General features: G+C 50.0%; 5 protein-coding genes and 2 pseudogenes across 13 annotated transcripts in view; 5 read left to right on the top strand and 2 right to left on the bottom strand.

Annotated features, from left to right (window-relative positions):
* ARHGDIA (Rho GDP dissociation inhibitor alpha) overlaps window positions 1-3,156 on the top strand; it is a 3,512-nt gene extending 356 nt beyond the window's left edge. The window contains exons 2-7 of one of the 3 annotated variants that reach the window (XM_080924614.1): window positions 462-499; window positions 862-1,073; window positions 1,201-1,284; window positions 1,505-1,581; window positions 1,670-1,733; window positions 1,819-3,156. In XM_080924614.1, coding sequence (XP_080780740.1) covers window positions 884-1,073; window positions 1,201-1,284; window positions 1,505-1,581; window positions 1,670-1,733; window positions 1,819-2,018 — 615 coding nt within the window. In that variant the 5' untranslated portion in view covers window positions 462-499; window positions 862-883 and the 3' untranslated portion in view covers window positions 2,019-3,156. Of the gene's footprint in view, window positions 1-34; window positions 191-461; window positions 500-861; window positions 1,074-1,200; window positions 1,285-1,504; window positions 1,582-1,669; window positions 1,734-1,818 lie in introns of those variants that run through there. The other 2 variants (XM_080924615.1, XM_080924613.1) reach the window with 2 other exon arrangements.
* A 4,841-nt stretch (window positions 3,157-7,997) lies between these two features.
* On the top strand, window positions 7,998-19,943 carry P4HB (prolyl 4-hydroxylase subunit beta). Its single transcript, XM_080922230.1, has 11 exons — window positions 7,998-8,266; window positions 9,194-9,400; window positions 11,804-11,937; window positions 12,056-12,193; window positions 16,261-16,365; window positions 16,457-16,582; window positions 16,811-17,011; window positions 17,401-17,521; window positions 17,645-17,826; window positions 17,927-18,013; window positions 18,975-19,943. The coding sequence occupies exons 1-11, from the start codon at window positions 8,116-8,118 to the stop codon at window positions 19,050-19,052; spliced, it is 1,530 nt and encodes a 509-aa protein (XP_080778356.1). The 5' UTR covers window positions 7,998-8,115; the 3' UTR covers window positions 19,053-19,943.
* Window positions 19,944-23,851: 3,908 nt separating this feature from the next.
* Window positions 23,852-24,347, bottom strand: LOC308425396 (small ribosomal subunit protein eS10-like; annotated as a pseudogene). The gene has a single exon. The product of its transcript is annotated as a small ribosomal subunit protein eS10-like (transcript).
* A 3,728-nt stretch (window positions 24,348-28,075) lies between these two features.
* PPP1R27 (protein phosphatase 1 regulatory subunit 27) lies at window positions 28,076-29,240 on the top strand. Its single transcript, XM_080924421.1, has 3 exons — window positions 28,076-28,357; window positions 28,460-28,610; window positions 28,890-29,240. Exons 1-3 carry the CDS (start codon window positions 28,168-28,170, stop codon window positions 29,011-29,013), a joined length of 465 nt encoding a protein of 154 aa, XP_080780547.1. The 5' UTR covers window positions 28,076-28,167; the 3' UTR covers window positions 29,014-29,240.
* Window positions 29,241-29,501: 261 nt separating this feature from the next.
* Window positions 29,502-36,304, top strand: MCRIP1 (MAPK regulated corepressor interacting protein 1). Of its 3 annotated transcripts, none has more exons than XM_080922371.1 (5): window positions 29,502-29,545; window positions 33,375-33,427; window positions 33,503-33,621; window positions 34,377-34,478; window positions 34,627-36,302. In XM_080922371.1, exons 2-5 carry the CDS (start codon window positions 33,420-33,422, stop codon window positions 34,689-34,691), a joined length of 294 nt encoding a protein of 97 aa, XP_080778497.1. In that variant the 5' UTR covers window positions 29,502-29,545; window positions 33,375-33,419; the 3' UTR covers window positions 34,692-36,302. The 3 variants fall into 3 exon arrangements, with proteins under 3 accessions (XP_080778497.1, XP_080778498.1, XP_080778499.1); XM_080922372.1 differs by lacking the exon at window positions 29,502-29,545 and adding an exon at window positions 30,468-30,542 and having other exon boundaries at window positions 34,627-36,304; XM_080922373.1 differs by lacking the exon at window positions 29,502-29,545 and adding an exon at window positions 32,673-32,856 and having other exon boundaries at window positions 34,627-36,303.
* Window positions 36,305-39,533: 3,229 nt separating this feature from the next.
* GCGR (glucagon receptor) lies at window positions 39,534-48,240 on the bottom strand. Of its 3 annotated transcripts, XM_080922253.1 has the most exons (15): window positions 48,151-48,240; window positions 47,721-47,964; window positions 43,492-43,631; window positions 43,307-43,409; window positions 42,302-42,409; window positions 42,104-42,225; window positions 41,902-42,008; window positions 41,650-41,806; window positions 41,410-41,569; window positions 41,275-41,335; window positions 41,005-41,074; window positions 40,622-40,710; window positions 40,374-40,512; window positions 40,266-40,307; window positions 39,534-39,981 (listed from the first exon to the last, which is right to left on the bottom strand). In XM_080922253.1, exons 3-15 carry the CDS (start codon window positions 43,552-43,554, stop codon window positions 39,742-39,744), a joined length of 1,461 nt encoding a protein of 486 aa, XP_080778379.1. In that variant the 5' UTR covers window positions 43,555-43,631; window positions 47,721-47,964; window positions 48,151-48,240; the 3' UTR covers window positions 39,534-39,741. The 3 variants fall into 3 exon arrangements, with proteins under 3 accessions (XP_080778379.1, XP_080778380.1, XP_080778381.1); XM_080922254.1 differs by lacking the exons at window positions 47,721-47,964; window positions 48,151-48,240 and adding an exon at window positions 47,327-47,500; XM_080922255.1 differs by lacking the exons at window positions 47,721-47,964; window positions 48,151-48,240 and adding an exon at window positions 44,486-44,737.
* Window positions 48,241-53,618: 5,378 nt separating this feature from the next.
* Window positions 53,619-53,870, top strand: LOC308426661 (selenoprotein K-like; annotated as a pseudogene). The gene has a single exon. The product of its transcript is annotated as a selenoprotein K-like (transcript).
* Window positions 53,871-67,344: the final 13,474 nt, after the last annotated feature.

Below are 67,344 nucleotides of genomic sequence, written 5' to 3'. Positions count from 1 at the left end.
GGGCCCTACGGAAGTGCGGGCCGCGCCCTGATGGTTTCGCCGGCGGCCACGCTTGGCAGCGTCGGGCGGGGTCGTCTGCAGCCTCCCGGTGTACGACCGCCGCTTTATGTGTTTCTTTGGCGGACACCTCTCAGAGGGACAACGGCCGGGCTGTCCCCCTGACCGCTGCGCATCGCCTGCCGGCATCACAGTGGGTTTCTAAGAGACATTTGGGGATCTGCGGAACTGAAAGGCATCTAGGCGCTTCCGTCCGGGTTGGTTCTGTACCGCCACTGACGGTTTAGGGTCAGGGCCCGGAAACAGGTTCCTGAGATTTACAAGCGGTGCACCAGCTCCCAAGTTGCATACGCAGACCCTCACTCACTAGGGAAGACAGACCTGCGTATTTAGGATCCCCTTTGGGCTCTTGGGATTTAAACAGTCGTCACATAGTTGAGCTTAGGACTGTATTCCATTGGCAGGAACGAACAAACAGACCCTTGTCCTGCACGTGGCTAAGGTACAGAGCATCCCCTGTAGAACTTACCTCCATGACCCGACCCAATAAGATGAGAGCCTGGGCAGCTAGGGACAGCAGCAGGACCCCAGGGATTTAGCGTTGTGACTGCCAGTTCAGTTCGGTCTGGAGGCTTTTTCATTTTATAAGGGAGGAAAGGTACTTTGCTTCTCTGAGGAACAGGCTGTGGTCCCATTTCGTTGCTTGGGGTGTAGCCCTCTCAAATGGGCCTCTGAGTTGGGCAGTGGCAGCAGCCTCCAGTCTCCTTTCAAGAGTTCCCCCTTGTCATTCCCTGCAGGTGTTAGGGTCTGCCTGGGGTGGAATGCCTCCAGACTGTCACATTCCTACTCATGCCCCACCCACAGGTGTCCCAAGCTAGAGGTGAGCATGGCAGAACAGGAACCCACTGCGGAGCAGCTTGCTCAGATAGCTGCAGAGAACGAGGAAGATGAGCACTCGGTGAACTACAAGCCTCCAGCCCAGAAGAGCATCCAAGAGATCCAGGAACTGGACAAGGATGATGAAAGCCTTCGAAAGTACAAGGAGGCCCTGCTGGGCCGAGTAGCTGTCTCTGCAGGTAGGTGGGTTGGAGGAGGGATCTCACCTGAACCTGTTGCCACCCTCTTTTCAGACCATACTTCCAGGGAATGAGTTGAAAAAAATCTTAAGGGATGGGACTCTGACACTTAACTCTCACTCTGCAGACCCCAATGTCCCCAACGTCATTGTGACCCGCCTGACCTTGGTGTGCAGCACTGCCCCAGGCCCTCTGGAACTGGACCTGACAGGTGAGTGGGTATTAGAATCCCTGGGTGGGGCCAACTGGCATCCTGCCTCTACCCCTAAAAATAATTTTCTGCACCGATGCCCTCTGGTGGAGCAGAGGGGAAGTGCAGCTAGGGGCTTGCCAAGGCTCTGCTTTGTGTCAGGAAGGGGCTAGGGAAAGTGAATGTGGGGGTAGGGTGGAAAGCCTTTCAAGCAATTGACTGAGCCGCCTCCTCAATACAGGTGATCTGGAGAGCTTCAAGAAACAGTCATTTGTGTTGAAGGAAGGTGTGGAGTACCGGATAAAAATCTCTTTCCGGGTAAGGTGGATGCTTTGCAAGGCCTGGAAAAGAGGGGCAGAGGAGCAAGAATGGGAAGCCAGTTGACCCTGGTTCTGTGTCCCCACAGGTGAACAGAGAGATTGTGTCAGGCATGAAGTACATCCAGCACACATACAGGAAAGGGGTCAAAAGTGAGTGGAGGACCCAATGGAGTGGGAAGCTAGTGGGCCTTGGAGAGGATTGTATCACCAGTAATCATCCTTTCCTGTCCCACAGTTGACAAGACTGACTACATGGTCGGGAGCTATGGGCCGAGGGCTGAGGAGTATGAGTTCCTGACACCCATGGAGGAGGCTCCCAAAGGCATAATTGCTCGGGGCAGTTACAACATCAAGTCCCGCTTCACAGATGACGACAAAACTGACCACCTGTCCTGGGAGTGGAATCTCACCATCAAAAAGGAATGGAAGGACTGAGCTCCAGCTGGGAGGCGGGCAGGGCGACGGACAGACAGAAGGACCGACATGCCCCACCCTAACCCCTACCTACCCCAAACCAAAGTGCTGACAGGACCTCCCTCACCATTCCTCCCTAGTCCACTCAGGCAGTCAGCTCTTCTGTCTGCCCCTCCTCCACCTCCTGCCCTCAGGCCCCTGTGGTCTCTAGTGTCACATTGCTGCTTCTGCCTGTGCAGTGGGGGAGGGGTTCTAGCCCAGGCCTCCAATCTGCTGTGTCCCTTCAGGTTCCCTCTGTCTTCCCTTCCTCAAGCCCTGGCTTCTAGAATGGAACAGAACACTGTCTGGGCTGCCCAGCCCATCTTGTCTCTGTTGCAGCTGAGCAACCCTCAGCGCGGGGAGGGGCTGGGCTGGTTGTCTTCTAGCCCCACCACTCCCTGGCCAGGTCATCCATCACTGTCAGTCACTGTCTAACCATGATGCCTTAACATGTGGAACATGTACTGGGGGCCGTCGCTAACTCTTAACTCCCCTGTCTGCATGAGCATGTGGTCTCCCCTGTCCTTGCCTTGTCTGCCATCCCCATCCTGGTGACCCACCCAAAGGAGGCCTGGGGTTTGCTGCTGTTGCTTCCTGCAGGCCTGGCCAGCTCTTTCCCTCCCCTTGGCCAGGGTTGGGGGTGGCTCCAGTAGCTAGGGGAGGGTCAATTGCCAAAACTCAATGCCTCCAGCCCCATCTAGGAGGCAGGGTAGGGTGCCTCATTCTTCTGCCTTCTCTGTCCCTTGTAGGCAGTACTCAGAGCCCCTGTCCTCACAGAGAGCCCCTGAGGGACAAAGCCAGCCGAGCCTTACTTGTCTCACCTGGGCCCTGTGGCCTGAACTCGTGCCTGGCCTGTCAGTATTTATTGCCTCCATTTGGGCCAGCTGGCCTGATGCCTCTGCCCCGGTTCTTGGTGCCACCATCCCTGGGCAGGCCCTCCCTGGACCCAACCAGGACAAACGTGGGACCAAGTTCACACAGTTGGGAGCTGTCTCCTGTGCCTCCCCTCCCTATCCCCAGTCCCTGTGTGGTGTCTGCCAGGCCTAGCCTCAACAGGCAGAGGAGCCTGTCCCTGCTTCTCTTTTGACTGGGAAATAAACACCCCTGAAGGAGTCTGGGATGGTGTGGTCTATGCTGCTTGTGTTGGGGGTTTGTAGGGAATGGCAAGAACCCTGTGGAGGTGAATATAAAACCCAGGCTATGGCTCACAGTGTTGGCCCTGGGCATAGAGGGACTGCCTGAGGCAGCAGATCTTAAATTACCCTGGCAGGGACTTGCCCTCAGTGTAGAGCCCTGCATACCACCCATGGATGTGTTCATTTGGGTCATTTCAAAGGAAATGTCTATAGAACAGAAGCCCTGCTAGAAGATCTAGAGCCTTGGAAAACTGATCTGGCTTGCATACTTTGCATGTAGGTCAACCTGGTGAAGGAGTACACCAAGTCTCTTAGCAAAGCTGGCTGGGACAGAAAACCTGTGCCAAGGGAGCCTCTCTGTATGTCTCTAGTACAGTGCTCTCTGGAGCACCTACGAGCCTAGGTAGAAAGGGCAGGGCCACTGAACTATAAAGCTTGTAGAGGAACCCTGAGAAGCCCACTAAGCCTTATCCAGGGCTATTGTGTAACTTTCTGTAGTGACCACAGGGAGGCAGGGTTACTGGTTTGTCTCTGAACACTCAAAGGCATCTAGTAACCTCAAAGCCCCACCCTAGCTTTATGCTAGCTTTGAGAACCACCCTGGTGAAGCTGTTAAGTGGTTGTACCATTCATGAAGCCAGTCTGATCATCTACTTTTTCTGGAGCCTGCCATGGGGTCATCCAGTGTTGAGTAGTGGAAGATGTCTTATCTCACTGCTGACAGATGACCATAATTTGGGTCCCATCAGCCATCTTTACTAGGTTCATCTGAGCCAAAGAAGAATGGACCCCAGAACCAGCCTTCTGCAAGACACTAACCTGATAATAGCAGCTCCTTGCACTACGCAGCCAAATTGTTGATTCAATGCTCTCCCAGAATTCTTCCTGGCCCCAGCAGTCAGGCAGGGCTGAGCAGGGTGAGGCCTTTTCCAGCTTTGCAGGGCCAACTAGTCTCTTAGCTCATCCTTAAAATTTTTATTGCCTGCTCTCAGCAATGCTGTTTATCAAATAAGAGTTTCTGAAACTTATATTGGACCAAGATACTTAATCTCACATCTCCGGGTTTGTCCGAGACTGGTAAGTGTGTGAACTCAGACCCTAAGTTCCAAGTGTACAAGCATACTGCCAACAGTTAGGACTTTGCTCTGGCTCCTCCCAGTGCAGGTTGCCTCAGGGTAGCCTCATAAAATGAATGCATGATGTGTTTCCTAGGTCCCAAGTCTAACCAAAGCCTCCCTATCACTCTCCCTCACATGCCTCTGTGGTGTGTTCCAAGGCCTGCCTCTTTCCCTCAGGAGCAGGCATCCTTTCCACCAACCTCTGCCTATGACTTCCAGGAATCCCCAGGTTTCTAGCTACCTAAAGGCAGGCCTCCTTTCCTGATGAAAGTGATGGGTTAGAGGTAGTACCAATTGATGAGCAGTCAGCTTCCATGGTGTATACAGGTAACTATCAGCTACTGTAGTTTATAAGACCTTTCTCTATGCCCAGCACAATCTAGTACCAATTAAAAATTACTATACCCATGGCCATGTATACCAGTCCCCTGCCTCCAACTTTGCTGTCATCAGCTTTCAGTTCACCCTCCAGCACAACTGATCTTGTAGTCCATCTGCTGTCCACTGGACACCTGAGAAGCCTACCAGGTGAACAGAAGTTGCTTGGTTCTGAGAATTCCTAGTAGTAATAATCAAAACCACCAATAACTCAACCTCTAGTCAATGGGCACCTCCTCTGAGTAAGCCCCCCTCTTGAAGGATATTTCGATGCATTTTCAATGGCCGGGGAAATCTGCAATAGCCAGTGTGTGCCTTACAGGACCTTGATACTAGGATGTCTAAAGCCTCTTTTCAGCAATGGCAGCTGCTCTTAAAAGACATAAGGCAGGGCTTGGGGGAAAAAAAAACTAAGTCACCAGCTTGGCCTTTAGGGCCCTGTAGATGCTCAGATAATCAGACCTGCATTCTCAGGTTGGGACATACCACCCGTATTATTATCTGGCCACTCAACAAACCCAGAGGACCCAAGAATTTCAGGCCTCCCCATGATTTCTCAAGAACTCACAACGCAGTGGCCGTTTGCTATGTAGAAAGCCGGTGCAGAGATAGGAGACATTTGCAGATCTTCATTAGTCTAAGAGTCTGTGAACATCAGGAGAGCTTCAGAGCTGCCCCTTCTGTTCATACAATGTCAGCAGCCCTACCCTGTTATTACCTGCATAGAGAGCTTTATCCATTCTGTGTCTGAAACTGGCAGCCCAGAGACTCAGTCCTGGTCCTGAAGGCAAGTTGTCTTTAAACTATCACACTCAAACCTGCTCTTTTCCTTTCCATAGACAAAACATCCCACCCCTAGCATTTAGTTACCAAAATCCTGAAACTTTTTTTTTCTTTTTGAGACAAGGTCTCAAGTAGTTGCTGGTACTCACCAGGTATAGTGAAACAGACCTGTAATTCCAGTGATTTAGGAAGCAGAGACAGTATGCTTGCTGAAAGTTCAAGGCCAGGCTGGTCTACAGTTTCAAGACAATATAGTGCTACAGAGGAGTCCTGGGGGAGGGGACTGTCTCAAAGACTGAAAGAATTAATCTACCCGCTTCTTTCAAGTACAGGGATTATAAGCGAATACCACCATACCAGCCAACTTACTTTTTTTCTTTTTATAAGGACTTATTTTATATATGTGAGTACACTGTAGCTCTCTTCAGACACAGCAGAAGAGGGCATCGGATCCCTTTACAGATGATTTTGAGCCACCATGTAGTTGCTGGGGATTGAACTCAGGACCTCTGGAAGAACAGTCTTAACTCTTAACTGCTGAGCTATCTTATCAGCTGCTAGCCAACTTTCTAAACCCTTCTCTTTTTTTCCTTGAAACAGGGGTTTCTCTGTGTAATTCTGGCTGTCCTGGAACTTGCTTTGTAGACCAGGGTGGCCACACACAGATCCACCTGCCTGAGTACTGGGATTAAAGATGTGTGCCACCACTGCCCAGCTAACTTTGTCTCTGGCTCCAAATGATGATTTCTAACAGCTCAAGGCAGCTACAAGAACACTGGGAGACAGCAGGAGATATGAAGAAATTTCCATCATACCTAAGTGCAGGGATGTGTACAAGCACTTCAGATAGGCAGAGAGGGACCAAGCACCTAGCCAAGCTGCTGCTAGACTAGGTGCTCTTCAAGAGCAGATTCATTCACAGCCCTCCTAAGACTGTAAAGTCATCCTGTATACACCATGAAGGTTTCCCAGTGAGCACAACCAGTATCTGTCTCTCACTTTTCCTACATTGAATGCTGTTAGTCTTCAAGGTAACAAACTCGGATACATAAGGGGAGATCCTCAAAAGAAGCTATACAGCCAGGCAGTGTTGGCACACACCTTTGATCCCAGCACTCAAGGAGGCAGAGGCTAGTGTCTAACGAGTGAGTTCCAGAGTTACACAGGGAAAACCCTGTCTTGAAAAAGTAAAACAGCAACAATAATAACAAAAAAAACCCTATCAAAATACAAAACCATATACCATATTTCTGCTTTTACCATTTCTGAGAGCAACACATTATTAATCGATGTATATACTTAATATTTGGGTGTTTCCCTTTTTTAGTGACCCTTGACCATTAGGACAGTTTCTGTAGTGGGAAGTGAAAAAAAGAGGAGGCTGCTAGAATGAGTGAGGCAAGCACTCTGGGTTGCGGGGGTGGAGAGCGTCTCGGGTGTCAGCAGTTGAGCAGTAAAGAAAAGGGATGGAAAGAACATTGCCAGGGATTGCTCACAGCTGTAACCGCAGCACTCAATAAGTCCGGGCAGATCTTAAAGTATTTCTTCAATTTCGGGGCCAGCTTACGTAGTGAGTTCCAAATCACTACGGGATAGAGACACAAAGTATATGATCAGTCTGGTAAAGGAAGTCCAACCGAAGTAAAATGTGAATCTCGTACGTAACATAAAGGCTGATTTACAGAAGCCAAACTTCTTTTTATTATTCAACCCAACGAACGTAAGTGCCATTTCAACATATAGTCAATATAAAGTCGACGACCTACTGCTTGCTTTCTCCACTTCCCCAACGTGCTTCCGCAGAACTCTTAGGCACCGGATTCCGGTGGACAGGAGCCTCGGATAACCAAGGGGCAAAAAGGGGCGCCTGAGAAACGCGCCCGCAGCCGGTGGAGAGCCCTGGCTGCAACCGCGACGCCCGCTAACGGGTGACAGCTGCCGCAGCCAGGAAAAGCAGACCGGCTGAACCCTGGGCCACATCGCCCAGGACCTGGGCAGGGTTGCACGAGCCGCACGCGCACCGGAAATAGCATCCCCTGATTTCCCGGCGGCGAATTGGGGGCGGTGCCAGTACAGAAACGCCGTCCAGTCAGAATGCAACACGAGGGGCTTCGGAGGCGCAGGCGTAGCTCCGCCCAAAGGCCAGGGACTCCGCCCACTGCCACGTTCGACGGAGAATCGCGCTGGGTACGCGCATCTCTCGGCCAATCAGGACCCACAAGGCCGGGCAGCGGAAAGCCGCGGCCATTCCAGACGTGTGGAAGGAGTGGGAAAAGTCGCCAGTCAGAAGTCCAGAAAGAGAAAGTTCGGCTCCGCCAGCGAATCAGAGGCTGGGGAACATAGGGTTTGTGCGCGCGCGCACGCACTGTGGCCAATCCGAGGCAAGAACTGAAAGGCCTCCGGGTCTTTTCCCACTTCGTGGCCCAGCCTTGAGTGGGTGTCCAGTCCTCGCAGGGCGAGGGCGGGTCTTTCAGCTCCTCGGCCAATCGAAGGGCTCTGCAGGGCGCATGCGCGCGGTGGCTGACGCGCGCAGTAAGGGGGAGGCGTGGGCGCGTCCCCGTCCCAGGATTTATAAAGGCGAGGTCTGGATCGACGCGCGCTCTCGTCGCCTTGGCTGTCCCGGCGGCGTCGACCTAACTACCCCGCCCGCTGCCGACGTCCGACATGCTGAGCCGTGCTTTGCTGTGCCTGGCCCTGGCCTGGGCGGCTAGGGTGGGTGCTGACGCCCCGGAAGAGGAGGACAACGTCCTGGTGCTGAAGAAGAGCAACTTCCAGGAGGCGCTGGCAGCGCACAACTACCTGCTGGTGGAGTTCTGTGAGTGCGCCGCGGGCCTGGCCGGGCGGGCAGGGCCCCTTGTCCACAGGCTACTCGGGGCCGCACTGGGCAGCACCCAACACCGCCCTCGCCGCCCGCCCCACTTGAGTACGGTGGCCCGTAGCCTTCAACTTGCCCCATAAAGCACGGGCTGCCCGGTCCTGAGCTTCACCTCGCGAGTAGCACCTTCTGTCAACTTCGCTGCTCCCAGTTTTCCCAAGAGCATCCTTCCTACTCAAAGTGGAAGTCATTGTAGTCAGAGTTCCTTGAGGGTGACTGCGGGGCTGAGAATCAAGGTGTCTTTGTGCTCGACATCCACATGGCCAGAACCTCCTGTTGGGAAAAACAGAATGGGCTGTGTGAGCAGTTAGCAATTCCGATAGAGTAGATCCAACCCTATTTACTATGCCCACCCTACCTGTAACTTGTTGGATTCTCCTCACCGGGAAACAAGCCAGATCCTAAGCCTTTACTTCTATTTACAAGTGTGTGAGCTCCAACACAGCTGCCAGGCCGCCTTGACAGATTTTCACATTCCCACACTAGGAAGAACAGCATTGGATCAGCATCTGGGCATGCTCTTGCTACGTATACTGCAGGGCCAGCAACCTTTTAACTTTTCCTAGATTCTGAGTGGCAAATCCTAGGGATACACTGACCCTGATTGCTGGGGGCAGTAGGAAGTTATAAGTCATGATTATTTTGCAGTGCTGGTGGTCACAGGACAAAGTAGGGATTGGGGTTGGTTTGTCACTTGTGGCCTCTGTCCTGATATTGCCCAAGAGCACCAGCTATCAGCATAGTCCCATGTGTGCGTTAAGAGGGGTTATCTTGGTGTGCTGATAAGGTTTTTATGAAAGGAAGTACAAAGGGAAGAAATAGACCTGGATGGAGGACTGTCTTACAGTATCCTGGTTTCTTTTACAGATGCCCCATGGTGTGGCCACTGTAAAGCTCTGGCCCCCGAGTATGCCAAAGCTGCCGCAAAACTGAAGGCAGAAGGCTCTGAGATTCGACTAGCAAAGGTGGATGCCACAGAAGAGTCTGACCTGGCCCAGCAGTATGGTGTTCGTGGCTACCCCACAATCAAGTTCTTCAAGAATGGAGACACAGCCTCCCCAAAGGAATATACAGGTGTGACCCTAGCACTGCCTTTTAATGACTGTGTAGGCTTTGGGAGCAAACCAGAGTCTGTGTTAGAAGTAGGGAAGCTTTTTAGAGCCTTAGCGGGGCCCTGTTCTCAGTGGGTCCTACATCAACTCTTGCGCCTGGGAGCTATGTAAAGAAAGTTCCCCCTTTGGAGGACTTCACAGGAAGTGTCACATCTGTGATGACCTCCTGAGTAGCCTGTTGGCTGAAGCTTATCTGGTGATTGACCAATGAGGAGGAGGAAGCAAGTGCTTCACTGAACACACGGGGCTTTGAACTATTGGTTCTTCTAGGAATGCAATGCTTCCAGATAGTGTAGGCGTGACACTTGGGTGACGCTTTGTAACTGTCACTCAGGATGTATCAGTACCAGGCCAAGCGATCAGGATTCTCACCGCACCTCTACCTTTGGGACCCTTTCATAGTTACAACAGCCTAGTAGCTGATGACCAAACGTAAGTCCAAGCTTCCATCCATCACAGAGCCGCTGCTAAAGGGATTTTTCCTGAGGCTGGACCTTGATATAGGCAATTCAGTCAGTTACTGCTGATGAGACTTTGGTCTCTGCCAAGTGTGGTACCACAAACCTTTAATCCTAGCCTTTGGAAGGCGGAGGCTGGTGGATCTCTTTAGTTCGAGGCTATCCTGGTCTACAGAGCAACATATACATACCTACATATGCACATGCACATATTGTCTTATATAGCATATCTATATATCTCCCCTTGAGCAGCAGTGTGAGGTTCAATGTTAGCCCCCTCTAGTCACCTCCCTAGGTTATCTGTGGTCCTTTATACGTGACACCACTTTTGGAGTAAAAAGTTCTGTTGGCCAGGCAGTGGTGACACACACCTTAGTTCCATTACTTGGGAGGCAGAAGCAGGCAGAATTCTCAAGGCCAGCCTGGTCTACAGATCAAGTTTCAGGACAGCCAAAGCTATACAGAAAACCCTGTCCACAAACAAAAACAAACAAAAAAAAAGAAACAACAACAAAGAAGGTTCTTTGTCCAGAACTCTGTATTGGCTCATGCATGTGGCTGGCATCTGGGAAGCAGAGGCAGGAGTATCTTCTAGGTTTGAGGCCAGCCTAGTGTAGAATCTAAGTCATCCAGGTCTAGAGAGTAAGACCCTGTCTGAAAAGTATGCAACTTGGTTGGTAGAGAACTTGCCTACTTGCCTAGCATATTTCAAGACCTGAATACTACCACTTTGTAAACTGGGTGTGGTGGTGTTTTGTTTACTTCTTTTACATGTGTGTATGTTTACACACACGTATGTGCACCTGAAGCATAATGTATATTTATCTTGTGCATTCTGCCAGAAGAATATGTTCCCCTCACCCCCAGAACTTAAGTTACAGGCAGTTGTGGGCCACCTTGTGTAGGTTAGGTGCTGGGAACCAAACCCAGGTCCTCTTAGAAGAGCAGCAAGTATTCTAAATAATTGAGCCATCTCTCCAGCCCCCTGTCTCCGATCAAAAACTTAAAGGAAAAAATTTTTTCTTTTAGCCAGGTAGTAGTGATATACTTTTTTAATCCTAGCAACTCAGGAGGCGGAAGCAGGTCAGTCTCTGAGTTCGAGGCCAGCTTGGTCTACAGAGCAAGTTCTAGGAGAGCCAGGGCTACACAGAGATAACCCTGGCTCAAAAAAGAAAAAGAAAATTATTTTTAATGACCACAGTTACTTTGATGTTCAACTAGCCTAGCCTCTGGGTTTTCTGAGTGAGCCCTGTCTTGTCTGGAAACTGGCAGCTAAGTTTCTTGTTAGCACTGAGCTGCAGAATCCTGGTAAATCCTGGCCTTGATTAATCAAATCCAGTCCAGAAGGGCGTCTTCTATCAATCAGCCTCTCCCTTATGGAGGAGCAGGCCCTCTTTCTCACTGTGTCTGCTTTGACTGGCACTCAGGCACAGTATTTTTTCAGTTCTTACCCATCTGGGAAGTGGGTAGGGCAGGTTCCATACAGGAACACCTGGCCCACCTAAGATGTCAGGTCAGAGTCAAGTCAGTCCTGTTTTGGGGCAGCAGAGCTAGTGCTTAGGTTGACTAACTCCACATCTCCAGGGGTGTAGCCTTGTGTGAGTATTGTAGGAGAACCTGAACTGAATAGACTAGTGTTCAAGAAAATTTTGAAAATGCAAGCAGCCTGGGGAGAAGTGCCTGGTGGGCAGGCCATGCTTCCAGATGTGCACACTGTCCTCTGACAAGCACCACAGTAGCCTCTTCTGGAATCCAGAGGCTGTAGCCAATTCTATAGGGGAGCATCTTGTTCTAGGAATAGGCTGGCCTGCCTTGAGCCTCATGGGTATAGCTCAGAGAGATGTCCTGGCAGGGGCAGGGTGGGTGATACCCTGTTTCACAGGAACTTGCATTTGTTTGGAATGTAGCTGGCAGGGAAGCTGACGACATTGTGAACTGGCTGAAGAAGCGCACAGGCCCTGCAGCCACAACCCTGTCTGACACTGCAGCTGCAGAGTCCTTGGTGGACTCAAGTGAAGTGACGGTCATCGGTTTCTTCAAGGTAGAGCTTTAGAATTCCATTCGGTCTGTCTGCTGTCCTTACAGAGGGAGGGGTCTTCTGCTGTTTCTCAGGAACACTGCTCAGGGTTGGCCACCTCTGTTTTCCCTTCCTCTTCCAGGATGTAGAGTCAGACTCTGCCAAGCAGTTCTTGCTGGCTGCAGAAGCTATTGATGACATACCTTTTGGAATCACATCCAACAGTGGTGTGTTCTCCAAGTACCAGCTGGACAAGGATGGGGTGGTCCTCTTTAAGAAGGTGAGTAGCCCTTGGGCATCTGTGCCCAGAGCAATTCAGATGTTGGTCTGCAGGGGGTAGTGTTGCCTGCTTATATCGGGAAGGACCAAGTTGGACTGATGTGATGGATCTTGATCGAGGATCTCTGCTACATCTTTTTGGAGTTGTTCTATGGCAGCCACTTCACACAGTGGCCTTTGGAATAGCTCCCCTGACTGCCGACATACTGGGTCTTCTGAACAATACAAGGTGGTGGTTATAGCAAGATAGGGTCTTACCCTGTATCTCTGGGTAACCTTGAATTCACTGTGAGCCCAGGGTGGCCTTCAGTTCATGGCAGGTCTACTGCCTCCATCTCTCAAGTGCTGAAATTACAGATCTGAGCCACATACCTGACCTTAAACATTCTTTTTTTCTTGAAATGTGCATTTGTGTGGGGGTGCCATATCCTCTGAGACTGGAGTTACAGACAGTTGTGAGCTGCTCTATAGCTATGAAAAATTGAACTGGGTCCTCTGGACGGACAGCTGTCACTCCTAAACACAGCCATCTCTCCATTTTTAAGTTCTTAGTCTAGTGTTATTTCCACAGTGCCAAGGAACCTACGGCTAGGACTTTTCCCTCAGCCGACCCAGGAGCTCTAGAACCTTTGGATGTATGACCCTATGTGCTCCCACCTGAACACCTGTAAATTCTGTCCCGCCACCGTTCTTCTGTAGACACAGTGTCCTTGCTGTTCCTGCCACAGAGACTAAGCAGACTCTGGTGTTGCTAGGTGGGGGCGTGGGCTCTTGCTCTTTTGTCCCGAGAGGCAGGGTGATACCAAGATGGGGATTTGGTCCGGGCGCTGGCGATGCATAACTTGAATCCCAGCTCACAGGCAGAGGCAGGCAGATCTCGGAGTTGGAGGCCAGCATGGTGTACAGTACTAGTTCTAGACGGTCACAAAGATAGGAGCACTTAGTCTCGTGTCAGCCAGGAAGAGTGGTGGACTGTTGACAGATGAAGCACAGGTGAGAGGGTCGGCTTGGTCTGGAGCCATATTCGCCTAGCACCTGACATCAGGGTATGTCTGTCTGTCTGTCTCTCTCTCTCTCTCTCTCTCTCTCAATGGGTTTCACCAGTTTGAGGTTGAAAGATTTTGAAGGTGAAAATAGTTCAGACATCTGTGGGGTGGGGGTGTGTAACAAGCTCCCCTCAGCTTGTATCAGTACATTGTCTGGAGTCTTCACCCACCAGAGGACCTAATGAGAATAGACTTGCTACATTATTAGATGTCTTGGTACATTTGTCCAGAAACTTTAAAGCATCTTACCTGACTCAAGATGTGAAAAAGCTCTGGATGAGGCCTTGACAGAGCAAGCAAAAGCTCTTTTGGATTTTAGAAAATAACATTCAAGTCAGTTGCATTACACACACCTTTAATTCCAGAAGGTGGATCTCTGTGAGTTCCAATGACAGCCAAGGCTATGAAGAAATACCAAAACAACAAAAAACTTGATTGCTCTTACCTTCAAATAAAGTGCGCAGATCTGCTGTCCAGGCTGTATGTTTGGGAAGGGTGAGGTGTTATTTGGTTCTTGGGTGGTTTTTAATCTTTTCAAAGATACATTATTTTAATATATATATTTGAGTGTGTTACCTATATGTCTGGTGAACTGTATGCATACCTGATGTCCGCAGAGGCCAAAAGAGGGCATTAGATATCCTGGGGCTGAAGTTACAGACAATCATGATGTGTGGTGTGGGTGTGTTAGAGCTTGATCCTCTGGTCCTCTGCAAGAGCATCAAGTCCTTTAATCACTGAACTTGCCCCCACACCTACCCCCCCCCAACAGGATGTTGTGTGTCAAACTAGTTTTTAACTCTGTAGCTGAGGCTGCTCCCCTTGATTTCTGTGTTTTGTCTCCTGAGTATACAGACACATTCTGTGGTTTTGGACTTGTTTGTTTGTTTTGGGTTATGACTTAACCTCCAGTCCAGTCTGGCTTCCTATTGTTCCCCTTCCTTTGAGATATTAGCTCTACCCACTAAATCAGCTGGATTTTACTCCCTACTCGAGGAGCTCTCTGAGGCAGAATAGCAGGGTCAGGTAAGTTCCCCAGTGAGGCTAAGCCAGCAGCTAGGGGTGAGGTCAGCTGCTACTTGCTTTGTGCTTTGACTAAAGGATGTCATGCAACTTGGATTGAGGACAGCTGTAGAACCACAGAAGTCAGACAAGGCTACTTGCCTATTGTCTGTTGTGACCTAGTAGAGCTGCTGTTTCTACCAGAGACATTTATGGCATCTGGATGAGATCTTCAGTCCAGGACTCTTTGCAGCAGTCCCCACTGAACAAGAGCAGTTTTGTTATGTTTGTTTGTTTTTTTAATAATTTTTTTATTTTATTTATGTTAATATACTGACACACTGTCTTTAGATACACCAGAAAAGGGCCTTACAGATGGTTGTGAGCTACTATGTGGTTGCTGGGTTGAACTCAGAACCTTTGTAAAAGTAGTCAGTGCTCTTAACCACTGAGTCATCTCTCCAGCCCTACAAGAGCTGTTTTTACTATACTAGACTGAAGAAATACGGTGTGGCTGTATTGCCAAGAGGATGGCAGCCCAAACCAGGTAGTGAGTTTTCCATGCCTCCCTCTGGTGGGAGGAGCCGCAGCTTTGTTCTAAGGGAGGAGGAACCCTGTGGGTGGTGATGTAATTCAGTGTCATACCTGTAGAGTATCTGAGGGGCCCTTATTGTCTTCCAGATAGCATTCAGTGCATTCCATTCGGTATGCTTTGTGGCTGGAGAGGGGAAGGTGGTATAAAAGCCTGTAACCTATAGGATCGGATGGAATATAGGCACAGTGGGCTCAGCCCAGTTTTCACATTTTTGGCTGTAACCTGCTATGATTGTTTAAAATGAGTACTGCTGTCTCCTTCCCCCACTCCAACCACCTGCTCCCTCTTTTTTTTTTTAATGTGTGTACTTTTTTTTTAATGTGTATTTGTTGTATGGTTGTGTGCACACAAGTACAGAAGAGGGCTTTGGATTCCCTGGAACCAGAGTTGTAGGCAACTGTGAACTGCCTGATGTGGTGCAGAGAGTGTCACTATGCTCCTGGAAGAGCAGTGCGAACTCTCTGGCTCTTCCCCCTCCTGACCTTGAGGGAAGTATAGTAGAAGGTGACCTGTGAGAAAGACAAGCAGTCAGCGTCCACATCCTTGCATCCAAATGTCTTGGCTCAGAAGTGTTTGGAGTAAGCTGGATATGGTAGTATGTGTCTGTAATCCTAGCACTCAGTGTACTGAGGCAGGAGGATCACAAGACTGAGGTTAGCTTGATGTACAGGCTAAGACCCTGTCTCAAGAAACAAAAAAAAACCCAAAAAAGTTGTGCATGGAATGGTAGACCTTTGAGGCCAAGGTTATGTAGGTAATGAAATTGAAAACCAAAAGTTATACCTGTATCTAATAGGAATAGGCTTTTTCCGCTCATTGCCTAAACCATACAATGTAACAACTAATTGTGTTTACAGTGTTATGAATTGTCATCAGCCAGCTTTTTGTTTGTTTTGTTGTTTGGGTTTCTCTTTGTGACACTGGCTGTCCTAGAGTTCGCTCTGTAGACCAGGCTAGCCACAAACTCAGGTCCTCTGGAAGAGTAGCCAGTGTTCTTGACCATGGAGCCATCTTCAGCCATCTTTGTTTTTCTGCTGAGTAGCTTTATTTAGCAGATACCCTGAGTGGGTCTGGATCCCTTTCGTCATTGATGTCCTGACTCCGGCCTTATCCCTAAGAGGATCGTATTTTGTTTTTTGAAACAAGTGCCCACCTTTTCAGCATTCAGCTCTGGAGGTTCCTATTCTATAAGAGCATGAAGCCTCTGTAGTGATGTCTGCAGTCTTGGCCTGGCAGAGACAAGAGTAACTCATGCCTGTGTAGTTCAGTCAGAGCAGCAGAAGGACCATGAGCCACCAGGTCTGAGGTGTGAACCTGCCATAGCTTGTATGGTTGTATCCAGTTTACGCTGTTGGAGGAAAGTCACTGTCTGTCCTTTGAGGCTGAATGGCCATACAAAGCTCACAGCCCCCTTTCTGTCCATAGTTTGATGAAGGCCGAAACAACTTTGAGGGTGAGATCACCAAGGAGAAGCTATTAGACTTCATCAAGCACAACCAGCTGCCTTTGGTCATCGAGTTCACTGAGCAGGTAGGGCCCTCTCAGGTAGAATGCTGGGGGACCTGGGACCACTGGAAGTACAGTGTAAGAACATACCTAGTAATTGCTACTTGTTCCACAGACAGCTCCAAAGATTTTTGGAGGTGAAATCAAGACACACATTCTGCTGTTCCTGCCCAAGAGCGTGTCTGACTACGATGGCAAGTTGAGCAACTTTAAGAAAGCGGCCGAGGGCTTTAAGGGCAAGGTGGGCTACCTTGGTACATTGGGTTCTTTTACAGGTGCTAGAAGTCTGCTGGTCCTCTATAGTGCTACCCACTAGGGTCTGCATTATGTATGTCTACTGGGCCAGCCCTGCTGGCTAGCAAATACTTGTGACTAATTAAGCAGCCCTAGACTCAAGCTGTACAATGCTGTTTCAGAGGTGTGAGCATATGTCCAGAATTTTGTCTGAATTTGTCTTTTCTCCCCCAAGATCCTGTTTATCTTCATCGATAGTGACCACACTGACAACCAGCGCATACTTGAGTTCTTTGGCCTGAAGAAGGAGGAGTGTCCAGCTGTGCGACTTATTACTCTAGAAGAAGAGATGACCAAGTACAAACCAGAGTCAGATGAGCTGTCAGCTGAGAAGATCACAGAATTTTGCCACCGCTTCCTGGAGGGCAAGATCAAGGTGTGGAGTTGGACCTGGGTTGTGGTAACATAGTTAAGCTTGCATAGTAGGTTCTGCCCATGGGATCCAGTGTCTTGTGTTTCCTGTACTGTCTCCTTCAAATCCTGAGATGTTAGCACAGTTCCTCAGCACAGAAGCTCTCTGCTGGTTTGGGGTCAGAGGAGGGTGCGGTGGACAGACCCCCTCCTCATGTATTAGCCATACTCCAAGGTAGCTTCAAGGGCACTAGGACACTTGATCTGGTTCAGTTGGTCAGCCTGAAGACTCAGCCTTCTTACCAGATTCCTGGCACCGTCAGCTCTGGTTTCTGGAGGGTGTCTCTGGCTATGCCAGGATTGGAGTGTGGGGCAATGCTGTACCTGACTGTTCTCTCTCTCTCTCCATTCTAGCCCCACCTGATGAGCCAGGAACTGCCTGAAGACTGGGACAAGCAGCCAGTAAAAGTGCTAGTTGGGAAAAACTTTGAAGAGGTTGCTTTTGATGAGAAAAAGAATGTGTTTGTTGAATTCTGTAAGTGAGGATTTCTATGTTCTCAGCTTGGTCCTAAGTGATGGCTTAGAAATTGCAGTACACAGTGTAAACATCTGTCGGTAGCTCTGTCTAGGATAGGCCCTCAGCACTGCTCTCTTTCAGATGCCCCTTGGTGTGGTCATTGCAAGCAGCTAGCCCCCATTTGGGACAAGCTAGGAGAGACCTACAAGGATCACGAGAACATCGTCATTGCTAAGATGGACTCAACGGCCAACGAGGTGGAAGCCGTCAAAGTGCACAGCTTTCCCACACTGAAGTTCTTCCCAGCAAGTGCCGACAGAACGGTACGTTTTCCACCCGGCGGTCTAGCGGGCAGGCAGTTCTTCAGACACTCCTGCCGTGTATGCCAGGCACAGTTCAACCCTCTTTACTCACTTCTTACAGGTCATTGATTACAACGGTGAGCGGACACTGGACGGTTTCAAGAAATTCTTGGAGAGTGGTGGCCAGGATGGAGCAGGGGATGATGATGTGAGTGTGGCCAGCATTTGGGACCTTGTGGGAGGTACTAACTCGGGCTCTGGCGTAGAGACTTTGGTGGCCATGTAACAGGCACAGCAGTGACCCTATACTTTGCCTTTGGTTTGGGAGACGTGCTCTATGGCCATCACTTAGCCAGCAGGGGTTTTAACTGTGCCTTTCAAAGCCTTCCTGTAGGGGTTTCTTTGTAGCCCTGGCTGGCCTTGAATTGAGAGGTCCACCTGCCTCTGCTTCCTGAATGCTGGAATCAAAGTTGTACGCCACCACTACACAAGCTGATTCCTGTTAATGTGTACTTAAACTTCTAGCAACTGGCTTTTGTTTGCTCTATGGGTATTATACACTAATTCATTAGTTACTGTGTGTGATGCTCTGTTGGCCCTAGCTCGACTGGAGAGTAGACATGGGCTGCCTCAGTGGATCCATACCTAGAAAAGGTCAGCTTATGACCATCATTAACCATGATGTTGCTAATACGGGGAAGCAGAAGGCAGGTCAGGATTCGATAGGGAGGGACTTAAGGGTATGTGTCCTTGAGGTCCGCCTGGAAGTCCTGCTGAATCGAGAGGTATACTAGCCCCAAGAGAGTTAAGTGCTACCTCCTATTGTGAGGCACTAACACACAGCCTGAGAAAGTAACCAACAGTTACTGTGCTTCAACTTGTGCTGGACCTATTGTCCTTGCCAGGTCGGGGACTCTGCAGGTTCCTAGAACCATGCCCAGTTGGAAGTTAGAAGGTTTAGCTGGGGTTTCTGACTGGAAGACGTGCTGTGTCTTGCTTTATACACAGAAGCTTAATGTCTTATCATATTCAGAACCTCTGTCAACCAAGCCACTGCTGGTGATGGTGGCCAGTTCTTTCATGACCCACCCAGTCTTTAGTGTGATTGGTCTCACTGAGGGCAGCCACAGTGCATCTTTGGTCCTTTAACTGGCACTTTCTGCATCCAGGACCTTGACCTAGAAGAAGCTTTAGAGCCAGACATGGAGGAAGACGATGATCAGAAAGCTGTGAAGGATGAACTGTAGTGCAGAAGCCAGATCTGGGCGCCTGAACCCAACACCTCGGTGGGCCATGTTCCCAGCAGCCCACATCTCCGGAGCCTGAGCCTCACCCCAGGAGGGAGCGCCATCAGAACCCAGGGAATCTTTCTGAAGTCACACTTGTCTGACACACATACACTTAAACCTGTCTCTTCTTTTTTTGCTTTTCAATTTTGGAAAGGGATCTCTGTCCAGGCCAGCCCACCTTGAAGGGCTACCTTTTGTTTTTAATTGGCGTACTTTTAATTGTTTTTACTGCGGTGTACTTTTTTGTATGTGGATTTTGTCCCAAGTGCTTGCTAACATGTTTGGGGTCTCACGCTGGTGATGTCTTTCCTGTTAGAGAGGTTTATGCTATCACTTCAGGTTTCATCTGTGAGACAGTTTATCTTTTCCACATTTCTTGATGTCAAGATATTGTTCCACCATGGCAGACGCCCCTGAGACTCCTTCCTGCCCTGTAGGAAGTGAGGGATCTGGGTCGTACAGTCACTTTCCACCTTGTACTAGTGTTGCCGTGATAGCATGGCTTTTGTAGTTTGCATTTAACCTGGGGGTTTATGCATCCTGTCAGAGGGTGGGTCCCCACGTGTGGAAAAGAGACGGTGTGGCTTGCTGCCAGGCTCAGGCCAGGCCTGGACAGCTCTCACTCCTCAGGACTGCCGACCAGCCGGCTGTAGGCACATTGCTCTGTGGCTGCTGGATTCTTTTCCAGCATGGCCTGTGGCCTGTGTGAGGCAGAACTGGGACCCTTGATTCCCAGACTGGGAGTCAGTTAAGGACACTGGGGCTGAATGAAATGCCCATTCTCACGGCATTTCTACCATAATATTGGAATTGAACACATTGGCTAAATAAAGTTGAAATTTTACTACCCATTGTCTCACCTCTGCTTTATATCACTGAACCGAAGGAACTGAGCTGACATTCTGCCACCAACACATGCTGTCGTGCCTAAACAACCTGGTCTTAAAAGTAAGACATTTCTGAAGCTATGGATGAAGATTGGTGGTAGTGTTTGCCCTGGGTTTGACCCCAGAGTCTGCACACATGTAACATGTGAGTTCTGTGTGTGGAAACAGTAGAATCAGATGTGCACAGTCATCCTCAGCCACGTATTGGGGTATTGACGACCAGTCTGGGCTACGTGGAAGCCTGTGTTAAAGTATTCTAGCTGGAATGCTGAAACATGTTTATGATCACAGTGCTTAGAAAGTGGAGGCAGGAAACTTGGGAATTCGAGGTCATCGTTGGCATAAGAAATGTGAGACGTTGGACTGGAGAGATGGCTCTGAAGACAGCTACAGTATACTCATATGCATATAATAAATAAATCTTTAAAAAAAAGATGTGAGACCTCTGGCCACTACTCCACACAAAACAGTTTTCTGCTGGGCATGATGAAGCAAGCTTGTAGTCATTGGGGAGGGTAAGGCAAGATGATTGTTAACAATTTGAGGCACTCTAGGATAGATAAAACCATTGTTTTGTGGCTCTGGCTGTCCTGAAACTCCCTCTGTCCTCAGTTATCCCCTGCGTCTGCCTCCCAAGTGCCTAGATTAAAGGTTTGTACCACTACTGCCGGACCTTGTTTCTGTTTGCTTTTAGTGATTTATTTTTTTAAATATTCATTTGGTGTGTATGAATACACTGTTGCTGTCTTCAGACACACCAGAAGAGAGCATCATATTTCATTACAGATGGTTGTGAGCCACCATGTGGTTGCTGGGCATTAAACTCAGAATCTCTGGAAGAGCAGTCAGTGCTCTTGACCACTGAGCCATCGCTTTTAAAAGCTCTGGTTAACAATGCTTGCTGCTCTTGCAGGAGATCCAAATTTGGGTCCCAGCACTCACATGCAGCTTAATTGCTTGTAACTATTTCCAGAGTGTCTGACATTCTCTTCTGGCTTCTGAGAGTACCCACACTCATGTGGCCTAATGCACATATGTATGTTAATGCACATAGACTCAAATGTTTCAGAAGGGAAAGCAAGAGCTAGCAAGATTGCTCAGTGGGTAAAGGCACCTACTGCTGAGCCTATTTCAATGTGTATGTGGTAAATGTATGTGCATGCAGTACTCAGAGATTAGAAGATGGTGTTGGATCCCTTAGCTCTTGTGAGCAATCACATGGGTACTGAGAAATAAATTCAGGTCCTCTGCCACAGCAGCGAGTGCTCTTAACTGTTGAGCTCCCCAGCCTTTGACACACGCCTTGAATACCAACACTGCAAAGGTCAAAGCATGAAAATTTGGGATTGGAAGCCCTGATTTAGAAAAATAGGCTGGGGCTGAAGAGATGGCTCAGTGGTTAAGAGCACTGACTGCTCTTCCAGAGGTCCTGAATTCAATTCCCAGCAACCACATGGTGGCTCACAGCCATCTGTAATGAAATCTGGTGCCCTCCTCTAGTGTGTCTGAAGACAGTGACTATGTGCTCATATACATAAAATAAATGAATCTTTAAAAAAAAGAAAAAGACTGGAGATGGTGGTGTACACCCTTAATCCCAACACTTGGGAAGCAAAGGTAGATAGATTTCTGCCTGTGGTTCTAGGCCAGGCTGGTCTACACAGTGAGTTCCAAACATTGTAGTACCCTGTCTCAGAAAAAGAAACTAAGGCTAAGCATGATAGTATATACCTGTAGTCCTAGCCCTTGAGAAGGACAAGCAGGAAGGTTAGTCATCTTCAGCTACATAGTGAGTTCAAAGCAGCCTAGGTTACATGAGACTTTATATTTCAGATGAGAGTTGTACCCAAACTGAACACAAGGCTTGGGCTGAGCCTAGAGCATTTTTTTCTCTTTTAACTAGAAGCCTAGAAGCTTCTGTTCTCCCTGCAATCTAATCTTCCAAACTGACTGGTTCAAACTGGCTTCTCTCAGCTTCTGACTGAATTGCTCTGTTTGGCTTCAAACTACCTGGCAATCTATTCTCTGGCCTGTTCTGTATTCACCCGCAACCTGTCTGTAAAACTATCCTGGTGAAACTGTCATCTCCACCTTTCCCTCTTCCTTCCTCCTTCCCTCCACCTGCCTCTGCTGTTCCTTCCTGTGCTGTTCTTGTGAGAGTCGAGTGTATTCAATCTCTGACTCTTATCAAATCTTTCTCTGATTCATCACTTTGCCTGCCCCTCAATTTGACATCACTTCCAAATATGGCTGCTTCCTTCTACAAACTTTACTTTCATTGTTTGGGATTAAAGGTGTGTACTGAGGCTGTGTCTGCATTCCAGCCAGATCACACAGATCTAGGTCTTTGGATGTGATTTCTTGCCAAGTCAGCTATGTTGCTGAATTAAAATTTCTTGACAAGTTTGACTTGGAGAACCTCATCTTTCTTACTACAGAGAAACTAAGACTAGAGTCAGTTAATGTTTTCCAGTTTCTACCATCTCACATGCAACAGGCAAAGTGACTACCCTAGGTCTGGGTTTCTCATACTTCCCCACTGGTGTGGGCATTGTTGGGAGTACAGCAGTATCAGAGAATCTTAGGGTCACAGGGCTCAGGGTGGTCACTGGGCCCTGACAGTAATGTCTCAGGCTGCCTTAGGTCAGACAGCCCACAGCCTTGCCATTGTTCTCAGGAGCCCCACCTGTGTTTACATTTGTGTATGCACACAAGCTTTCCAAAGCCACCCACAGAACATCACATCATCAAGGCTAGGTGCCCTTCCACTTGTAACCATTGCACTAGACACAGAAGGACTTGCCACGTATGGTTGTCTCCCAGGTCATAGGACATGGTCATCTCCCCCTCCCTGTGGCTAACTTGTTCTGCCATAAAAGCTCACACAAGTCCAGGGATGCTCCTATCTGCTTTGGCTGTGTAGCAGCATGAAGAGCAGAGGAGGAGGACCCTCTGTCACCAGGTATCTGTCACTCCAATGCTGTACATTCTGACTCAGCAGTTGGGTCAGTTGTTCACTCATGATGCCTCCACTGGCTATTGGTGACTCACTATAGGGGCTGGTTTCCAGCTACTTCAGCTCCAGGAGCTCCCGAGGGGACCTGCTGACACAATGGACCACAATCATCTTTAAGTGAGTACAGTCACTTTAAAGTTTGTTGTGGGGAAGATATAAATTCTGTCTCCAAAATGTGAGTCAAGGCTCTGGCCAACATGACAGTGCTTCTAGGGAGGAAAAAAAAAAAAAAAAAAAAAAAAAAAAAAACCAGCAGGGATGTGAGCAGATAAGTTTCCAGATAAAAAGGTATGTTGTACATTTGCCCTAGAGACAGCGACAGAACTACTGTCCAGCTGTGCAGGGATTTAGTCTCTGGATAAGAAAGCCTCAGACCAGGCAGCCACTGTCACGCGCTCCGGAGAGAAGAGTGACTCACAGATATCTTTCCCCTTTTGCAGAGGCAGCTGATGAGAGTATTCCAGAGCCAAGCTGTGCAGGGCAGCTACAGGGTGGTGTCTAAAACCTCTGTGGTTGGGATAGTGGATTAGTAAGGCAACCGAAGGATCTGTGGAGCAGTGGTGAAGACAAAAATTTCCAAACAGGTAGCCAAAAGCCATTGGCCTGAAACTTAAAAAAAGTACTGCCCTAAGGGTCTTCTGGCTCTGGCTTTGAAGTTTCATTTAAGACAGACCAATCCTGCAGGCCTGTGTTGGATTATCAAACACCTATCAATCCCCAGGCACTGGGTACCTATCATTGCTGCTAGCAATGTCCAAGATTTCTTTCTTCATTTTCTTTTTTTGTTTGTTTGGGTTTTTTTTTTTGTTTTTGTTTTTCTTTAAAGTTTATTCAATACAACATAATCTCCAACTTCACTGAGGTGGCTGACCACGTCTACGACCAAAGCCACCTCTAAACTGGAATTCAGTTGCTGAGCCAGCCCCAGCCTCAGCTCTCTTGTCAGCTCCAGGGGTCACAGCCCTCCTTCTGTAGGTGTCTCTGTCTGCCTCCCTCTTGTGAATCCTGCAGGCCACTCACCCTCTGGACCTTTAGGCCGAGGTCCGGCAGTCTCAGGATAGCTGTGGCACAGGGTGGCGGGCATGATCTCCGAAGGTAGGTGCAGGTAATCTCAGAGACACTGGATGCCCTCATTCTTAAGGTACCAGTAGAAATGTCTCCAGGCAAACTGCTTCTTCACGTAGCCTTGAGACTTGAGAGACTGCACCGCCTTCATGACATGAAGGCTGGGCACATTCTTGTTTGCCAGCTCCGGGTGTTCGGGCATGTGGGCATCTTATTTGGCACCATCACTCCTTCCTTAAGGAGGAGTTTGTAGATGGCAATCCGATTCTTCTTAGGCATCAACATCGAGGCGGCTGCAGGGTCCGAGGCAGAGGCTGGAAAGGAAGGGCCCTTCTTCATTTTCTTGATTTAGTTTAATTTAGGCTTGGATCACCCTTGCTGGCCTTGAACTCAGTATGTAACTCAGGCGGGCTTTGGACTCGTGGCAAACCATCTGCGTTAGCCTCCAGAGAGCTGGAATTGCTTTTTTTTTTTTTTTAATTTTGTGTTTTTAATTTTATTTTCTGTATGAGTGCTGTGCTGAATATATATCTGGCTGCCTGAAGAGGGCGTCAGATCTCCCTATTGGTGGGTGTGAGCCACCATGTGGTTGCTGAGAACTGAACTCAGGACCTCTGGAAGAGCAACCAGTGCTCTTAACCGCTGAGCCATCTCTCCAGCCTGAGAGCTGGAATTACCAGTTTGATGTAGTAGCTATCACAAACACCAAACTTGTATTGGACTCTGGCTGTCTCACTAGGCATGTGCTGCACCACAGAACTATACTCCTTGTTGTGGACTTTTATAAATTAGAACTGGGTATAGTAACACAATTCTGGAATCCCAGTGCTAACTGGTTGGTTGGTTGGTTAGTTGATTTGGTTTTGAAACAGTTTCTCTGTGTAGCTCTGTAGACCAGGCTGGTCTTGAACTCACAGAGATCTGCCTGCCTCTGCCTCCTGAGTGCTCTTACAAACCATCACTCTCCTGGCTTTCAGGCTGCTGGGCTGTGGTAGTACGCACCTATAGTCTCAGAACAGGTGGGTTTCTGTAAGTTCTAGGCCAGCCTGCTCTTCTTAGTGAGTTCCAGGATACCCAGGGTTACATAGAGAAACCCTGATTCAAAACAAAACGAAAGAACCCAAACAAACAAAAAATAGAAAGCCCAAGGACTACAAAATATTGGAGGGTAACCTTTGTATAATTTGTTTTGTCGAGTCTTAAATTTCTTGGCCTTTGTCTCCCAAGTGCTGGAATCACAGAAATCAACATTACCCCCAACTTTATGTAAATGTTTTTTACATAAAGTAGGAACTCTAAACCTCACAGACAAGTCACTTTATAAGCTTGTGCTGGTTGAGGGGATTGGGGATGGGGGGTTAATTCCGGTTTTGTTTTCATGTCAATCACCATAAGTGATTGTCAGCTTTTTGAACTTGCTGAAAGTTGAGCAGACCAGGTAGAGATCTCAGCTAGGAACTCATGACACAGCTCCGAGGAGCAGTGCCTAGAAGACTTTGGGGCCTAGACTCTGACTCAAACAGAAATCCCAAACTCAAGAACCTCTGTGCTCAGGGCTGGAAAAAAAGAGAGCTCAGCAGTTAAGAACAGTGACTGGTCTTCCTTGGGTTCTGAGTTCAATTCCCAGCAGACTCACAACCATCTGCATTGGGATCTGATTCTGTCTTTTGGTGTGTCTGAAGACAGCTACAGTGTACTTACATAAAATAGATAAATATTTTTAAAAAAAAAGAAGAAGAAGAACTCTGTGCTCTAAATAGCCAAGGGCCTTACATGCTGAATGTTCCCAGACTTTGTCTTATTGGATGCCACTGACTAATGGGAGGAGAGGGCTGCTTTTCTGGTCCTCCCTGCCATTCTGTCGGTAGCACCTTCATCTGAAGGCTTTCATTGGATCCTCTGAGCTGGGAGTAGACACATCTTTCCCAAAACACGAGAAAAGACAAACAACACATCTAAGGTGGGGTGAGTTCTGTCACCAGGCTACAGTGCAGAATATTTAGTCTCTTTGCTTGACATAAATAAGTTAGAAGACATGGTACCTGAATCCTCCCGGGCAACCAGGAGTTAGAACCATCGCCAACAGGTTCCCTCGGATCCTGTGGTACTCAAGCTCAGGGAACAGCCCCTGAGCAGAGGTTATATTGAGATGCCCCTGCCAGGCAGTGAGTTCCCTATTCGGTGTGTCTTGCAGCCAGTGGACCTCGGCTTTACACCTACAGGGTGTGTAACATGTTGGCTCGATGGTGGCTGGAAAGCAGCCAGGTGATGTAAGGCCCGTTGCTAAGCACATTGATGCCCCAGCTCCTCAGCCTGCCAAGTAGCTGCCCAGACACAGGCCTCTAATGATCACTTAGGAATCTCATCAGTACAGTGAGTGGGCTGTCTCCAGTCTCACAAATTTATGTCCTAGCGCTCAGTACTTTTTTTTTTTTTTTTTTTTGCAGTTGTTTTGAGATAGGGTTCTCTCTCTCTCTCTCTCTCTCTCTCTCTCTCTCTCTCTCTCTCTCTCTCTCTGTGTGTGTGTGTGTGTGTGTGTGTGTGTGTGTGTAAAACACCCTCGCCTGTACTGGAACACTGTTAGACCAGGCTGGCCTCAAACTCACAGAGATCTGCCTGCTTCTGCTTCCCAATTGCTGGGATTAAAGGTGTACATCACTGTGCCTGGCTGCTCTCAATATTTTTGAATGTGACTGTTTGGGAAATAAGATAAAGTCACACTAGTACAGTGTGCCATAAGTCTTTGTAAGAACATTTATGGGATGGCGTCTTTGTAAGAAAATATCTGAGCCAGATGTGTTAGCACACACTTGTGATTCCAGCATTTATTTGAGAAGCCCGAGGGAAAGTTCTGAGTTCAGGACTGGCCAAACTGGAAACTACTTGCATGTGGGAACTGGGGGACAGGATGCTCAGGAGTTTGCCTGAGTTACAAAGCCAGTGACTCTATCTAAGAGTGTGTGTGTGTTGGGGGGTAGGACTTAGACACAGGGATAGACAGCAGCCATTGGATATAAATGTCGAGACTGTGGGATACTTTTAGAAACCAAAGACCACCAAGGACCGAGGCTGGTAAGCTCCAGAGGCTGGTAAGCTTGGTGCAAAGGCTCCCTCAGGAGCCCTTCCTAGTCTGAGGTCGTCAGCTGCCCAATGTGCGTTGCTTTGTGACAGCAGCCATGGCAGAGCCAACCATTAGCTTTCAGGAATGCAGGGGAAGCTGTAGAGTTGGGAGCTATTCGTAGCTCCATAGCTAAGCTTCTGGGCTCTTCTTGCTCAGCTCTGTTCTTGCATTCCGTCTACCAGGTAGTCTCATACCCCCAAACCAAGCATCACCTGAGACCACGGCTGAAGCTGTTGCAAAAGCAAGGAGCTAATGTATGGGGTCCCTTTCTCCACCTATAATGGACACCATCCCCTGACTCTTAGAAACAGACTGAATGACACCTTCAACATGACACCATAAACTGTCCAGAACCCAGACCAGAGGCATGAGTGTGTGTGTGTGTGTGTGTGTGTGTGTGTGTGTGTGTGTGTGAGTCCCATAGGACTAGTAGTGTTGATCTAACTGTAGAGTTGAGATGCCAGTGTGATGTCCCAGAGTGACACGTTACAAAATGGACAGGGCTGTCTCCTAAACGAAAATGGATCAGTTGGTCTTCAGATGGGGAGGGAACTCAGCTTCCAGCAGGTACACAGGTGAGCCTTCAAACTTCTTGATGCCCTTGAACTCACATCCACAGCTTTCTTCATGGACTCTCCCCTGGTCCTTCTGTCCTCTATAAGGCACCTTTCTAAGTCCAGCTGCAGGCAAGGAGTAGTAGCCAGGAAGGATCTGACCCCTTTGGCCGGACACAGCGACAGGTGTGCAGAAAGATGAGACACTAAACATGATCCTGTGCTCAAGGAGGGGGGAGCAGCTCAGTTTCAGCCCCTCGCGTCTGCAAGCATGACTGTGCGGCTTTATATAGCCTCACAAGCCCTATATAAGCTGGAATCGAGGTTCCATCAAGCAGAAGAGCTTACCCAGATCTGGTCTGGTTGGCATATTTCTTACTCATACCCACCGAAGTAGGGTACCACAGAGAGAGCCCACCCCAATCCCAGAATGCCCAGCAGAACAGCCCGCTACGCTCGCTACAGCCCCCGACAGCGAAGGCGGAGGCTGTTGGCCGATCGGAGTGTGCGGTTCCCTAATGATGTGCTCTTCTTGGACCACATCCGACAAGGTGACCTGGAGCAGGTGGGGCGCTTTATCCGTGCTCGGAAAGTCTCCCTAGACACTATCCACCCCTCGGGTGAGTAGATAACTGAGAGACCAGTCTTCTGTCCTTACGGAGGCAGAGAAAATCCTGTTCATAGGATTATAGCTTTGACCTGTGTGTTCCCACCCTGCCCAGGCCTGGCTGCTCTGCATGAAGCTGTGCTCTCTGGAAACCTGGAGTGTGTGAAGTTGCTAGTCAAATATGGTGCTGACATCCACCAACGGGATGAGACAGGCTGGACGCCACTGCATATTGCTTGCAGCGATGGATACCCTGACATAGCCAGGTGAGGCGACAGAACGCGGTTTAGAGGCTTCGTCCTAATCCCTCCAGGTGGAGCCCCCAAAATATGGCTCTGAGGATGTAGGCAGCAACTCAGGGATCCTGGCAGTTTCTACCCGATTGCAACTTTAGAGCAAGCTGGAAAATCTGACCAGAGCTTCCAGGGGGTCAGGTTTCTTCCTCCACTCTGCCTGGAAAAAACAAACAGGTGACCCCAAAATTCAAGCCCTCTAGCCCCAGGGTGGGCTGAGTAGGCTTTAACCACCTGCCCTTCACACCTCAGGTACCTCATCTCTTTGGGGGCAGACAGAGATGCAGCCAATGATGATGGCGATCTGCCCTCCGACCTTATTGACCCGGACTTCAAGGACTTGGTGGAACTCTTCAAAGGAACCAGCATGGACTGACCCGCCCTGCCCTTTTGAGGGCTTGTGTCTCTTTGGAGAAGAGGCAAGCAAGCACCTTGCCCCAGGGACTAAAGTGCCCACTGAACGCGCAGTGAGGCAGCCACGCTGGTTAGGACTTGTGGGGCACCTATACCTATTTCTCTGGCCTGGCTTTTTCTCCAGGTTTTTTTTTTTTTTTTATAGCGATACTTTGTACTTTTTCAATAAACATGATTCCCATGCTGTGATGGTGACTGATTAGCGCAGTCCAGTGCAAAACCATCGTCAGGTACGCTGGGGCCAGCTGGCAGCACAGGGCCAGGGAAATGAGCGTCCAGGGCTCGTCCGCCGGCGTTGTCTTTCAGAGATGCCGGGCAACCCCTCCCTTCCCCCCACACCCACCCGTGTTTCCGGGACGACCTCGCGCGCCTCCGACCTCGCCGCGCTCCGTTCGCCGGCGATCACGTGGCCCGCGCCGTTTGCGCCTGCGCGCTGTGTCACTTCCGGCCGGCCCACTGGAAGCGGCGGCGGCGGCGGCGGCGAGGAGGGCGAGGTGAGGAAGGCGCGGCGCGGGAGGCGCGGCGGGGCGGGGCGCGGCGGGCTCGGTAGGACCTTGGCCGCTCCGCCCCGCCCCGCCCTGGTGTCGCTGGGTCGCCTGACCCGAGCGGGGAGCGACGAGGCAGTTGTCGTCGCGGGGTGCGGACGTGGCGGCAGCCTGGAGGAGGCTTTTTTGCCGGGCCGCCCCCGGGAAATCGACGCCCTCGGTCCTGGGGCAGCCCTTGACGGCGCTTCCTGCTTTCTGGGCTGCGCAGACCGGCCCCCCAAAACGCGCCGGCGTCCTTGTCGGTTACCTGCCCTGCCCGCACATCCCAGTTGTCCTGATGCAGTGGCTCTGCGCAAGTCCAGGGCCTGTCGGCGGTCAGTCCGCAAGCTGGACGGACTGGTGGCCGGAAGTATCGGACCCCTGTTGACAAAAGCAGTCCAGATCCTGGGGTGGTGGTCCCAGATAAGATGGTCTTTCCTCTAGACGCCATGTTTCCAACAGAGGGCATGCTCAAGCAGAGATCCCCACTGAGTTGAGATCAGCTAGTGGGTTTCTGGAGAGTGTCCAGGACATTTAGACAGCGATTTGACAGGAGAGCAACAATAGTCAGGTCTTCCAGAAGAAGGGCCTGGGTTTGGGTCCAGTTGAGAAATATCTAACAGTTTGCTATTCCAGGGAAAGGGTAGGATACACGTTCTAGGTCTGAAGACCTGTCCCCGTCATCCAAAAGCAGGCCCAACCTGTCACAGCACTGTGGCTCCTGCTTGACTGGTCAGTCATTAACTAAAAAAGCCTCACAATTTGTAAAGGATACAGGCAGGGAGTGGTAGCACATATTTGTCATCCCAGCACTTTGTGAGTCGGAGTCTGAAGGATCAGAAATTTTAAGTCCAGCCAGGTATACATACATGATACCTTTTTTTCTAGAAGGGGTGTGGAAAGGAAGGAAGGAAACAAAATTTGGACAGACGTTCCAGAAGGACCAGCCGTTGCACCATTGATTGTGGTGAGGGAACACTTTCATTGTCGCTTTGGTGGGCAGAAAAGTATGACCACCTAGCATCTGATGTGCTTGACATGTTGGATGTATTTAGCAGAGTCCTGGATCCCCAGGGATGTAGGATGCACACAGGAATTGAGGCAAGCTTAGAGATAATGAGCATTTTAGCACCCTCTCCAGCTTCTGCAGCCTTGAAGCCCCTGGGTTGTGTCAGGACTGGGAGTCATTGAGGTCACCTCTTAGGTGACAGCTGCTTCATCCTCTGAAATAGGACTATGAGATTCCTGGCCAACTGTGATAGGGCCATGAACAGTGTGTAAAGTTCCCGGCACAGGCTGCCCTGTGGTCCTCCCTGGCAAGGCTCTGATGTGACCTTTGTGATTCTGGGTCTCTACTTCGTTTTAAGTATTAGCTGATTACACCTTTTCTGCCTTATATACTCAGTGGTCTATAGTATCCCTTTCATCATTAGCTTTTTCTGGGATAGATTATTATGGCTTTGTCATATCCTTTATTGTGTTGGCTGAAGAGCTACAGGCCCTTCGTTCACGGTTTGGTCTTCATACAGCTGTGCTTCAATCTACATTGGCACAGGAGGACCTGGAAACTCTTTGTGACCACTTCACGTTCAATGAGGAACCCAGACCCCTTGTCTGGAGGACACAGGGGATGGAGGGCCTCTGACCGGGGTTGGGGGGAGGGCTGGACAGGTACTTCTGTTAGATTTTTAAAAGGCAGCTATAGAGAGACTGAAGGTGGAAAGAAAACCTTGGTCTGACCCTAGGCGAGACCTTATGTGTTCACAGGCAAGGTCCTGTCATTCTTGTGCGCAGATCGCCAAAATGCCTGCAGAGGAAGATGGGATGTGACTCTGTATAGGGGTAGAAATGACTGTAGTCTGCAAAGAAAGCTGGGAAGTATAGTCTTTCAACAGGAAACTGTCGAGTTTATTACTGCGACCTGAGGATAGTAGCTGGTGACACAGGAAACACATGAAACAAGAGCTCTGTGACAGTGCACAGCTCAACTGGTTCCCACTGGAGAGTGATGGAGAAGTGTTGAGAAACTGTACTGACAACTGTGTGTGTCCACTGTCTGCTGTGGAGCTAGTGGAAGCTGGGGCAGCAGGGTTGGGGAGGGCCACAGGTAGAGGTATATTAATGGAGGGAGTCCTTGGCCCCTGGATATGTCATTGAGGATCATCAGATCTAAGATGCCATCATTGTTAGCTGTGTCTTACAAGTTCACTCAACAAACAAAAAAACTGCACATACAATATACACACACAGTGGAGCCTTAGCCTAGCTACTCAGTATCTGATGCAGAGGATTGCAAGTCCAAGGCCTTCTTAGGCAGCCTGGGTAACAGGCGTTGTCTGAAAAGTGAAAGGGTGAGATTATACTTCAGGTAGTGCATTTGCCTAGCATGCATGAGACCCTAGATTTATAGAAAAAAAAAAAAAGACCTGCTAGGCTTTGATGTTAGGGATTATTAGGACAATCCATTTCAAAGATGAAAAGAAAGGGTATTGTGGAGTTATCCCAGGCATGATAGAGTATGCCTGTAGTCCCAGAACTTGGGGTACAAAATCAGGAGGATCAAGGGTTCTTGGCTGGCCTCAACTACACAGTGATTTTTGAGGCTGCCCTGGGCTTCCTGTTTTTAAATACAAACTGCAAAAGACCCAGAAGAACATTGTGGAGTCGATGGAACATATGGCTAGACACTTGTAAACAGAAAGAGGAAACAACACAAAACAGCAGGAAGTGTTAGGTGCAGAGGTAGCCTTTTCTGATCTCTGCTCCTGCTATCATCCTGGGCACTTCATGAAGTCTTTTGAAGTAGGGCTCACTCAAAATGGTGTCCCTCTTCTATGGGTAATCTTTGTTAGACCACCACGCCCTTTCCTTGGGCTGCTGAGCAATAGTCTGTGATCTCAGATGCCTGTCTGCAATTTGATAAGGTTTTTAACCATCCTTGGCACTTCTGGAGACTACCATTTTCTGTAGCTCATTGTACTTGCTTTGGCCCTGGACCCCAGTAACACCCAATCTTTTAGGGACCCAGTTCATGTGGTGTCATACTACATTCCTTGCCAGTAAACATGCTCAGGTTTCTCTCTGCCTCACCAAACATAAAGCCTGCTGCCAGCTGGGCTGGTGCCAGCAAAAGCACCCAGGCAGAGGGCATGGTATATATGTACAAACCAGGAGGCCATTGAAAGATGTGGCCACCTGAACTGTGTGGGTGGGAGAGGCATAGGGGGCAGGCACCACCTCAGAAGCATCAATGAATCTAGGACAGAAAAGTGTGTGTGCAGGTTGGTAAGGTAGCCACTTAGAGCAGTAGAAGACCCCTGGCCTATAAAGAGGTTGTACCCCAGGTCCAGTCTGCTTCCTTCCTCCTCCTTGTCTGCTTCTTGATTCTCCAGTGTTCCTGTGGGATCAGGAGACTGAGTCGTTTGTCAAATGTCACTGAGCTCCAGGATAGATGGTTTTCTCACCATAAAGTTCCCACGGGCAGTTAGGAGGCCGATTCTTAGGCTTTGTCCTAAGAATGTCCTAAGAAACAGTCCTCTAAGGCAGAGCTGGGGTCTGCAGGCTGAAGACAGGAGTGGGTTAGAGATGTGGCTAAGTTATGCAGCATCTGGCTTGCTCATGCCCTCGGCATTCTCTGAATGACAGTGACACTCCATAGCCTGTCAGGATTGCTTGGAACCCACTGGCCACTCAAGTCTTGGGCCCAGTCTGAGGATTCCCAGCAGACTCAGGATCACATAGTTTGTTTGTTTTTCTGCTGGAAGGCTGACAGCTCCAGTGTCTTGGGTTTGTTTTATAGGCCGCGGGATCCAGCAGCCAACCAGTAGGACTAGACATCCCAGCAATGACCAGGTGGGTCAGGTGTGTGTGGGAGCTGGGACTCCAGCTCTCCTCTTACTCTCTCCTCACACATGGGGCTTTCCCCAGCTCTCCTGTCTCCAGAGTTGTCTACAACGGCAAGAGGAATAGCAGCCCCCGCTCTCCCACCAACAGCAGCGAGATCTTCACACCAGCGCATGAAGAGAATGTGCGCTTCATTTATGAAGGTTGGTGCACTCAGTATCTGCTGTACTGCCTGCTGGGGTGAATGCCTCACCACCTTACACTTTTAGGTCCGAGACAGTAGACCCTTAGTGAGGAGGAGACCATATTTAAGTGGCTTTAACCTCTAGAACATGCAAGACTGGTGACAGAGGGACCTTGGATGACAACACAAGAAGAGAGTGTGGGGAGTGTGGGTGGAAGCTTGGAAAAGGCAGGATCTTAGAGACAGTCCTCAGGCCTGGAGGCTTCCTGGGAGAGGAGGTAGCTGTGAACACAGTGTTTCACTAAAGCTGTCAGACGGAGGCTGTGTGGTTAGAGTTGAAAAAATGTGCTGGGAAGTAAGGTGGGATAAATGGGGAATAGGTGGGGCCTCTGTGGTGTGGGGAGGCCATTGCACAGAAGGGCCTGGCCTCCGAGCAGGAGCAGGAGGAGCTGATACGTGAGGGAGGACTCTCCAAGACACCCTCAAGAAGCCAGGTGTGGTGGTGCACACCTTTGATCCTAACACTCAGGAGGCAGAGGCAGGTGGATCTCTGAGAGTTTGAGGTCCCAAATAGAGAAAGCTGTTAGACAGAGCAACCCTATGTACAAAACCAAAACCAAGCCAAAACAAAACAAGCCCACTTCTAATGGAGGGAGACTGGTAGGGTGGGGGTTGCATGTTGGTGGACAGGAAGGTCTGCTTGGCCTGGCATCAGGAACAGAATGCTCTGTTGGCTTGAGGACTGCTGAGCACTGAACCTGTTGTCTGCTGCAGCCTGGCAGGGTGTTGAGCGAGATCTGCGCAGCCAGCTGTCCAGTGGTGAGCGGTGCCTAGTGGAGGAATATGTGGAGAAAGTTCCCAACCCCAGCCTGAAGAGTGAGTAGGGTAGACCTGGGGAGCTGACAAGGCTCCTGCTTCCTGCTTACACTGTGTCCTTTCTAAGGCACCTGGGTTTGGGAGCCTCCAGTAGTGGGGAGTGCATGGGGGTCCTCTTCCCAGCACCCACCAGACTGTCCACTAACAGCCTTCAAGCCCATCGACCTGAGCGACCTGAAGCGCCGGAACACGCAGGATGCCAAGAAGTCCTAGAGTGCCTGGCGCCCTCCCCTGGCCTCCAGAAGATCAGGGTGCACTTGATGTTGGTTTCCTCTGTTCCTGTGACGCCGCTCCTGGGAGGGGGGAGGAGAGTGTGCTCCAGCAGGCTGTAATTCCCAGACCAAGCAGGATTGATGATCAAGGCCCTTCCTTTACTCTCCAGGGTCTCAAGGTGCCCCTGTCACTGGGGGAACAGGAGCCTGGCTGTATCAGTTCCTGTCCTTTTCCCCTGGCCAGCTGCATCTTGGGTAGCACCTGGCCCTACCTGTCTAGCCCTCTGCTGTTACCTGCCATGCCTCACCCCTCCTTCCTGGCTACCTAAGGTCAGGAAGGAAAAAAGGAGACCTCTGTTTCTTCGGCTGTTGGAACCTTGAAATGACCAGAAAGTAGGACATGTGCAGTCCCACCTGCATCCAGTGTGGCTCTCTCCATGGAGACTTGCTATTCTTTTGCCCTGGACATTTGGGGAGCTCCCCTCCCATCCCCACTGTGCATCCTGACCTTTCCTTGCCCCAGTTTCAGAGTCGAGTCAGCTCTGGGCCTAGGACAGTGCTGGCTCTCTGAGGGCCACCAGGCCTTGTGTCCTGGTACCTGCAGCCCTGTGCTCACAGCAGTGCCCTTGCACAGGGCATTAAGGCTGACCCTGGAGGAGTGGTGCTGCCAGGCCTGCCCTGGCTTTCTGGGGTATACTGGGAGGATCACCAAGACCCCCTTTTCCTGTGCCCTCTTGAATCCAAGTGTCTGTAGCTTTGGAGACTGAGGGTCTGTGAATAAAGGCGGGTGGCACTGGAAGTGGCTTCTTGGCAGTCTGTCAGGCCCCACCTGAAGCCCACAGAGCTGCCCTGCAGGTCTGTAAGCCTCAGCTCCCCCCGCCCCCCAGAGTAGTCTGGTGGGTAGTAAAGCCAAGTCTTACTTTTATCCAAGTTACACACCTCCAATGGAGTTCTGGAAGTAGTTAGTACTCTTCAGCCATGCTATGGACTCGGGAGCATTTGCTCCTTGGCTGCCCAGGGCTCCTGGACCCAAGAGAGACCTGCTCGCATTTGACCTTCAATCATGGAAACAGCCCTGGAATGCTCCTGCTCCTGAGAAGATGCCAAAATGGAATTTATTTCAGGAACATGCTTTCCCAGAAGAGTATTCCGGGGCTCAAGTGGCCCCCAGAGGCATCTCCTGGGTGTGGGTTGGGCAAGGCAAGTCTCCCCAGGGAGGTGCAGGAAAGACAGGGCACTGAGTAATAGCTGCTCTAGGTGCCAAGCCACCCCCCACATCGCGGTATTGTTAGTTTTTCTCCGGGGCCTGTTAGGTTGTTTGAAGACACTCGGTGTCCTAGGCCATGGGTTACCTAATCGACTTCCTATTGTCAGGACTGGAAGGGATGTGGACGGCTCAGGGGATACCAGGACATGGTGTGTGGGCACTCTGCCCAGAATATCAGTGTGTCCACTGAGGGACTAAGTAAAGTCCTCACCTGAGGACATTCTGCCTCCTAGTGGTGTTGATCTCATCTCAGTTGCACTAGAGCATTTCGGGGGCTTCCATCTTCTCCAGGGGTAATGAGCTTAGATTGCCTGAGTCTATGCCACACACACGACCTTCAGCAAAACTGTCAAGTCCCAACCTCTTAAGGTGATTATAATCAGTACTTGATTCCTGTGTGGTTTCCCAGGCAAGGCGCCTGCTGCCAATAGTCAGTCATGGATTCTCTTGACAAGGTTGGCCCCATAGAGCGACCCCAGTGCCAGACAGCACTTCACATACCTAAACGCCCCTGAAATGTAAGCCTGACCAGTTTTTAATGGTGTGCTTGTGCATTTGTTTGTTTTTTATTGAAACAGTTTTATTATGTAGCCCTTGCTATCCTGAAACTCACTATATTGCTATGTAGACCAGGCCTTAAAGCTGCAGAAATCCACCTGCCTTTGCTTACCTGGTGCTGGGACTAATGGGGTGTGGCACTACACCTGGCTAACTCTGTGTGTGTCAGAGAGTATCTGTGGAGCCAACAGAGAATGCTGGCTTCCTGGAGTTGGAGTTACAGTCAATTGTGAGCTGACCAGTGTGGATGCCAGGAGCTAAATTCCAGACCTCTCCAAGGTAGCAAGTGCTCTTGACTGCAAAGCTGTCTCTAGCCTCAGCAGTGACTTTGATTTTGTTTCCTTGAGATGGGATCTCAAGGTGGCCTCACCCTTGTGTGACTGAGGGTGACCTTGAATTTCTGACCCTTCTTCCCTTCATCTTGGTAAGCTTAGGTGTTGGAGGCCCGCGGCAGCACATCCGGTTTGCAGTGTGAGGGTCCCACTGGGCAGGTGCAGTGCCACCGCTGACCACTGAGCTGTATTCCCAGCCCTCAGAGTGCTTTTTCCTGTCATTTTGGTTACATCACAATAGGACAATTGTGTTTGTGTTCATAGTCAGAAGTAAACCATATGGTAAATTGTTTTTTAATTTATATCCTCCTGCCCCTTGGAATTACTAATTTCTCCTTCCTTTTATTTTATTTTGTACGTGTATGAGTGTGTGCGGTCGTGCATTCATGATCGTGAGTAGTGGCTTGAGAACCCCCTGGAGTACCATCTCCAGGAAGCCCCCTGCCCCCTTTGAGACAGGTCTTTCATTGGTCTAAAGCACTTACCAATTGGGACAGACTGGCTAGGAAGCCCCATGGATCCTCCTGTTCGTAGCACTGAGGCTGCACGTGCACACCATGCCCATCGTGCACACCAGCTTTCCCAGCGTGCACACCAGCAGCATGCCCAGCGTGCATACCATGCCCAGCATGCATCCTGTCTTCCCTGTGGTCCTGGGGATTAAGCAGCTTCACACATGGTAGACAGGCGCTCTACCACTGCTCTCTGTCCTCTGCCCTTCAGGGTTTGATACTGGTGTCCTAACAGTCACTATGCAGAACAAGCTGGCCTCAAAGTCACAGAGAACCAACTGCCTCTGCCTCCTAAGTGCTGGGAGTAAAGGTGACTACAGCAGGCACCTTTAGGGTGTCTGTTTTGGTTTTTGAGATAAAGTCTTAGGTAGCCCAGGCTAGTCTTTGACTTGTTATATAGTTCCAGGCCTGGAGTTCCTCCTCTTGCCTTCACCTCCCAAGTGTGATCATATGTGGTTGTGTTTGCCTCATTGCTGTATACTAATCCTAGAGCCTGAACGCCACCCACCTGTTCCTTTTCACCTTCTTCAGGAGACTTTCTAGCTCCAGGTCCCTCCTTTAGTCCACAGCTCTGCTCTCCTGAGTCTGACCCTTGATGGTCAGTGGCTGTTGTTTTGTTCCCTCAGTGTCCACCATCACTTTGGTAGTAGGAATGTCCACACACCAGATTCTAGGGGACCACATGCAAGTCATCTTCCTTGTAATGCACACAGCTCCGTCACTGTCACTCACACCTCTGAAACAGTGAGTATTTCTATACCTGCTCCACCTGTCATCCACGGGGACACACCTTCATACTCCTTTGTCCCTCCCTACGGTACCTATGCACACTCACACACTTTGCTGGCTAGCACCCAACATTCTTTTGGGGGAAGGAGGCTGATATGCAGTACTGGATGGAGGCCTGGAGAAGAAATAGGGTCTCCTGAAGTAAAAATGATGCTGCATGGGTATGGGCTGAGGTGGAGACTCCCTCCCCGAACTGTGGAGCTGTCCAGTCATAGTTCTTATTCATTGACTAGGTGAACCTACCTGGCTCCTACCTCTTGCCCTGCCTGAACCAGCCTGTACCAGTTCCCTTGGGGACAGAGATGGGGACAGGGTGAAGGAGGACAAGGGCAGAGGGACTCAGGATGGGGAGGGCTGTCAGGAGGCCCCAAGTGAGCTGCAACCCCCAAGGCAGTCACCAACCCTGAGCTCAGCTGGCGTGAAGGAGAATGTATGTACTCAGGTGCTGGCTTGGAGTGGCTTTGTGCCCACAGCAGGCACCTAGGTGTCCACAGCTCAGTAGAATCAGGATCTGGGGCCTGGAGCATGGAGGTCTGAGACAAGCTTCCTAAGGCTACAGAGTCAAGAACCTGTGGTCTCCAGCAAATGCAGCCAACATTACAGGCTTCCAGCCCTTTGTTTCCCACCAGTCCCAGTAATTCAGATGCCCATCTGGGTTATGCCCACCATACTCCACTTCCCTCCCTGCTGCACCCAGACACTGGGAAGGTGTCAGGGTAAGGCCCCCTTCAGGCCCCAGTGCCTGGCTCGGCAGGTGAGTCATTCTATTTACCTTTCCTGAGTGGCCTCCTGTCCCTTCATTTGCTTCAATTAGCCTGGCTCTGCCTGAGCAGCTACAGCCCACGTGGCCTGCTGTTGGCCATGTGCACCCCTCCCCCAGGGTCCTGTACCATTTTCTACATCAACTTGAGCAGAGGCACCTGGCTGACTTTCCCCACCCCCACCCTATCTCCACACTCTACTAGGTAGGCATCACAGCAATGGCCAAAGGGACCACCTAGAGGTTGACCCCAGCCCTTCTTGTATGTTCCATTCTGGACTTGCCTTTGCTCAGTAAGGCTCTGGCTTACATGGCTTAGTTAAGAGCCTGTATCACGCATACTTCCTCAAGGGGCAACTTAGGTTCAGGGTGATCCTCGAGGAAGTGGGCTTCTACCCCAAAGTGTTGCTTCAGATACGGTTCTTTCCTGGATTGCATTAGCGCTCTCCCCCTGGTGACTGTGGTGCCCATCAGAGCTGTTCCTACCTGAGCTTCCCCAGTCTCCCAAACACCTTCCCTGGGTGCTTCAAGCCCGGCTGTCCAAGATTCGAGCAGCAGCTCCTACTTGAGCTTTTTACTGAAGGAAATGGCTGTGTACACAGAACATGCCAATACACATGGGGACACTCATGACATAGTCACAGCATGGCTTCTCCATCATATCCAATCCTACTCCATCAGTGTGGCCTGTTCCAAGATAGGACAGGGTAGGGCGTGTGGACAGTGCAAGCTGCTGTCTTCGCTTTGTCTCTTCAGCCTTGGCCAGGCGTCTGGCTCTGGGTTGTCTTGTTAGGCCCTTTCTGAATCCAGCCTGGCTGGGCTCCAGTGGAGATTCAGGTGGGGCTGTCAGCCAACCTCGGGAGACTACTGGCCAGCGAGGTCTCCGCAGAGACTGGCTCACAGCCAGTCCTACTGCTGCTGCCGGCACTCATAAGCTGAAGCTTCTCACAGGGATCACAGTGACAAGGTCCTGCTGGGGCCATGTGGCTGCCATGGCTGCTGGCCATCCTTTCCTCCTGAAGAGCTTTGCCTTCTTGCCATTGCCTCCAACGCCGCAGTAGCTCTGCCTGCACCTGAAGGAGCCAGGGGTAGGGCCACTCTGCCAACCCACCTCATTAAGATCCTGCCTGGACTGCTCTGAGGTGCCCAGCCTCAATCTAAGCAGACTCAAAGCAAGGCAAGTTTCACATTGAGTTCAGCAGGGTCACTTGTCACCACCTCGTACATGGAACTCCCTGAGGGTCTAGGGGGACATGACATCCAACACATGCAGCCATAATAATGGGGTGAAGGTATGGCCGTACGAGGGCAAGGCCACCCTCAGGACCAGCTCTGATAGTTTCCCAGCTTCACTTACCTCCTTGTTGAGGAAACAGTAGAGAACAGCCACCAGCAGACCCTGGAGAAAGAGAGTGGTTAGGGACAGCACTCTAGGCCCCAGGGAGGAGGTACGGTGGAGACTCACCTGGAAGGAACTGAGGAACAGGTCAAAAAAGAGCTTGGTGGAGCGCAAGGTGCCCTGGGCATGCTCATCAGTCACAAAGGCAAAGACCACCTCGTGGACACCCAGCAGAGGGATGAGGGTCAGTGTGGACCTGGCCAGCCTGCAGGGACAGAGCTTGAGAACCCTGCCAGATCCTGGGCTTTTCCCCACAAAGGCACCGACCACCCAACCCCACCCCTCTCCAGTCTAGACCCCTTGCCCTTGCCCACCGGAACTTATAGTCAGCATAGTGCATCTGACGGGCGCGCAGCTTGGCCACAAGAAGATGGATGATGCGAACAAAGATGAAAAAATTGATCTGTGTGAGGAAGACAGACATCAGGGGCAGCCTGAGCACCTCCTGTGTTCTGTGTGGCCCTAGGTCCCTGCTACAGGTGAGGCTGCTGCCAAGTTAGCCCTGGACACATGGCACTGGGGCTGGCAGGCATTCCACCAAGAATGGGCAACCTGACCCACAGCCCAGTGTGCACAGGCTCTTGAGTGAGTGCTGGAAGTACCCACCCTCCATCCTCTGGCTGAGGAAGGAAAGACCTGGGAGAGCTAGGCCAGTGGCCCTTTCTCTGCTGATGCAGCAGGGGTCTTATTTCCTCACCAGTATGGCCAGGAAGACAGGGATACGCAGGATCCACCAGAACCCCATGTTGTTGTTGCTGGTCCAGCACCTGCAGGGACCAGTTGCTCACTTACTGGGGATGCCACTCTCTAGCCCCTACCCCTCCCTATCTGCTGGGATTTACTGAGTGCCTCTGGAAAGGAGAGGACAGGGTCTTCACTGAAACCCAGGTCCAGACACTGGATTCACACTTCTCTAGCCTCATCCCCTCACCAACTGCTCCAGCCCACCCTATCAGCTCATACTCACTGGACATTCTCAAATAGACACTTGACCACCACCCAGGGGATGACAAACAGCAGGGGTGCACCTGTGGGAAGCAGCAGCTGTGGTCCTGTGGCTCTGGTTAGCTTCCTTCCCCATTCCCCCAGCAAGCCTACTCACCCCAGCCAATGCCCAGGTAGAGGGAAAAGAAGCTCTTCTCGGAGAAGGTGGCAAGGCTCAGCAGGCTGTGCAGGTACACACCCTCTATCAGCAACCAGCAGTAGTTGGCTATGATGCCGTACTGCATGATCACTGTGGCCACTCGGCAGCCAGCCACCGCCTGAGCAATGTGAGGCATGAGTGGGGTTCACGACACCCTGCCACCCCACACAGACTGGGAGCAGTCAGATCTGGGCTCACCCCATCACTGAGCCAGACGCTCACGCTGAAATCATCTCCAATCTTCTGGCTGTAGCGTGTCTTGAGCAGCCAATCAATGACCAGCACAGAGCCAGCCTTGAGCACAAAGGAAGCGAACAGGTTTCCGTGGATATAGTTTCTGGTGCAGTGCAGCTTCCTGTATGGTGGACGAAGTGTCAGCACCACCCCTGCCCTGTCCCTCTGCCCCACCACCACCACAACGGGTATTAGCTAGGAGTGACAGCAATGTACCTGAGGCCCAGCAGGATGACCAGCGCAAGAAGCAAGGCCCCCAGAGACAGACTGTAGCCCACAGTGTACATCACCTGGTAGCTGCTATACATCTTGGCCACCCCTTTCTGCAAAGCAGAGGCGGAGTAGGGCTGAGCAGTGCCATATCCCCTGGCTCCACACAGCCCCACTGTGACACCTCCCCATACTCCCCAGAGCTGACCTGGACCTTGATCTCTTCTTCGTCCATCTGACACTGGGAGGCGTTGCGCCATGGCTGCCCCCGTGGCCCTCGAACCCACTGCCCATCGGGCCCACACCTCTTGAACACGAGGCGGTGCTGCACTAGGACATGGGTGCAAGCTCTGGTCAACCACTCCCAGGCTCCGCCCCCTTAGCTTCCCAGGCACTCCACTGTTACCTTTGTGGTACCAAGGCAGGTACCAGGGGCAGGAAATGTTGGCAGTGGTGTTGGGAGGGGTGTCAGGCCAGCAGGAGTACTTGTCGAAGGTTCTATTGCAGACTAGCTCTGCAAAGGTGAAAGATGGAGGAGGATGGAGGAGGGACCATCCCTCCTCCCTGAGCATCCCTATCACTTCACTGAGCCTGCATCTAAAGGGGCTGTCTCCCTGATGTGGGCCACAATGGGCATCCCCTGGCCAGTTATCCTGCCTTCTAGACTCCACAACTACCCCTCTCTCCAGCCCAGCAACATTTGTGTTTGCCCAAGGCACACGTTTCCTCCAAAACATCTCAAATGTACACCAAACCCACTTTGGGTCTTTCCTCTCTATGTCTTCTTTTTTAAAAAATATTGTAAAAGATTTTTACATTTATTTATTTGTTTGCTCATTTGTGTATTGTGTGTGCACAAGCGCACGCACTCAGAAGCATCATGTGTGTACACCACCATATAGGATCATAGGACAGCTTGCAAGAATTGTTTATCTGGGCCCCAGAGCAAGAGTCTTCATCCGCTGAGCCATCTCACCGGCCCCTCCTGCCTGGTAATTCATTTCTTTCCAGATGCTGATCTCCAGTTTGGTTGGCACCCTTTCCAGGCCCAGCAATTGCTCCCATATCTTTCTCCCTCTTGGCACCCACCCTGTCCCTCTTCACTGTCTGCCCAGTGTGAGCGATGACAGCAAAGACATCAGCTAGGGATGAGGGCATCCAGCAGCAGGAAGGACAGCATCCCACGGCAGGGAGGGAGAGCAGAGCATACCAACAAAGAGGCAGTTCCTCATCCCTACTGATTCCTGAACATGCAGCCTTGGGGAAGCCACTGCCTCTGGAGGTCAGTCACCTGGCCTATAACTGACTGGACATTATAAAGCCATCATTACTACTACTACATCCCCATAAGGACGCCGACTGCACATTCAGGCAGAGTGACAGGACACAGGAGTCTGTACGTGCGACTCACCAGTAGGTGGGGGCAGCAGGCTTAGGTTGTGGTGGCATTGGTCACTATAGAGTTTCCACTTCTCAAACAAAAAGTCCATTACCTGGGCAGAGGGTGGCTTTGGCTGGGAAAGACCAGAGAACCGTAAGCACTTGTGTGAAGAGCAAGCAACCCTCTGAGCAGGGCATGGGGTGCACAGTGCTCACCAGACAGGACAGCACCAACAGCAGTAGCAGCAGGTGGGGACAGTGGAGCCGGGTGAAGGGCATGCCTCTGGGTAGCCACCCCCCACATCTGGCAGAGGTGGCACGCCTGGGTCCTTGGGGCGTGTGCACCTCTCCTCAGGCTGCAGAGAACAAGAATAGTGGAGTCTGGAGAAAATCTACAGAGCATCCTGTTCCCCAAAACCAAGCCTGTGATCCTAAGGCCTCCTGATAGCTGAGGTGTGGGGAGGAGACATGTGAGTTACTCTCCGTGCCAATTCAGAAGAGACAGGTGACTTCGGGCAACTGTTTTCCTGCTGCACGGGGTTGGCTGGCTGAAAGCAATGACCTCCCTATCTGGTCATCCAAATATCTCAGAGTGGTACCTCAACTCAGCCACTACCTCCTTCCTCTGTTACGTTGTCCTGGCCTAGACATCTGTGCCTATTCTTAGCCCTTGGGAAAGATGACTAGCCAGGCAGTCTGACCTGGGATAAAGAGAGTGATGGTATGGTGCCCAGGCCCATCGACGCTTGGCCCTTATTACAGGGCAGCTTCTAGCCAGGGCCCAAATGAAGGACACCTCTGCCTGTTTTCTGCAAGATGTGGGATGGCCAGTGACAGGTCCTGGGCAGTAGAAACCACGAATGTCAGCTACCTTCTTCTAGCTGCCTTTGGAACAAAATGTGGAGCTCTCAACTCCTCCAGCCCCATGTCTGCCTGGATGCTGCCATGCTCCTACCTTGATGATAATGGACTGGACCTGCAAGCCAGCCCCAATTAAACGTCATCTTTATAATAGTTGCCTTGGTCATGGTGTCTGTTCACAGAAGTAAAACCCTAAGATAGGTCTGATGGATTCTCATGGCAGAAAAGCAAAGAGCCTCTTGGGGCCTATAAGAAGTCAAACTACAAGTTCCTAGGGCTGAGACGGGCGTCTGTCCTGTGTACCCACAAACAAAATATACAAGATAGAGCCAGGTATGGTGGCACATACCTGTAGTCCTAGCACTCAGGAGAAAGAAGCAAGAGTTCTATCCACAGTTCAGTGCCAGCCAGGACAACATACAACGGGGTGAGGGAAGAGAAGGTGGGGATGAGAGGGAAGAACCCAACTGTCAGAAAAGCAGACCCAGGGCTGGAGAGATGGCTCAGCGGTTAAGAGCACTGACTGTTCTTCCAGAGATCCTGAGTTTAAATCCCAGCAACCACATGGTGGCTCACAACTATCTGTAATGGGATCCAATGCCCTCTTTTGGTGTGTCTGAAGACAGTGATACCCGTATACATAAAATAAATAAATCTTTAAGAAAAAGAAAAACAGAAAAGCAGACGCCTGGATTTCAGCCTGCTGTGATGAGCCCGGTGTAGTTCTAGAATCAGCAACCTGATAGGCTCCCTTTCACTTCTCCCCTCCTGTACCTATACCTCCTTCAGTCATACCTGGCTCGCAACCTAAGGGACTCCTGAGCCTAGCTCTTGGTCAACAGGGTCTGGCCAGAGGCAAGATCCAGGGTTTCAGATCTCTGATACCTAAACCTCAGGGCAAAATACCCTCAGAGTAGAGGGTCCTTGCTGGGGACAAAGCAGCAGACAGGTTGAGGAGAAAGCAGTTCAGGTGTCCCTACCTCTGAGGTCACCAAGTGGCATGACTCTCCTGATATGCATCAAACCATCCCAGATTACTAGTGTGCTGGGTATGGAGAAGCCAGAAGCTGGCTCTTCAAACACAATACACCTGACCTCCACCCCAGAGATGCCGGGGTCTCATAGAGACCTCAAACAGGAAGGGTAGAGATGGGAAGGCTTCAGGGCAGAGTGACAGTGATAAGGGATGATCGACGTGGGTAGATGGAGAGTAGAGATGCAGGGAAGGGGCATGGCAGGGAAGGATATGGTCCAAGATCCTGCAAGGATGAAGAACAAGAGAGTAAGGGAAGATGGTCCTTAGAGCCCAGCTCTGCCTCCACAGCCCAGTCAGAACATGTAAATGTTCAATAGCCAGGAGGCAGAGGCAGGAGCATCTCTGAGTTTGAGGCCAGTCTGGACTACATAGTGAGTTCCAGGACAGCCAGGGCTACACAGAGAAACCCTGTCCCTAAAAACAAAGCAGCAACAACACCAAAAAATCCCCAAATAAGTGAATAACCAAGATCAGCAGAGGTGAGACTGAGATCCTTGAGGACCTCCTTCCACGCACAGTTGAGCACACAGACCATAGTGGGCGGGCTCATACCCACTGGGTCCCGTGACCTCTCAGCGAGTTGAGTCCTGTGAAGAGAGCAAATGTATGAAGACCAACACGGCACCTTTCCCTTTCCCCAACAGAGAGTGGTCTGTGTCATCAGTAGGCTAGGATTGCAAGCTCTGTACCCTGTGCAGACAGAGCCCATCAACTCTGATAAATACTCAGGGTGACAGGCAGCCAGGTGTGGGCGCTGTGTCTGGAGCTGCAGGTCTGGCCCTTTTTCCACCTTATTACCCTCCCCAGCAGGGAACAGATGGGTGTAAGGGACAGTAGACCAGACCCTACCCTCTTCCCTTCTTGAACCAGGCGGCTGAAATCTCTCAGTGAGACCCAGCTATAGGTGAAGTAAGGAAGATGAGAGAGCCTGAATCCTTAAGATGTCAGCCTGTATTGCTTTTAGATCACGCCCCCTTCTTCACAGCACATATTTGACACACCAGCCACCTGGACTGGCATTGTCCCATGACACCACTGCCCCCAGCAAGCTCCAACAGGACAAAGGACACTTGGGTGTTTGCAGTGTGGCCACCGATTTTCTCTGCAGGTGGCCGAGGGTGTGAAATAGATGGCCCAGTGGCCAGAGGAAGGCATCATGGGAGGGTGGTAGGGTGTGGGGGGGTATGGGGGGGTACTGTTCTATGTTCCTTAGGCGCCAAAGTTGGAAAAGTAGCAACTTTTTTTTTTTTTGATCTTAGAAATCCCCAGAGTTATTAACTGGAAGGGTGTTTTAGTCAAAACAGAGAAACTAGACCAGGTCATAGTCCTGTGGCAGGGACTGGATCAGGGGCCACAGACTATGACAAAACCTCATTCCTCCCCGGAAAGGGGGCGGGGATACCCACCAACTTGGGCGAGCTCAGATTCCCCCTTCTATGTCTCCAAGACAGAACAGCAAAATATCCCTGGTTGATCCTCGGAGGATGCGAGAACCCAGAGGTGAGGGATCAGTCGGTTCGCGACAGAAAACTTCGCAGGTCTGAAGTGGGAAGGGGGGGGTCTCTGGGGAGCCGGGAGCAAAACAAGGGCAGTGACCTGCGCTCCCAGGGGTCAGAGTAAAAAATTGTGAGCTGCGGAAGAAGAACCCTCCGTGCACGGTGCCTACACATGTCGCCGGCAAGACTGGAACACTGCTAGGAAGTCCTAGAGATCCGGGACACATAGGAAGGTAAAGCGAATCCATCCGAAGGGGATGAACAAGCCATTGGTGTGTGAGGGGCTGGAAGCCAGCGGACGTTGAGCGTGTGATGAGGCAGCAGGATCCACGCCTGCACCCACACTCTCCCACCTCCCAGACTGCGCTCCCAGAGACCAGAAAGAAGGAGAAGTTGAGACCCCTAACCTGCCGGAGACGGTTAGGGAATCAGGTGACACTAACCGTGGCAGTGGGACACATTTCCCCGGCCTGAAAACTAAGGTGTTAGACGGGAGCCGAGAACCCCGACACCAAAGACCCCAGGGACAGCTGGCTTGCGTCCAGGCCTGAGGGCCAGTTCCCGGCTCCCCTCTTCTGCGCGCCCAGGTCACGCTGGTGCTTCAGCACCCCACAGACCACCTGGGACTGTCCCCTCGGGGCCCGACCCTAGTGCTCACTGTGCTCAGTCGCCGGGGCCAGGACTGGGCTCCTCGAGGTCCTCGAGCGCGCTCCGATCTGGGGGCGGGCGGCTACTGGTCTCCGCAGCTCTGAGACCGGGGTCGGCGCCAGCTCCGCGCCAGCCAGCCGCTAGCAAACTTTCCAGCGGCGACGCTGGGCGGCGGCGAAGGGGGAGGGAGTGGGGGCGGGAGCGGCCCGCGGGGGAGGGGGAGAGATGAGGGTCCGCGCCCGCGCTTAGTGCAGCCGATCTGCACCGAGTTCCCAGACCCTCTCCCGGTGCCGAGCTTGCCCTGCAGATCTGCATCCCGCGCACTCACTCCCCCTTCATTCTGGCACACAGGAGCCCGCCCTGACCCGGATCCGACCCCATGGGTCCCTTCCAAGAACCCTCACCAGGTCTCTGTAACCTTGAGGATCCAATCTTGCGCACCCTGGACTTCAGAGAGCCTCCGCGGGCGATTCCTGACCTGGCAGGTGCGGGTCCTGGTGGGTCCGAGTTCGCCAAGGGAACAACATGTGACTCAGAGCGCCCCTTTCGCTCGCAATGTCCACCATCCTGGGGTCGCATCATTGCGTTCCGGTTTGCGGTCTTGATTTTCCAGAAGGATTAAGTCTCTTACTTAACCACATCTGGCTCCTGGGTGGAAAATGGCAGCAGTCACACAGGCACCGTGAGTGGTAGTAGAGGTGGGGGAGGTCAGGGTATATGGGACGCTCTGCAGGTTTCAGACAACGTGATCTACTAAGGGTGCCTCTTAGAGCTTTTCCAGGTTACATGCCCTGTGGACCCCAAGCAACACCACTCATTCGACAATCTACTAACCTGGCCTGACCGCACTTCCCACAGCCCTTTCCTAGATACCTCCTTTTCTAGGGAGTCAAATGTTCTGAGCCGCAGGCCTGCCTTTCGCCCCTAGACCCTGGAGAAGACATTCTCCCGAACTCCACTGCTCCACCCCATAAGCCCTGGAGCATTGCTTCATCTCCCCTCCTGCCCAGTGACCTGAGGGTCAGAAACTCCCATGGGTGTTTTTTGGGCTTCCACTTCTATGGCTTCTTCTCATCCTGTAACACTGAGGGTCATGGCGCTTTCTAGAAAGTTCTCTGTGTAGCTGTGGCTTTCAGAACGGGTTCTCATATTCTCCATCTTTCATGGAGATACTCCCTTCACACTTCCGGTCTCTAGACCAGTCCTCTGAGCCCCAAGTCTCCAATGCCTGTGTCCTCTCCTCCACCTCTTACCTGCAGGTCATCTACTAAAGAACTCAAGGCCCCTCTTGGGAAGCCAGTCTGTTACCAAGTGTCTCTTTCATCTGGAACACATATGGTCTCTTCTCTGTCACCCACTGACCCTTCCTCAGAACTCCCCATGGGCCTTGGTTCCGTTCCTTGTTCAGATGCTGTGCTTTTCTGGGATTTCATTTCTATCTTAGGGGATGTTGGGACCTTTGTCCCAACCTATGGGTCCTCTCACTGGTGAGCTGGTCCACCTTCCAGTGCCTAGTAGGCAACTCCTGCTTTGTATAAGTCTCTAAGGTCCACAGGAAGATCCTGCCTGCATTCAGGACAAGGGATGCTCCTGGGGGCTCTGTCTTCTGTTTCCCTATTTTCCAAAGAGTCCACCAGACATCCTGACAGGGAGCTGCCCTCTCTGTTTTGATCCAAGCAATAGTCAGAAGGCAAAGGTTAGAAGGCAAAGGCCTGTTTGTTTCCGCTACCCTGTGGGGGCCACTTGTGCAAGGCTGAAGGATAGATACGGCCCCTCCTTCATTCCGGGCCTGTTCCCCTCCCTGGGACACAGGCTGGAGCATTGAGCTCCACGGCCAAGGTCTGCCCCTCTGTGACCCCTAATGAGACTTAGGGACTGGACAAGGGGTACCAGGAACTCTGCACCAGTGTGGCACTGGGCTGGAGGTGCTAGGCCTAGTGGCCAGGGCACAGTGGGAGCAGGCTCTGGTCTGCAGTTGCCTCTGTCTAGGTTCTGTGGCTCAGCTGGACTTCCTGCACCTCAAGGTGAGTCTTCCCTGGAGGATGCAGGACTTGCTTTTTGTAAGGACCTTTCGGACAGACTGGGGACAGGGCAGCAGAAAGAGGCCAGGCCAAGAGCATGGGAGAGCAATGCCCGGGCTGGCTGCAATGAGGCTGACCCCTGATGAGCTCTCTGTTTACCTCCCTGAAGTCTCCTGAAAAACAGTGACCTCCAGGTCACTGAGAGACCCTGTCACTGTCACAAAGGAGGAAGGCAGAGAGTGATAGAGAAAGACACCTCTGACCACACACACCTCTGACCACACATACCTCTGACCACACACACCTCTGACCATACACACCTCTGACCATACACACCTTTGACCATACACACTGGCACAGACATGTGCAAACACGTACACACATTCATATGATAATTTTTTTTGAAACAGGGTCTCTCTCTCTCTCTCTCTCTCTCTCTCTCTTTCTCTCTGTAGCCCTGGTTGTCCTGTAACTTGTTACATACACTAGGCTAGCCTCTGCCTCCTGAGTGCTAAGATTAAAGGCATATACCACCACACCCTTAAAAATAAAAAAAAGATATGGTTTAAATTAATTAATTTTATGTGTATGGGTTATTCTGTCTGCACGAATGTGTATCCCATGAGTACCTAGTGCCCCCAGAGGCCAGAAGAGTGTGTCAGATTCCCCTGGAACTAGAATTATACACAGTTATAAGGCCCAATGTGGGTGTTGGGAACAGAACTCAGATGCTATGGGAAAACATCCAGTGCTCTTAACCACGAAGCTATCTCTCCCGCCCTTAATAATTAAAAATTTAGAAATACCGTTTGGGGGCTGCAAGATAGCTCAGCAGGTGGCTTGCTTGCCGCCAAGCTGGAGGAACTGAGTTCGATTCTTGATCCCTCATGGTGGAAGAAGAGAGCTAGCCACCTCGAGCTGTCCACTGTAGCATGCGCAAACCACACCCAACACATGCATAACTCAATTACAATAAAGAAATAGATGTAAAATTCTTAAATTAAACAAGAATTCAATTTGAGCACAAGCGTGAGCACAGACTCCTCAGCCTCCATCTGTCTTAGCTGCTCCCCCTACCCTTGTCTGCCTTCAGCAAGCATCTTTTAGGTTGATGTACCAGAGTCCCCTGAGCCACAGGACGTGCTCTGAGCACAGCAGACTGAGGTCCTATTGCAAGGACCCTAACTGAAGTGTCCCTGCCCTTGGCCATTTAGCTCTGAGTTCTTCATATCAAAAGACATAAACAGAGTAGAGCTGAGAATGAGGGGGGAGGGGCCTTCCCACGTGTAGCCAGCCAGTGTCTCTGGACCAGGGGACCCAAAGGCGCCTGTCCTCCGTTGTCACCATTAGGGGTTCTTAGGGAGAAGGACTTCTCAGGAAGTACGGCACTTTGTGTTCCAGGACAGGCTGCAGATTTGGTCAGAAAACATGAGATGTGGCAATTCAGGGAAAGAGGCAAAGATACTGATGCAGGGGCCACCCTGACACAGCAGATTTGTAGTATTGCCTTCTAGAGACATCTTGAGTTCTCGGTCCCTCCCTCCCTCCCTCTCCCCTTCTCAGGATCTCAGATACCACAAGCCAGCCTTGAACTGTCGATGTGGGATGTGGGTGAGATGACTTTGAACTACTGATCTTCCCACTAGCACTTGCCGATTGCTGGGATTCCAGGCATTCTCCACCATGTCTGGACTTCTTTCCCAGTTCTGTTTTCGGCCCTGCTGGAGTGGAATCGGGGCTTGGTGCATACAGACCGTTGCTGAGCTGTCTTCTAGGTCCCTTATTGTAGTAGTTTAATACTTTTTTTTTTTTTTTTTTTTTTTTTTAATGACAAGATCTTCTGTAGCTCAGGCTGATGTCAGAAGTTCAATGTAGCTGAAGACATCTCCTCCAGCCTCCTTTTGTACCTAAGGATAACCCAGGGCTATGAAGTTCAGGCTGCCTGGGTAAAAAAGATTTATTTTGTTAACTAATGTGTATGTATATGTATCTGTGTGTGTCTATGTGTGGGCGCACACAGGTACATGAAAAGTCTGGAAGAGGACACTGGATTCCCTGGAGTTAGCAATGGTGTTGGAAACCAAACATTGGTCCCCTGAAAGAGCAGAAAGTTGTCTTAATTGCTGATGATCCTTAATTAATTACAGGCTGGGGACCAAGTGTTCCAACGTCCGAGACTATGTGAACATCTCAAACCACCTATGTACTTATAAAGACAGCACAAAGGAAGCGAGTCAGGGCCTCACACGTGCTGGTCAAATGCTCTACCACTGGACTAAATAAATCCCCAGCCCTTTTTAATTTTTTAATATTTATGTATGTATGTATTTATTTATTATATATGAGTACACTGTAGCTGTTTTCAGACACACCAGAAGAGGGCAATGGATCCCATTACAGATGAATGTGAGCCACCATGTGGTTGCTGGGAATTGAACTCAGGACCTCTGGAAGAGCAGTCAGCACTCTTAACCACTGAGCCATCTCTCCAGCCCTAAAAACATGTTTTTAATTCTTTTCCTATTCAATGCCTCCACCCCTGTGGATGTAACTTTTGTTCACCTGATGCTTTTGTGCCTTGGAGGTTTCTGCCTCCGTCTGCAACCTAGGTCTAGTCCTGGAAGCTTCTAGCCCCCATACAATCTTATCTAACATGTTTTCAGGCTCTGAGACTGAATAAGTTCCCCCTTTCTAGTTCTTTCTGAACTCTGGCTGGCTGGTCAACTCAGCTGTTCTGGCTTAAACTCCTCTCCATACTGACTGATTCAATCTGGCTTCTCTTGGTCTCTCCTGAATTGCTCTGCTTGACTTCAAACTAACTCTAGCAATGTGTTCTAATTTTCTAGCTTCTCATTCTCTGGCTCATTCTGTCTTTACCTGTGTCTAGCTTGTTCTCTTTGAAACCTGTCTTTGTCCAGCCCGGGGATCTTTCTCCTCCTCTCTCTCTCTCTCTCTTGGGCAAATCCTATTCTGTCAAACTTTCTCTGATTTGTCATTTTGCCTGCTACTCAATTAGACATCACTTTCAAACATGGATACTTCCTTCTACAAACTTTACCTTCATTTTTTGGGACTAAAGGTGTTTACTAAGGCCATGTCTGTATTCCAGCCAGAGAGATTAAAGGTGTGTGCTAAGGGCTGAACCACACCACAACTAGAAAAGTTGTTTGTTTGTTTGTTTGTTTGTTTTTCTGGTATGCAATCTCGGGGTTAACACTGTGATCAAATATCCTGTAACACAGCCCCCGTTTTTTGAGACAAGGTTTTATGTAGCAAGGGATGTACACTACATCAGGTGCAGTGGTTTGGGTAACATGTGTCCCATAATCTTGGCTAAACACACTTGATGGTGCTGTTCCAGGGGTGCAGGAGGTGTGGCCTTGCTGGAGGAAGTGTATTGCCAGAGCGTTCACTCTCTCTGTTTCCTGTTTGCAGTTAGAGATGGAAGCTTTCAGCTGCTCCTGCTGCGGCTACCTTTGCCTGGAGTGACCAATTCTTTTTCTCTCTGGAACCATAAGCCCAAATAAACCCTGCCTGGCCTCACAGTCTTTTGCCACACCGTTAGACAATAACTAATATACCTGGGGTGAAATTCTACTTCAGGGGGCTGGAGAGATGGTTCCGCAGTTGAGAGCACTGGCTGCCCTTCCAGGTTCAATCCCCCACACCCACATGGCTCAGACCCAACTGCAACTACAGTCTCAGGGAACCCAGTGCCCATCTGATTGTAACTCCAGTTTTGAGGAATTCAGAGGCCTTGGGCCTTGTGGACACCCGCATTCACATACATATCCACACATGTACACACAATTAAAAATGAAATACATCTTTTAAAACCTTTAGAGCATAGGATCTCCCTAAGTAACTCAGGCTGGCTCAATTCCTGGTTGAAGCAATACTACTTCAGCCTCCTGTGAAACTGGGGCTGTCGACCACTGCTGCACCCGGTTCCAGTTAGGGTCACGCCATAGTATGTCTTTAGATTGGCAGTCTAGAGAAATGGGTCAAGTCTGTGGTTCCATTCCAGCTTGGATTACACAGTGAACCCCAGGCCAGCCTGGGCTACACCGGAACACCCTGGACAATGGTGGCAGATACTTTTAAACCCAGCCATCAGGAGGCAGAGGCAGGTGGATCTCTGTGAGTTTGAGGCCAGCCTGGTCTACAGAGCCAGTTCCAGGACAGCCAGGGCCACACAGAGAAACCCTGTCTCAAAAAGAAAAAAACAGATCAGGGTGCCCGGTCTTCTCTGTCGCTAGGAAGTGGGCAACCGGAGGGAAGATGGTTTACATCTCAAATGGCCAAGTGTTGGATGGCCGGAATCAGTCCCTATGGAGATTGTCTTTCATAACAGATTTTTTTCTGGGGAATAGCAGAATTTTTCAGCAAGATGTGTAGAAAAGAAGAGGCTACGGGAGCCCCTCTGATTCCAGATACGATGATGGAAGAGGGTCACCAAGAAACTCTCCATGAAGAATGGGTCGAATGAGTCACCGCCTTGGCCCCAGCCCTCCTCCAATGGCTGGTGGATGAGGAAGGTAAATGTCTGCTCTGAGAAGCAGACAACTAGACATACACGTGCGTAGAAGGAAGCCATCAAGAAGTGGAGAGCGGCTCATGCAGGGAAGGTGGTGTATGTCCAAACAAGGACTGCTCTGTGTCCTCACAGATGGATGAGGTCATGCTGGGAACTCCCTCTGCAGGATCTGGCCTGACTGACATGCATTTCTATAAATGTACATGTTTGTCTCCTTATCTTTTTTGTATATACTAAAGTATTAATATAGATTTAAGAAGTAAATATTTTTAGGTTGCAAAACTTGATTCTTCATCTTTATATGATTATACCCAAAATCTTTGATCTGGAAGAAATAAAGGCCATGTCCTGAAGAAAAAAAAAAAGAAAGAAAGAAAGAAAATACTAGGGCTGGAGAGATGGCTCAGTGGTTAAGAGCACTGACTGTTCTTCCAGAGGTCCTGAGTTCAATTCCCAGCAACCACATGGTGGCTCACAACCATCTGTAATGGGATCTGATGCCCTCTTCTGGTGTGTCTGAGAACAGTTATCTTTAAAAGTTAAAGCCAGGAATAAGTAGCACATGCCTTTGATCTCAGCCCTCGGGAATCTAGGTAGGCAGTTCTCTGAGTTTGAGGACAGCCAGGACTACAGAGAGAAGCCCTGTCTCTGGGTTAGATGCTGAGATCCAATAGAATCAATCTACAGGTAGATTTGAGAACATAGCTTAGCTTCCAGTCCATAAACATAAGCACACCTATGCAACTGTCCATTGGTCAGGATCTTCTTTGATATCCCTCAGCAGTGTTCAGTACATGAATGTTTGTTTTTGTTTTCTCCAGGTAGCCCTGGCTGTCTTAGACCTTGTTCTATAGTAGACCAGGCTGGCCTCAAACTCACAGACATCTGCCTGCCTCTGCCTCCCGAGCTCTGGGGTTAAAGGTGTGCTCCAGGACTGTCCAGCGCTAGTATATTCATCTTTTTTTAAAGATTTATTTATTTCATGTATGTGAGTACACTGTAGCTGTCTTCAGACACACCAGAAGAGGGCATCAGATCCCATTACAGATGGCTGTGAGCCACCATGTGGTTGCTGGGAATTGAACTCAGGACCTCTGGAAGAGCAGCCAGTGCTCCTAACCGCTGAGCCATCTCTCCAGCCCGTATGATAATCTTACAATGTTGTTTGTTTTCTTCCCTGTTTTATCACTTTTGATAAGTGATTCCTTTTCTCCGGGCCCACAGCCTCAATCATGCTAGGCAAGTGCTCTTTCTGCCCTGTGTCTCCAGTTGTAACCCTGCAAACTCTATCCAACCTGTTAAGTCCAGTCCCTCAGCTATATGTTTTATTCACATAGCTAATTAGCTGACGAGGCATTTGGAGTCGTAATTACTCAGTAGCTCCTAGTACTTTATCAGTTTCTCCCATTTTGGTACTCAAAGCACTGGGCAAATACTGCATTGTCTCCTTACCATAGATGTCCACGTCGATATTTACATGTTTTTATTTCCAGTTATTGGTGCTAGTACATAGAAGTACAGCACGCGTTTGTCCCCACATGTCTTTCTTTCCTTCATACGTTAACACTCACGTCTCTGTTTCTGTAGCTTCCTCGGGTTTTTCTGTGAAAACAATTTTGCACTGTGTGTGAGAAATGCATTTTCTTTCTTCACAACTTACAAGATTTTATTTGCTTTTTTGTAACTCATTGTTGGAACTGTGACCTGCAGTGCAATGTTCAGGTGCACTGGGCGTCAGAGTTCTTGCTGGCATCTCCTGGGATTTAGTTTAGTTTTGTGAGGTTTTTTGTTTTGTTTTTAAAGATTTGTTTATTTGAGTACACTGTCTCTGTCTTCAGACACACCAGAAAAGGGCATCAGATCCCATTACAGATAGTTGTGAGCTACCATGTGGTTGCTGGGAATTAAACTCAGGATCTCTGGAAGAGCAGTCAGTGCTCTAACCACTGAGAAATCTCTCCAGCCATTGTTTTTTGTTTTTTGAGGTAAGGTCTAACTGTGTAGCCCTGGCTGTCGGGAAACTCACTATACAGACCAGGCTGGCCTTGAACTCAGCTCAATTCACCTGCCTCTGCCTCCTCAGTGCTGGGATTAAATAAATGAATCACTATGCCCAGCTGTTTCTCTTTGTTTGTTTGTAATACTATAATTTGAATGTATTATTATGACTGTGGATGTGTGGCCACAATGTCATGTCCTGCATGTTGGGAACCAGAGGACAACTTTGTGAAGTTGGTTTTCTCCTTCCATCTTTATATGGGTTTCTGGGTTGGGCTCAGGGCCTTGGGGCCTCAGGCTTAGTGGCAGACACTTTGATTTTCTGGACCCTCTCTCCCACCCACCTTCTATCTCTCTGAGAATGTTTCCATTCAGTTTTCTGAGGTTATGTCTGTCTTCCTTCCTTCCTTTCTTCCTTCCTTCCTTCCTTCCTCCCTTCTTGTCTGTCTGTATGTCTATCTGTCTGTCTTTCTTGGGTTGGGGGTGTTGGTTTTTTTAAGACGTTGAAAAAAAAAAAAAAAAAAAAAAAAAAACTAGCTCTCCTGGAACCCACTCTGTAGACCATACTGGCCTCAAACCTAGAGATAGATCTTCCTGCCTCTGCCTTCTAAGTTTTGGGATTAAAGGCCACCACTGCCCTATTTAATTTTCTCAATGTGAGACTGTGTCTTTGTTTGTGTGAGAACATGCAGATGCGTTGGTGCCCACGGAGGCCAGAAGAAGGCCTCAGATCCCCTGAAGCTGTTGATTGTGATCCGTCTGATGTGGGCCCTGAGAACAGCAAGGTTGTGCCAAAGCTCACTTTCACCAGCCCTGGGTAGTCTTGCTGGGAGCTGGAAGCCTGCTTGTCCTACCACAGGCCTGGCGGGAGGTCTCTGTCCCACCACAGGTTGAATCCAGGCCTTTGATAAATCCACAGTCTGCCCAGTAGGCCTCTTCTCTGGTCACAGCCAGTCCTATTATCCAGGGACTGATTTAGAGTCTCCCAGATGGCCCTTCAGCTGGGCAGAAACCCAGGCCCTGCTGGCCAACTGGCACCTGGACTTCAGCTGAAGAGAACGGAAGAGTCGGTCCTGCAGATGCCTCCTAGGCCTGCTCTTCCGTGTAGAGAAGGGACAGCTCCCTGGCACCTGGAGCCTGTAGCTTATCCTGGCAGGAAAGGCATGTCTGTGTATGCATGACTAGATGTTTGTATTTGTGGTGTTTGTATGCTATCGGTGTCTCTGTGTGTGCTTGGGTGTGGCTGTATGTCTTGGAGCTATTTCGTGAGAAAGTGTGGCTGGCCTGTGAGTCTCCTGACATGAGGGGCTGCTGTTATCTCGAGGCCTGGGTATGGGCAAGGGGACTAGAGCGGCTAAGTGTGGCTCAGGTAATTGACCTGTGAAAGTCAGCAAGACAGTTTAATTCCTATTCTGAAGCTAAACTGATACCTTGTTGCAGTAAATATTAAAAATATGGCTTAATCTTTTATTGGCCCCCATGGTCTCACTCCGTAGACGCCACTCTAGTGAGGAGCTGAGCACACACCATTCGGTCCCCACACCACTTGGTGCTCCAGGCCACCTCTGAGAACTCAGACAAGGTTCACTCTACCACCCCTGCTGCTTCCGTCCTGAATACGACCACCCCAGCGTGTTGTTTTCACTCACTTCCCTTTAGCGTGTTGTTGCCAAGCCTTAGACACACTCATCCCAGTTCTGAGGAGGGCTTTATGCGCTCCGCCACTACAGCCTTTGAACTCCATTAAGTAGTCACATCAAAGAACACACCAAACTCTACTCTGATCCAATAGGTATCATATAATTTGCTAACCCTTATAAGTCAAATGATCTTGTGCAATTTCATCCCTTATAAAACATTCATAACAACTTTATTTATGAAGAGATGCACCGAGAGAGACATAAACATCTGCCACCATCTTTCTTCACTGGGAATCCTTCCTCCCTCAAGCTCTGCCTACTGTCCCTCCTCTTCCACTTTCGTAGACCTTTCTTTCCCTGCCCACCTCTCTCCTGTCCAATCATATATCGCCTTAACATAAACTCAATACCTAGTGCCTTACCTTCATGCTTAGCCATTCCAGAACCCAGCTCTGAGGGCATGCCTGAGTCTAAAGGGCCAGGAAGCCCAAGAGAGAGGAACTAAAGCCTGTGACTGCCTGGCAGAGTCTCCCTTCCCCCATACAGGGGCTCCTGGACTGTTCAAGACACTGCCACTTCCTGAGGGCCGCCCAGACTATGACTCTCCAACACCTCAGGTCCCCTGAGCCCAGGCATGAGTGACTCCCATATTCCTAGCCCTCTCCAGGCTGGGCAGGTCAGGCTCTTCTTATGAAAGGTAAATGGGAACAAAGATCAAATGACTGACTCTTGCCTCAGAACCCTCAGCTAAAGTGGGATAGGTAGGTGGTGTCTGTACGTCTGTGCTGGATTGTCATGGGGGAAGGCAAGAGTCCCCACAGATGGGGTCCCTAAGGGCCTAGAGGTGGTGGTGATCTGTCCTCAGCAGTCACAGAAAGGCTCTGTTCAGTGTTCAGAAAGTGGGGCTATACCAAGGAATTGAAGTCCTCCAGAGGCCCTCCCTAGAACTGGATGTACAATGTGGTAAACTACCCTGTGGGTGCTTTGGGTTCCTATGGAGCCCACTGGAAGAGCAGTGAGTGCTCTTAAGAACAGAGCATCTCTCCAGCCTCTAGACATTTCTGAATCCAATTAGCTTGATAATCAAAATTAACCATTGATCTCTGTCTGTGCCACCAGCCCGAAAGGGTTCTGTTTGCAGAGCCCTTCCAGACCCCAGGCCATGGGACTTGCTGCTGATGGAGTTGGGACAGCCACACGGGGACCAGATGGGTTCATGCGCACACATAGTCACAAGAGCTGGCAGTTCAAGAGGCCCTGGTGTCCATGACTGGCGGGCGGTAAGCCCAGGAGTATATGACATCATGAAGTATAATTGGCCGAGAAAGGGAGGGACCTGGAGCCAGCAGTCAGACATTAAGTAGAGGGGAGGTGGCCAGAGCCCACAGAGAGGGATGTTTCATGGGGACTGAGTGTCGTTTGGTGATAATTACTCAATGATGTGAATACACCCCTGTAGGTTTTGTCGTGGAGGGGGGATGTTTGTTTGAGGCAGGGCCTATACTGCACAGATGCTTGATCTGTCTACCCCGGCCTTATTAGCATGGGAATATAGGTGTGTCAGCCAGATTGGCAGAACTATTGGAGATGCAGTATCAGGTAAACCAGGTTGGTTTTGAATTGATGATCCTTCCTTCCCCTGCCTCCTGAGTGATGACTTTATAGGCATGTGCCACCAACCCTGGTGTGTGTGTGTTCATGTTGTGTATGTGCTTATGTGTGTGCATGTGTGTTTATATGTGTGTATGTGTATTGTGAGAGTGTGTATGTACGTGCACATGTGTGTATGTGTATATGTATAAATGTGCATGTGTGTATGTGTATTTGTGTGTGTATGGATATTTGTGTGTATGTGTGTATATGTGTATTTATATGTGTGTGTGCTCTGTGTACATATGTATATGTGTGAATTTGCATGTGTATATGTGTATTTGTGTGCATGTGTATGTATAGTTGTGTGTATGTTTGTATATGTATGTGATGTGTATGTGCATGTGTATTTGTGTGTGCTGCATGTGTATATATGAGAATGTTTGTGTCCAGGTACTTATGCTAGTCTGAAGAGAGCTTTGGGTGTTTATTTATTCCTTTAATCTAGACTTTATAGTTTTTTTTCAACTAAGATGGACTCCATCAAGCCCCACTGACCCTCCTTTCTTTGTATCCTTTGATAGCTGCACTACAGGCCTGCACAGGACACCCGTCTTGTTACATAGTGCTGGGGTCTGAATTCTTGTCCCTGTGCTAGTGTAGCACAGGGTGTCAGAGCCATCTCTCTAGCTCGGGCTTATGGCTTATACTTTTTGTTTTGTTGAAACAGGGTCTCACTTTGTAAACCAATGTGCCTTTCAAATTACAGCAATTCTCCTGCCTTAGCCTACCAAGTGCTGGGGTACAGCTCTGAGCCATAATGCCACCAAGAAGTACAGGGTTTTGTTTTGTTTTGCTTTGCTTTTAGACAGTAGCCCTGGATGCTCTGGAACTCACAGATTGACTGCCTCTGCTTCCTGAGTGCTGGGATGTGTCACATGACTGGCTAGTTACTTAAGATATTTAAAATATAATATTTAGCCAGGTGTTAATGGCACACAGCTTTAATCCCAGCACTTGGGAGGCAGAGGCAGGCAGATCTCTAGAATCAAGGCCAGTCTGGTCTACAGAGTGAGTTCCAGGACAGCCAGGGCTGCTACCCTGTCTTGGAAAATCTAAGTGTGTGTGTGTGTGTGTGTGTGTGTGTGTGTATAAAATAGTTGTACTAATTCTTTCAGAATTTCATATAATGTATTTTGATTGTATTAACCTCCCTCTCCTCTTCAATCTCCTCCCAGATCTACCCCACCCCCTGGGAAATAGATTTAATTACATGTATTTATTTTTGTGTGTGGGTGTGTATGTGAATGTGTAACTTGTGGGAGTCAGTTTCCACCATGTGGCCAGAAAGGTAAATTCCTTTACTTGCAATCCATTTTATCTTGCTGACTCAATTAAAATGTTTCTAAGTGTATTTTTGGTACATAGTTAAACAGTGTATCTTAATGATGGCTGTCAATGTGTTTTTGACACATAGTGAAACAGTGTATCTTAAACAGTATGTGTTTCACACATCCTATCTTTCCTCTGCTAGCCAGCACTTCCCCCTCCCCCTTCCTTCCTTCACTAAATCCAATCATGGCTACAAAAGTGCTCATAGGAATGGGTCCCTCCAGTGAAGCAGGCAACCTGCCAGCAGCCGCACCCCAAAGAATATCAACTCCCCTCTCTGGCAGCCATCACCATATCGCCCCAGGGAGGGGTGGGGCTTCTTTGATTTGTGAAGACCTTGTTCAGGCAGACATAGCTGTCCTGAGCTCACAAGGGCAGCGTCTGTGCCTTGTTCACAGCACTCCTCTGTCTCTGACTTACATCCCTTCTGCCTTCTCTTCTCTTCCCTGAGCCTTGGAGGATGAGGGTTGGCGCTGTAGATGTTATTTGTTCGTGGGTGCGCCTAGAACATAGAATGTGCAGTTCGCAGCGACATACATGCCTGGCCTACACAAAGAGCTATGACACTGGTCAGAGAAATGCACACAAATACAACTCAGACTGGCTGTAAAGAGAAGTCGTTCACTAAACAGTACGAGGCTTCATTCAGAAAAGTCTTATTCAGGGCCAGACTTCCTCTCCTCTGAGTGTTGGCTCCATGCTGACTGTACTAAGCCTTCATCTTATCTGTCTCTGTCAGCTACCGTACCTCAGGAGTTCCAAGTTCCAAGTTGCACAAGAGTAGACCAGTTGTAGTCACACACTCTTCTGCTGACTCAATTAGGCTGGGAAATCCCGGGGACTGTTGGGCAGGAGAAGGGGGAAGTGGGTGGATCTAAGGAAGCCTAGCTGTGGGGCTGAATGTGCAAACACAAGCTGTCCAACTGCCTTGCCAGGGAAGGGGGTGGATCCAGGGACTCTTCCCAGGAGGTTCCTCCGGCTCTGCTTTGGGCCTTGGAGGTGTTGGGAAGATCCTCAGCTGGGCCGGGTCGCGGCCTGGAGAAGGCGACTCAGTGGGACAGTGCTCTCCGGCGTCCACAGGATTTGTAATCATACTGTGAACCCCAAGATTGTGTGTTATTTACTGAAAATACGTGGTTGTGGTGTTATTCAGCCCTACCTCACACTTTTTATCCAAGAGCTAAATAAAGTCAGCCCTAGGTCGAGAGATGGATCAAGTAACCAGCTGATAGGGAGGGAACATAAGAAAATAGAAAGGAGGATCTTTGTATGGAAGGGTATTTAAGGCACCGTGGGGAAGGGCCTTTTCCTTCTGGGACATCGGTGGAACAGGAAGATCAGCTGGGTGCTTTCTTTGCCTCCCTGAGCTAGCAGGTTTTCACCCTGGTGTCTGACTCCTGAGTCTTCTTTGGTGAAGTTGAATGGCTAAGGATTTTGTTTTTTGAAAACAACACTTCTGGGTGCTGTTCCTAGGACATTTCTGCCCTGGTCATCCCAAGGAAGGAATAAGGGCTATGAAGGCTGTTGGTAGATATTTAGCACCCTGGAAACATATAATAGGTCCAAAATGGTGACCGGCCCTGAAGAAACTGAGCTTCAATAGGAGAAGAGGCAGGGCCTGCCATCCAGCTAAGCCTGCCTAGGGGACCGAGTTGGTCCTTTGGGTGGGGGTCTGGGCTCATAGTGACCAAGGGTGCAGGTGTGCCATGAGCCTGGTCATTCACCGCAGCTGACACCAGCTATGGCAGTGCATGCATGTGATAGAGCCCACAGTGCACTCAGCCGAAGATTCTAGGGCTGAGTGTTGGACTGGTGCTAACATTCAGAGGCAGAAGCAGAAGTCGTGGAGGAACACTGCTTACTGGCTCACCCACCCCAACCCAGCTCATCTCATCAAGTAATCAAAAAAAGAGCACCACACAGGTTTGTCCACAGGCTAATCTGATGAAGGAAACTCCCCAGTTGAAGGTCTTCCTTCCCAGGTGATACTAGTTAGTGTCAAGTTTACAGAAAACTACTCAGCACAAAGGCCTCTGCTTTCTGTCCCTCTCAGCCCAGTGTTACCCTGGTGATCACACCAGACCCATCTGGTGTGGATGCTGTGGATGTTGGAGACCTGTGGAAAACCACCCTAAATGTCCCTGAGTTCCAGCTATGCTGCACTGTGCAGATGTGATGGTTTGTATATGCTCGGGAGTGTCATTATTAGAAAGTATAGGCCTGCTGGAGTGGGTGTGGCCTTGTAGTAGGTGTGTCTCTGTGGGTGTGGGCTATAAGACCCTTATCCTAGCTGCCTGGAAGCTGGTCTTCCACTAGCAGCCTTCAGATGAAGACGTAGAACTCTCAGCTCCTCCTCCCTCCCATGCTCCTGCCTTGATGCTAATGGACTGAACCTCTGAACTTGCAAGTTAATTTCAATTAAATGTTGTTCTCACAAGAGTTGCCTTGGTCATGGTGTCTTCTCGAAGTGTAAAACCCTAAGACAGCAGATAACACCCACACTACAGTTCTAGATCCCAAGGGCAGGCCTGGCCTGCACTCCTGCTTTCTAGTGAGCTGATCCTCCCTGGGTCTATATGCCTGAGAGAGTTTCCCCAGTTTTGAGACTGTTGGAGCTCAGCTGCCTAGGACTTGCTATGTTCACATCCCCAGTTGTCCCGAAGGTTTGATCTTTTGTATTTCCACGCTGCTAAATGATCCAGACCCAACCCTGAAAAGGCTTTGCCAACTTTCCAACTTCGGCTGGATCCTCCACCTGCCTTCTCTAACAGGCTGGGGTTTGCCAGCGCAGGCTGAATTTTGAGTCCCCTCCCGGGGCTGGGCTCCTATTTCACCCTGAACCCTGGACTGCCACGTCCACTGTAGTCCATGGCATGGCACCTCTCTGAGTCCAGGCCGCACCTCCATCTGTCTGAGCCACACCCTTTCTTGCTCTGCCTCATCTACCCCACCAGTCCCGGTTTCAATGTAAGACGATACGTGGCTGCCACCTAGAGGCCACTCGGGGAGTTACAGGCCATGGCTGCCGAGCATCCAGTCTTCACGCAGGTTTGAGATTGATCTCAGCCCTCCCCGTCCTGCGTTGACACATGGAACTTGAATTAAAGAATTATTGGGTCAGAGAGAAAGGAAGAGCCACCGAGACGGATCAGCTGTAAGAGCACTGGCTGCTCTTCTAGAGGATCAGGGTTCTATTCCTGGGCTGTTAGGAAAGCAGGCGGATCCACTGGTGCCTGGTGTGTCCCGGTGTTTCCGCCACGTGCACTACTTTTTGCGGTCCTCACAGCGGGACTTCCTGGTTTGTTTTTTTGTTTTGTTTTTGTTTGTTTGGGTTTGTTTGCTTGGTTGGTTGGTTCTGGTGGCGGTTTGTTGGGCGGCTTTCCCCGTGGTTGTCAGTGTGCTCTCTCTCCCTCTGCTCGCTTTCTATCCCGTCTTGTTCCCGGTGGCAGGACTCGCTCTCCGGGGTGGGGTGGGGGCTGAGCAGCCTGTAGAGTAACCGGATAAACGTTGCTCTGTGGCCTCCCTTCAGTTCCTGCCTTCTCTTTCTTCCCTGGCTTTCTGCTCTGGGACCCGAGGGTTTTCAGCTCAAATAAACTCTTTGCTCCCCACGTTGCTTCTGGTTGTTTATGATCCCGGCGTCATCAGGCTGACAGGAACCAGCGGCAGATTCCTCAGCAGCCCCCCTTCCCCGCCCCCCCCCGCCCCCACCGGATTCTCATGTAAGCCCAGGCTGATTTCCAAGTCACAACTGAGCATTAAATTCCTAATCCCTTTTTGCCTTGGCCTCCAGTTTAAGGATTACAGGCAAGAAGCATACCTAGCTCCAGGCAGCGAGAGATAGCAGGAGAAATTCCCTCTGCCCTATTCCTCGGCTAGGGTGCCAAGGAAGTGGCTGTTTTCCTGTTTCCCTCGCTGACTTCTCTACAAGGGACACAACCTAAGTTACAGCCACTCTTCCCTGTTCTTTTTCTGCCCACAGAACATGATGTTTAATCTGGCAAATCCTTGCCTGCAGATAGAATCTAAACAAAACCCATTGAGAGCTGCAGGTTGGGGGCTGGAGAGATGGCTCAGCGGTTAAGAGCACTTCCAGAGGTCCTGAGTTCAAATCCCAGCAACCACATGGGGGCTCACAACCCTCTGTAATGGGATCTGATGCCCTCTTCTGACTTGCAGACACACATATATGCAGGCAGAACGCTGTATACATAAACAAGCTGCAGGTTGCTGCAGGTTGTCCAGGTTTGACCTTTGACACCCTACGGTGACAGAGCAAAGGGCAGTTTGAGTTGCTTGGATTCACAGCTTGTCACCTGGGAGGGACAAAGGTAGCAGAGGTGAAGAGGAGAAAAGCTAAGGACCTGAGTCATCAGGAGCTGAAAAGCAGAGCCTGCGTTATACTCAGGATGGGAGCAGCCAGGGAACAAAAACCCTCAGTGAAGACTAAAAGCCCCATAAAGGACTCTGAGTGGAAGTCCTTCACCTGAGGCAGGAAACACATCCTGGTCTGTCTAAGGGCAATGCAGAGACTACCTCACAGATGGAAGGGGAACCTGAGGACTGGAGATGGCTCGGTGATCTGGGTTCACCCAGGACCCACGTGGCAGCTCACACCAGCTGTAACTCCAGTCTCAGAGCATTTGACCCTCTGGCCTCCGCCAGCACAGAGCAGTACATAGTAGACAGACAGGCAGGTGAAACACCTGTGCGTATATAAAATAAAAGGAAGAGGCACATTGTAGCTTGACTTTGGCTACTTTGTTGGTTCTTCTTTCATCTAAGTTTTTTCATAGAAGAGGAAAAAGGATAGAGGGGAAAGGGGAAAGGGGGCAGGCCATATTATTGTTAGACTACTTCCTGCTGATTAGGGGTGTCGAGCTCCTTGGGACAAGTTTGAGCTTTGCCATCATGACATCTAATTTCTTCTTGTTTCATCTCCAAGTGCATCTACATAGTAAACCTCTCTGCCAACCACAACCAACAGGAAGCAACCACCAACCCACGAAAACAACAACCCCACCACTTGGGACTCTAGCATTTATATACTCTCTCAAAAGTCCTCAGAATCCCAAACATCACACAATCACAGAAACTAGCTGCAGCTGACAAAAATCACACCCCTGCTGGAGCTCAAGGCAAGTCATAGTCAACTGCTATGAAGCAGTCCCATAACCCCACACCTGGGATTAAAACAAAAACACATTCTTAAAATATTTGTTTTTTTAAAAGATGCAAATGCCAAATTTGTCACCTGTAGGCTTCTATTTTTTAAACCTACTTTGAATAATCATTCTTGAATGCTTCGGACTCCACCCCCCTTCTAGCTCTTAGGGGAGAAAAGACGGTAAATATGACAAGGGGATGTGGAGCTGTTTAGAAGTAATTCCTTGGGGTGATTCCAGTCGCTGTCAGGATATCAGCCGTCCAGTTCAGTAGTGTCAGGATAGCAAACACGAATCAGCAGCTGTGGCAGGATATAGCAAAAACTGCCAGTCCTCCGCTGCTGGGTCAGCACGAGTCAGTGAAAGCTACAGGACCAATCCAGATGCCGAGGGAAGTTCTCTGTTGTGCCTGTCAATGAAGATCAGCAGAGACAAAACCTCGAGACCTACAGAGCCTTCTGAGGCGAGCTATGCAAGCACACTAAGTCCTTTTTATACCCTCCCCAAATATCACGTGTCCTCCCACGGGTCTTGCCTCAGCCAAACACCACAAGAGTCTGTGCGTCTTAGCCAACACCTTGTGAGTCTGTATCACCTGACATATCCAGAAAGTTCTATTTCAACAGCACATGGCCAGCCAGTTCTTGGGAGGCAGTGTAGGTGGATTCTGTAAGTTCGAGGCCAGCCTGATCTATGTAGTGTGTTCCAGGTCAGTAAGAAATACATAGAGGAGACCCAAAGAGATTCAGAAGAAACTCAGGATGAACAGGCTGTCTATGGTGCCTATTACCAAAGTGCATGCTGTTCTCTCTGTCTCTTTCATCTCTGTCTCAGCATCCCAAGTGCCTGTTACAGAGCCCAAGCTGGTATCCTGGCCCTTCGTAGCTCCTCCTACCCTGTCCCCTACTCTGAACTTTTCCAGCTCATGGGCTTCCCTCCCCCAGCTCCTCAAGCTCTTAATATGAGGTGTCATTACCTTACTATTTATTAGATGTTCTCTTGGTCCTCTTGTTCCTCTTTCTTGGTCTGCTTTGCTGTCTCTCTCTGAGTCTCTCCCCCCTCCCTGTCTCTTTCTCTGTCTTTCTTTTTTTCCTCTCTGTCTCTGCCTCTCTCTGTTTCTGTCTCTCTCCTCTCTATCTCTTCTCTCTGTTTCTCTCTTTTCTCTGGCTCTGTTTCTCTCTCTTCTCTCTCTTGTCTCTGTCTCTCATCTCTGTCTCTCCTCTCTCTGTCTTTGTCTCTCTGTCTCTCTCATCTCTGTCTCTCTCTCCTTTGTCTGTCTCTCCTCTCTGTTGTCTCTCTGTCTCTCTCATCTCTGTCTCTCTCTCCTTTCTCTGAATCTCTCCCCTCTGTCTTTGTCTCTCTGTCTCTCTCTCCTCTCTCTGTCTCTCCTCTCTCTCTGTCTCTCCTCTCTCTCTGTCTTTGTCTCTCTGTCTCTCTCATCTCTGACTCTCCTCTCCCTCTCTCTCCTCTCTCTGTCTCTCTCCTTTCTGTCTTTGTCTCTCTGTCTCTCTCATCTTTGTCTCTCTCTCCTTTCTCTGTCTGTCTCTCCTCTCTGTCTTTGTCTCTCTGTCTCTCTCATCTCTGTCTCTCTCTCTCTCTCTTGATTGCCTGCCCATCTCATGATCAAGCACAGCCTTCTGGCCAAGGTCCGTCTACTACTTTCCCTTCTCTGGATTCAACCAAATGCC

The sequence above is a fragment of the Micromys minutus genome (assembly GCF_963924665.1).
Source record: "Micromys minutus genome assembly, chromosome: 10".
Classification (NCBI taxonomy): Eukaryota; Metazoa; Chordata; class Mammalia; order Rodentia; family Muridae; genus Micromys; species Micromys minutus.
The sequence above is the reverse complement of the archived record's forward strand: the minus strand, read 5'-3'. Positions and strand labels throughout refer to the sequence as shown.

Coding starts and splice junctions, on each gene's coding strand:
- PPP1R27 (XM_080924421.1), top strand. CDS start 28,168: ATGCCCAGCAGAACAGCCCGCTACGCTCGCTACAGCCCCCGACAGCGA. Junction 28,358..28,459: donor AGACACTATCCACCCCTCGG/GTGAGTAGATAA, acceptor CACCCTGCCCAG/GCCTGGCTGCTCTGCATGAA. Junction 28,611..28,889: donor GGATACCCTGACATAGCCAG/GTGAGGCGACAG, acceptor TTCACACCTCAG/GTACCTCATCTCTTTGGGGG.
- MCRIP1 (XM_080922372.1), top strand. Junction 33,622..34,376: donor TGTGCGCTTCATTTATGAAG/GTTGGTGCACTC, acceptor TGTCTGCTGCAG/CCTGGCAGGGTGTTGAGCGA. Junction 34,479..34,626: donor TCCCAACCCCAGCCTGAAGA/GTGAGTAGGGTA, acceptor GTCCACTAACAG/CCTTCAAGCCCATCGACCTG.
- GCGR (XM_080922253.1), bottom strand. CDS start 43,554: ATGCCCTTCACCCGGCTCCACTGTCCCCACCTGCTGCTACTGCTGTTG. Junction 43,410..43,491: donor TGTTGGTGCTGTCCTGTCTG/GTGAGCACTGTG, acceptor GGTCTTTCCCAG/CCAAAGCCACCCTCTGCCCA. Junction 40,711..41,004: donor CTGTCTTCCTGGCCATACTG/GTGAGGAAATAA, acceptor TTCCTCACACAG/ATCAATTTTTTCATCTTTGT.
- P4HB (XM_080922230.1), top strand. CDS start 8,116: ATGCTGAGCCGTGCTTTGCTGTGCCTGGCCCTGGCCTGGGCGGCTAGG. Junction 9,401..11,803: donor CTCCCCAAAGGAATATACAG/GTGTGACCCTAG, acceptor TTTGGAATGTAG/CTGGCAGGGAAGCTGACGAC. Junction 17,522..17,644: donor GAATGTGTTTGTTGAATTCT/GTAAGTGAGGAT, acceptor GCTCTCTTTCAG/ATGCCCCTTGGTGTGGTCAT.